We start from the raw sequence: 71653 nt of genomic DNA, 5'->3' as shown, positions 1-71653 counted from the left end.
CACTTTACACTTTACTTTACACTATACATCCTATATACTACTTTATAGACTGCACATATGTACATATTACATTTATTTATTGTACATACTACATTTATTTTTATTGATGGACTGTACACACTATGTTCACCCATTCAACTCTGTGTCTTTTATATCTCTATTATTGTTTTTATAATATTTGTATACCTTTACCTCTCCTGTGTTTCACTCTGTTTGCTGATGTTGCTGCTTTGACACCTGAATTTCCCTCCGGGGATTAATAAAGGTTCATCTTATCTTATCTTATCTTATCTTATTTTATATCATAAGGCACAAAATTAACTGGAAACGATTACATTTTGATTAAAAGAAATCCAGTGGTTTCTGGTCACATATATTGAATCTGTATTTTGACTTCTGCAAAAGAAGAGTTACAGGCTTTTAGAAATTCTGCACGTCTAATATGTTTTAGGACATGGATATTATGGCAAAATCATATGAAAATAGCATCCAAACAGTAGAATAATAACAGGAAAAGTAAGGATTATGGTGCCATTACAAGCAAGTAAAGGGGATACCAAAGACACAAATTGGAGGAATATTAATATATTAATAAGTGAGACCTGTTGAAGATAATATATGAAGCCCACAGTAACTGATCCACACATAAAAACCCTTCAAGAATTTTTTATAAAAGTAAAATTTTTCCATCTATGTTCACCATATAGCGCATCTCCTCTCTCTCCTCTTTCATCCCTCACTCAAACACTCGCAATGCGCGCTCCCGCTCTGATGCATCCATCGCCTCCTGCTCCTCTGTGCGCGCTCCCTGCATAAAGATGAATGCGTCTCGGGGAAAAACGCAGCACCCACTTAATGACAACTTTTATAAATGTGGCCGAGCGAGCGCACGTCTTCTTCTTTGTGGTCAGCGAGTCGAGATGAGCCAGATAATTAGGTCATAATAGCTGCAGAAACACCTCACTATTGATGATCCCATTAGGGGCGACGATTTTCAAGCTCACCAAGTGCTGAAACAGATATTTCCTGCCTTGTTCTTGGTTCATTTGGACCCTCACACGGAGAATAATTGCATGTGTTTTGCAATATATAAAGGAGCATGCTTTATTTTTGGGTTAAATAAAATATACATTCTGTTAAGGGCTTTTTGAGGACCTTAAGTGAGAGCTGGGACACAACACATCACCCTTAAGAGGGAGTGAAGTATATAATAGTACAGATATGAGGAGTTTTGTTTACATATATGGTGGTCTATGTGTTGCCTATTTGTTACCATATGGGGTTCCGTCATGTTAGGGTGTTACTTTCATGATTTTCAAGCTCACCAAGTGCTGAGACAGATATTTCCTGCCTTGTTCTTGGTTCATTTGGACTAGAATATTTGCATGTTTTTGCAATATATAAAGGAGCATGCTTTATTTGTGGGTTAAATAAAATATACATTCTGTTAAGGGCTTTTTGAGGACCTTAAGTGAGAGCTGGGACACAACACATCACCCTTAAGAGTGAGTGAATAGTACAGATATGAGGAGTTTTGTTTACATATATGGTGGTCTATATGTTGCCTATTTGTTACCATATGGTTCCGTCATGTTAGGGTGTTTCTGTCATGATGCATGTGTTGCCGGTAGCTTTTCAGCTTTTCCCCCCTTCATCCCCTCAGCGCCGCCCTCTTTCTCCGCGACCAGCCTTTACCATCTGTTTTGGCTCCCCTCCATTCGGTCCCCTCATCTTTTTCTCCTCATCTTCCTGTGTTTTGTGCACTAGTGTCCACCCTCCCTCCAGCTTTGTCTGTCTTAGTCCAGCCCCATCCATTGTTCCCTGCGCCTCCCATTTCCGCTTTGGTGTTGCCCTCTGACCCCACACCCCGTCCCTCCTGCTGACGTTCCCCCCACCGAGCAGGACCCCAGATCTTCTTGTTCTTCTCGTGACTGCTCCCCCTTTAAGTTTTTTTTTTGGGGGTGCTAATAACTGTTGCCAGCAAGCTTCACACAAAATCCCAGCGTGATTGCTATTGTGAGGCCTACAATGGCATACAGGCTGTAATGGCCATTAGCAACAGAGGGGCTCGGCCTGTGAGCTGTGTTTAGTTGTGTTTGGCCCACATGCAATGTGTGACTGGTGGTCAGATGTGAACTCTTCAGTCAAGTTTTTAATCTGCTCTATGTTGCTGTTGGTCTGTTACTGATTCTCTCCCTATACGTATAACTTCTCCTAAAATAGTGTAAAAGTGGAAGAATGTACCACCTTAATGATTTATATGAATAAAGTCAATGTGAGTGATCACACACACACACACACACACACACACACACACACACACACACACACACACACACACACACATATGCACCCCCATCGACACACACTAGTGATTGCAGTAGACTTTGATGATCAGAGCGGGTCCATCGGAGTGGACCTTGTCTTCATGCTTGTCAGTCAGAGTCGGTCTCCACGGAGACGAGCATCACATATATGATGTTTTGAGAGGTTGTGGAGATGAAAGTCCTCAGGTTCTCCTCTTTACAAGTGGAGACCATAGAGTTAATCAAACAGAGAGTGAAAGAGCCTCTTTATCCAGACGGCAGTATGTAGCTGTAATGTAGAAAATATTTAATTCTGTTAGCGGGCTGAGTGAACGTCAGCGAGGAAACCGAAACACATTGTGTCATCTTCTGGATTAGTGTCTTGTTACTTTCTCAGCTTCTAATTAACTTGCTAAAGAGACCCAGAAGAAGACACGTTAGGGCCACATTACACCAGAGCAAGATTTTGTTATGCATATTGAGAAACGCTCGAGATTTTGTAACTGATTGAACTTAAATGGTGAATTCAACCAAATTTTCTTCAGTAGGAAGTAGATCCAGTGATGCCAGAAATGGCTGTTTACCGATCAGTCCAGGCTGTTCTCACAAAACGTTTGTATCCCTACGAAAAAGTAATGCACTGTAATTTGTATATATCCCACAAAATCAATTAATGTGTAATCAACATAATTGTGAACCAGGAAGTGTAAAGAGCGCCAAACGCTGCGTAGGGAGGAGGGCATGAAATTTAACCTCTGCATTAACCCATCCTAAGGATCAGCGAGCTGCTGTAAAGTGCACGGGGAGTAACTTGGGGTTAAGTGTCTCGCTCAAGGACACTTCAACATGTAGACAGTGTGAAACCAGAAGTCAACGTTGATTTATTTGTCACGTAACCTAACTATGTAGTTTTGTTGCCTAAACCTATCCAAGTCGATATTTTCCTAAACCTAAACTAAGTACTTTTATTTTGAAAAGACTGGAACGGAAATTGAGAAGTGTTGCTGGACATTCGTAGGAAAGCGCACGAAAAATTATCAATAACTTTTCTTAAGAAAGCATATGAACGGTTGTAGGATACGTTGATCAGTCGGTTGCTCCAACTCATTTGTCCAGATCTCAACAACTATTGAATGAATTGCCGTGAAACGTTGTACAGATATTCATGGTACCAGACGGCTGACTTTGGTGATCACATGACTTTTCCTCTAGCGCCGCCATGAGGTTGACAATAACTATTGATGGCAACAATGTCTCACAGGAAGTTGTACAAATAGCACAACATTACAAGGACATTCTGCGTGTCATGAGGATGCATTTTAGGCTTTTTGCATGTAATTTGCCACGCAACAAAAAACACGGTAACGCCCGCAGTTAGGTTGAGGCAACAAAACAACTTAGTTAGGTTTATGAAAAATGTTATGGTTGGGCTTTAAATAAGTATGCCAACTAAGTAAAATAAGTATTGAAACAATGTAACATAATTATGGAAAACACGTCACAAACGTCACTAACGTAACTTACAAAACAAAACACCAGTCTTGAACAGTCGCGTGTTTCTTAGACCCATCCACCCCTCTCCCGCCCGCCGTAAGCGGTCTTTCTCGCTTTTTATTCGACATCACTTGCTCTGAGCGTGGCACATGGTGTACAAATGACACGGCAAAAGCAAGAAAGGCATTCTTATTGCTCGCTAAATGCCTTGCGCATTATCGTGTCATTCACACGCCTTTCCGTGCAAACTGGATGTGAAGGGATTGCCATGAAATTTGGTACCGACATTCCCGTCCCCCTCAGGATGAACTGTAAGAACTTTGCTTTCTAATGTAGCGCCATCATCAGGTCAAGATTGTAATGTGTCCAATACTTTTGTTTATGACCAAATACCTGCAAAACGAATGACCCATCAGCCTCAACTCCCATGCCATGTAAACAAGGCGATATATATCATTTTTTTACTCTAATTTTTAGGAAAACTGTCATAGTATGAACGCACTGCCATATGCATAAAATCTTCAAAAACATTGACTTTTTTCATGCAATCAGAACAGTCAAATCTTAATTTGCATTTATCACAGTCCCTGTAAAAATCCGACATCATAGCACTACTTTTTGTGGAATCTGAGCCACTATACACCATAAATCTTTGTATGTAAACTGTTAATTAATAACCAATAGTGTTTTCTAGAATCAATACAGTATCATAAAACATAATATCGCGATACTCAAGTGTATCGATATTTTCTTACACCCATTGGAGAGTGACCCTGTAACACACACACACACACAAATGTTGCCGTTTCCAGTTTACTTTTGGCTAGTGACATCTAAAGCTGGAACCTCTTCACCCAGATATCGCCTCAAACATAAAGAGCACATTTGCTTTTTGTAAAGCAAAGATCATGATTGTGTATTGTCACCCAGATAAAGTCAGTTGCAGGGTTTGATTAATATACCTTCAAATTTCACATGGAAACATCTGATAAGCAAAAAATAAGCTAAGCCTATGACCCATACATTAGTTGTCTATCTTGTCTTGACAGACACTTTTTACTGTCGAGCCACACATAGGGAGGTGTGTAAGAATAGACGAGAGTAGTTAGGCATGCAGCTTCCCCTGCAACCTATCACATATTTCAATTTTCTATTATTACACTGATATAATGCAAGTGTGACTGACTTCAGTATATTTGCCTGTCTCTGCTGTCAACAGACGATAAAGTGGAGAGAAATGTTAACACTGCATTGGTAACAGGCATTAAGAGAGACAGAGAGAGAGCGCCTGCAGATTTACTGCTGTGATGTCCCACTGATGCGCCGTGTTTGACGATTATGGACAGCCCTGGGTAATAGCAATGTAATTAGGCCTTTACTGTCGTGTAATTCTCCGTCAAGCACATTGTCAATAGCTTGGTTGATGAGGTTGAAAGTGAGATTGGAATCCAGTGACCCGGGTCAGCCGCCGTAATACCGGCACACACACATTAACACACACACAAACACACACAGAGAGGCAGCGCTGTGCTTGTAATGCAGTGTTGCTGCTGTGATATTTGCTTTTGTCCCCAGTGTTGATCTAAGCTGACATTATGCTGTATGGCCCTGATCGCTGTTTGTCTGAGTGTTACATTTGTCATCTGTGGGAGGGCAAACGAGGGATCAGGAGGACTGGGGAGCAAAGTGAGAGAGAGAGGGAGGGAGGTAGAGAGGGCCTGGCAGGTGAAGGAGGGAGGAAGAGAGGGAGTGAATGAGGGGAGGAAGGAGGGAGGAAGTGTGTGTGCTCATCTCTTGTGTGTCAGTTGCAGATCTGCTGGTGCGGAAGCAGATCTTTTCCCTCAGTGACTCTATTAATTTACCTCATTTATCTTAACCACCTCCTCACCCCCTCCCCCCAATAAATACTGGAGACCTCAATCTGTGTGTGTGTGTGCGTGCACGTGAACAACCATATAGCTGTATGTGTGTTTGTGTGTGTGTGTTAGTGTGTGTGATGGAATAAAAACACAGCAGCTCCCCTTTCTATTCCCAGAGGACAAATCCGTGGCGGAAAAACTCATTTTCCTGCAAATAGTTTGTCAGCCAAGCTAGGAGGAGTGATAAATTATCACAGACGTTAGGTGAAGGAGGGTGACTGGAGGAAGAGGGAAGCCCTCTCTCTCTCTCTCTCTCTCTCTCTCTCTCTCTCTCTCTCTCTCTCTCTCTCTCTCACACACACACACATACACACACACCTTCCTCTCACTCACTTTCCCAAACTACTCCTCCCTCTACTTCCTCCCATCACTTCCATTTACGTCTGATTTCTCTCATCCTGCGTCTGTACTGATCTAAACATGATACAAGCATTTATGTATGCACAGAAAAAACAATCCTACACAAACACAGGCGCGTACACACACGCACACACACATACAGACACCCAAAGACGCACACACAGTGCAAGTTGGAATTGGGAAAATGGGGTTGCCCCTACAACTCAAGTGTGACTCCCCATTCCAAATGATAAATTGATGGCCAGAAAAATGGATTTGTTTTCAACTAGTAACACATCAAAGAAATAATAATTCTGTGCGGGGGAGAGTGGCGGGATGATGAATGGGGTGGACAGCTGGATCACAACGGAGCAATGGAGTGAGTGAGTGAGAGAGAGAGAGAGAGAGAGAGAGAGAGAGAGAGAGAGAGAAACTGTAAAATCAACACGCAAACAAAACACTGTCAGATAGATGAAATAGGTTTTGTATGTTTTGTAACAGGCCGTCTCTGGGCGGACAAGTCTGATTCCCCTATGTCTCAATTGGCCATATCAAAATGTGGACACCTGAATGTTACACCCATTTGTGTTTGTTGGACGTCTCACTCCAAAACTATGGGCATGCTATGACGGCCTTCTCCCATTGAGCCACAAGAGCACTCAAATTCATCACAGAGGTGTTGGATAAGGTTCAGGTTCAGTCAAGTTCCTCCACACCAAACTGGAAAAAAAAACGTCCCCATCACTTCCCCAAAGTGTTGCCACAACGTTGGAGTCTAAAATATCAGTATATAATGTAACACTAAGATCCTATAAGTGGAACTAAAGAGCCGAGACCATGAAAAACAGCCAAAGATTAAAAGTACATTAAAAGTATACAGACTGGGGCTGTCCTCGAACCAAAGAATTTCTTAGTCTACTAACACTCATACAATTTTGTCGACTAGTTGATTTAATCAACAGATCTGTAAAACTGAATTTCTCCACAAAGAATCACAAAAAAGCACCACTTTAAATCTTGTGTTTACCAGAGATGTGCTCATAAGGTTCTTGGAAATGAGTTATTCAGCATGAAAAGAGCATAAAAAACAACTAAAGAAATCTTAGTCGACTAAGACGATTAGCGATTAGCCAAATAATTGACTAAGAGGAGGCAGCTAACACAAACAGGAGTGTCCACACACGGGTCAGCATATATTAAGCAAACAATTTTTTTCAAATGCATTTATTTATGCTCCATAAATAAACATTTCCATTTAATTATGACACAATAAATCATAGTTTTATTTGTTTTTAATCAGACATTTTAAATCTCCCACACTTAGTTAGCAATAGTGATTAAAGATATAAAGAAAATGTGTGAGAATAACTCAGTTACTTAATGCTATATCATTATAGCAATACAATTTACTCCTTATACTGAAGAAGCTCTCCATATTATCAAGCGTTCAGTTTGCAGTAAGTTTGTAAAATGAATTCAGTTACCCTTTGATTGGTTGAACTCTACACACAAATATTATCATTACAAAAATAAACTCAAACTCCATCATCTTGTCTGTTATGTTAAATTATGGCCTTGAAAATCCATGAACCACTCAGTGCTTCTGTTTTTATGTGACAGGACAACTATTGGCCCTGTTTTCTACAAATCTATATTTGGACTGTGTTAAAATACTCCCAATGATACTTAAAGCAGCATGGACCATGGAGCAAATATGAGCATGGAGCAAATATGATTAAAAAAAAGTTATTTCTATAAAACGGTCACTATATCCTGACAGTAGTGCATGACACAGGTAATCTGAAAAAGGTCATGTGCCTCTGTGTCCTCCGGTGCTCCTAACGGCATCTACGAGATTTCACAGACCGGAGGAAAACAAACAGTCAGAGCCGAGCTGGAGTCTTGCCATCTCTGAGCAGCTGTCAATCACTCTCAAACTCCGATCAAACGGTCAACCTAGGCAGCGCTGATCAAATATGAATCAATATTCTCTTACTGTAATGCCTATTTCTCTCCTCAAATGTTTTCAGAATCATCTTGTAGTGTACTGTTTAGCTGTAAAATTAGAAAGTTTGTGACCCGGCAGCCATGTTGAGAACAGTTGAGGAAATACCAAGCACCGCCCACCAGCCAGAGCACAGCCAATAGGAACATTCTCTCTTTCTGAAATGACCTGTGATTGGTCAAAGTCTCCCGTCACGGGCTAGATTTTATAAAGCCTGAAAACAGCACCACGAGGAGGTGCAGAAGTCTCTCAGAACACTTGAATTACAATATGCTGAAAGGTTAATATAGAATCTTTGCCCAATGATGCCAAAAACTTTCTGCTTGAAGCTTTAACTGTCAGAGATGTCAGTTATTATACAACTCTGCGGGATCTTCACAACAGGCTGTTTGGTTACTAACGCTTATTAAACAGAAGAGTGAACACAGAATCAAACAAACCTATTGCCAAGAATTTCTTAAAGCAGGCAAATCAGTCATTTTAAGCAGTTATAGATATCAGGGGAACAAAAACAAACAGGTGTATTTCAGTCACATCACTTCCTGACGCGTGAATTAAGGAATATATTTCCCTAGTAACCATAAAAAATCATCTTTATCCTTTTCTCTTGCAACTCAATCCTCCCACTCAGCTCTAATCCCACTCAGGTAGTCATCTCGCTCAGGTAATAACCGTTAGCATAAGCACTAAAATCACATCATCATAATCATCATCATTATCATCACCGTCCCCGGTCCCAGCACACTTACAATCATAGTTAGAGCCAGTGATAACACAATTGCATCCATATATTCACACAGTATTCAGGCAATTATTTGGACTGCCATCGTGCACAGCGGATCATTAAATGGAAGAGGTGTTCTTCCCACTCGTTTGCTCTCTTCCCTCCAGGTTTTTAAAACTGTACGATGTCTATACCCAATGTGTGTTTTCATCCCGCTCATTTTTTTCCCAACCATATCTTATTTCTATTCTTTTTTATCGCACCCCCCACCTCCACACACACTCTCTCTTCTCTCCCCTTCGCAGTGATTGATGGAGTTAGGCAACAGAGCACAGAGCAACGTGTGGCCAACAGTCCAAGACAGCCTGCATCTGAGAGGGAAAGAGAGAGGTTGGTGGTGGTGGTGGTGAGGAGGAGGAGGAGGGTGGGGATTAAACGAAGAGAGAGGTAAAAGGGAGGGAAGGAAAGAGGAAGGGAATGGGGAGTGAGAGAGAGAAGGGGAGGGAGAGTATGAGAGAGAGAGGGGAGCTCAGCTGAAAGCCACAGACTTAATTCTATGCATCATTAAGCAGTCTCACTCAATGCAACATCCCCTATACATCATCCACGCTCAGTAAACACAACGGTGACATTACATTAGCAACTGCAAATGAATTTTCTTTTTAGAAGGAAATTGAGAATACTCTCTTTCTCTCCCTCTCTTTTACCCTCTCTGGCGCTTGCAAAGCTTCAGCGTCGGCCATAAAAGGCAGGGAGATATAAACAAAATAAAAATAAACAATATTTCCCCTTTTCTCTACCGCCACCGCCACCGCCTCTCCGATGGCACAAACACACTCAGTTTGTCAGACACAAGAGTGCAGAGATTTGTGCACAAACACACACCACTGTTCTGCTGTAATTTATGTATAATATGAAAGCAACATCATGAGCGTTTTATTCGTACTGCTGCGGGAAATATAGATTACTTTTATTTAAAGATAAGGTAACACTGAAGTTGTTTGTGTTGTGTAGGCTACTGTAATATCTCTCAGTTTGTTCTCAGTTTGTTTAAACTGCATCTAGTCCTGGAGGTGGTTGCACCAGCTGTTCATAAATTAGCCTAGTAATAATGTTCTAAGTGGATATTTACATTTACTTTATATCACTAAATTTAAATAGGGTTGCACCAGATTAGTTGTTACTGTCAGGTACCGTGAAACTGAACCAACGGACAAAACTAACGTTAGCTTGCTACCCATTTAGACTGACGACTGAAAGAGGTAGCCTGATATGGTCGACATAACTGATCTGACACTTCATCAAAATGCTGTTTAATAATGATGTAAACTTACAAATACCTCAAAGTAGAACATGTTTTGCAGCATTGGCCTAAACGTTGGTTAGGGTAACGTTAGCTTACTTGGATATTTCCCTATCACTACCTCGAAGTAGAAAATGTTATGCCAACGTTAGCTTAAATGACGTTAGCTTAAATGACCAAATAATGTAGGTTAGGTCAGCGTTAGCTTAATCAGACACTTCTTTCACTTTAAACTAAGCAAAGAGTATAGAAGCAGAGAGACGAAATTCTGGTGCTTTTTTGACAATAGCCGCAGATGGCGCTGCGGTAGCGCTGCCGCCATTTTGGACTGAAAACAGCAATTGCCATGGATGTATAAAGAGACGTCTGTAAATCAGAGGATAATGTTTTTTTAGGTAAATCAACTTCCCAGCACGAACACCTTAAATAGCCCTCATTTAAATCATTATGTCCTAAAAGTTGTAAAATTTACTAATAGCCAAATCCAGAGTTATTTTCCTCGGCATAATGAACGTACATCAGACCCACGGGACTGCACCGCCTTGCACAATTATATGTCATAGCCGGTTCTTCATGCTAGCTGTAATAATGGATATATTTGCTGTAATTCATCACTTCTATTATCTTCTAAGACACCCATGGGCTGTATGCTGTAAGCCTGTACCGTGGTGGATGTATGAACATCTCTGTTTCCAAACAACCGGCTATCGGCCAGTAGCTAGTAGTGCTAGTAGCATGACATAAACAGAATGTCATTGTAGGCTATTTACTAACACGCAGGGCAAAAGCACAGGACACAACCTCTTATACATCCATGGTCTGTGGTCTTTTGTTCATTGATTTTGATAAATAAGTGAGTAAATAGTTATAATAGTAGGCATATTTATAATATATTTTTATTGTTCGACACAGGCTATTTCAGTAAAAACATTAAATATATGACAACAGAATAGAAATAATTTTGTTTTACTTTTGTACAGCACTTTGTAGGCTGACGTTTAACTGGCGTCATTATGGTAGTCGACTTGATTACAGTCCAAAATGGCGGAGGCGTAGGTCTGCTGCTGGGCGCTGGCGTTGCAATGGAACTTATAATTGACTTTCACTTCCTAGCAATATACGTTCTTTGCTTAAATGACCAAATAATGTTGGTTAGGTCAGTGTTATATTTTAATCGGATATTTCTCAACTACAGACTTCACTTGATCAAAATGCTGTTTAATAAGAATGTAAACTTACAAATACCTTAAATTAGAAAATGTTTTGCCTGCATGCTTAGCCTTAACGTTGGTTAGGTTAACGTTTAGCTGAAATTTTGTAATTTCTAGATTGAAACAAGGTAGTAATTGAGAATTTAAGAACGCACAGACTCATTAATGGATTCATGAGTAGATGGTGCCGCCCAATCCTGCGCTCTCACAGCATGCAGACACACACAATTCACACACACATCTAAGAACATAAATTATCAAGCAAGTCAAATGAATAATTATGTTTTTATTGCACAAATTATGCCCTGTCCCTTAAACTAGCCAGTCTCTGAGGCCTGGGAAATCTATTAAGGCTGAGCTATAGATCATCCCATCCACTGTGGCGTGTATATAGATCGGTCGGCTCATTTGAGGAATATTGAATCGGTTACAGTAAAGTAAGCCCCTGGATTGAGTCAAATGTAAAAATCCATGCATGTGTGAGGAGCTGTCAGTGGCGTGCTGTAATGACGGATGGCGCTGGGTCTCTGTTTCAGCGAGAGGTGATAAAAAGTGGTATTATGAGCGCTGGGGAGGGACAAGGGAGTGTGGGGGAGCAAAGACAGAGAAAAGAGAATTGGACCAGATCCGTCAAATGATAAGAGCAATCAGTCAATCCGGGAACGTTTCGGACGATGGAAAGTGTTATTTCCTCCCAGTGCAGTTCGGAGTCAAGGGTCGGTGAGGGGTCAAGAGTATGACCTCTGACCTCGTGCTAGTGAAGAGTGAGACACCAGTCCGTCGGCTATTGATTCATGGTCTTCACAGTTTACCCATGTTATTATCTATTGGACATGATTGGTTTCCAATTGCAGTGATTTGTAGTGAAAGTACTTTAACACAAAGGGAGTGACAAGGAGTTGATTAGCAATTAAAAATCGTTTTTCTATAAAAGATATTGCCTTAAATTGGAAATCTTCATCCACTGTACATGCACGCACTTAATATTTGGTTTATATTATTCATACTGTTTTGTTTTTACAAAAGGAGAACGAAAGGAGAAAGAAAACTCTTTCTTTAAAGAGTGGAAAATTGCATTGTGGCAGCAGAAACATGGTAAAGAACCAACCATTCAAACACAATATTTTCAGTTGGTTATGTTATTTATTGGGATTTTAGTGCTTAATAAGACACAAATATATTGCCATTTTTGGTTAAATACTTCACATAAAATCCACTAATTTGCTCTGAACATCATGAATATTACACTGTAAGCTGTTTAAAATGGATCAATAGTACAAAATGAAGATTTTTCACCTCACTAATGCAGGGATGTCCATGCAAAATGTCCCAGTTAAAGATCTATCTGTGAGCAGCTGTTCAGGCAAATTCACAAGTTTGTTCCAAAGTCAAAACGTTTTTGCTCTACCTGCTGAATAAGCTGAATATCCTCCTGAAAAGTCAATCAGAAAGTTTCTGGTAACATCCTACAGTATTACCACACAACCTTGCTTCACCCTGATCTCCCCTTCTGCTTTCTGTCTCATCAAACAGAGCCATGGACGGACCCCCTACCAGGCAAACCCCCACGCGCTCTGAGACTGACCCGCTCCGAGGTGTGAACCTCTGTCCCCCAGCTGATAGAGCCTCCCGATCATTTTTATAGTCCCCATCCCTCGCTGTTTATGACTCTGCAGTTTGATTATAGCAAAGGGGGCTCGGAGAGGTAAGAGCCCCAGAGAGGCACACACACACATCAAAGGAGCTATGAGAGGAATGTGGACATTTGTTGTTTGTTTTATCATCCAGTACCAGCACTTATCTGCTTAATCATAAAGGATTGGCCTGGGAATGAGGCAGGAGGGACACTGCGCTGGCCAAACAAACTATCCCCAACACTGTAATTGTTACTGGAGGGATGTGCCAGATTCATATTGGTTGGAGCAGCTTACAAGGTACATGGGAGTTTTATTTGAAGAGAGAGCAGAAGAACACTTTAACATTACAAGTCCAGGCAGGGGATAAAGATGCATCTGAGTTATTTAGCTGCAGCTATAATCCACTATTTATGCTCCAGTTTAGACAATACGTTCACTTTTTTACCCGGTGGAACAAATAATCAGTAACTTATGTTCTCTTGCAAACATTATCAATATCCTGTCATCAAGTATTATGGTTTCCATGATTAGGGCAGTAACTAATTATTTTCATTATTGATTAATTTGACAATTATCTTCCTGATTAATGGATCATTTTGTGGTCTATTGAAGTAAAAAAAAATAGTGTAAAAATGTCCCTCACAATTTCCCAGAGCCTCAGGTGATGATGATGTCTTCACGTTGGTTATATGGTCAAACTAATAGTCCAGAACCCAAAGATTTTAAATTTACAATGAAGTGAATGAAAGAAAAGCAGTAAATCCTCATATTTGAGAAGCCGGAACCAGATATTTCCTCTTTATTACAGACATTTTATTTCTAGAACTGTTTTGCTTTCTGGCCCTTTTTTTATTTAGTGTTTTTACTAGGGCTGTCAATCGATTCAAATATTTAATCACAATTAATCGCGTGATTGTCCATAGTTAATCGTGATTTATCGCAAATTAATCACACATTTTTTTATCAGTTCAAAATTTACCTTAAAGGGAGATTTGTCAAGAATTTAATACTCTTATCAACATGGGAGTGGGTAAATATGCTTTCTTTATGCAAATGTATTGGAAATCAATTAACAACACAAAACAATGACAAATATTGTCCAGAAACCCTCACAGGTACTGCATTTAGCATACAAATATGCTTCAATCATAACATGGCAAACTGCAGCCCAACAGGCAACAACAGCTGTCAGTGTGTCAGTGTGCTGACTTGACTATGACTTGCCCCAAACTGCATGTGATTATCATAAAGTGGGCATGTCTGTAAAGGGGAGACTCGTGGGTACCCATAGAACCCATTTTCATTCACATATCTTGAGGTCAGAGGTCAAGGGACCCCTTTGAAAATGGCCATGACAGTTTTTCCTCGCCAAAATTTAGCATAAGTTTGGAGCGACATGGTTGGTACCAATGGATTCCTTAGGTTTTTTAGTTTCATATGATGCACGTATCTTCACTCTAGATTTAAAACTGAGTCCGCTACAACCTAAAAATCGCAAGTCGTGTTAATGTGTTAAAGAAATTAGTGGCGTTAAAACAAATTTGCATTAACACGTTATTATCCCGATAACTTTGACAGCCCTAGTTTTTACATTTTAATCATGGTACAAACTTGCATGCTCCTGTTAAAAGTGCTGAGACCTGACACTCTCAACGCAATGTTAATGACAGATTGATTCCTGTTTTTGAAGTATTTCATGTTTTCCTCCTCAGTCATACAGATATATTAGTGTATTGTAGATGTCTGCCTTGCAATATATCGTATTGCACAATCACCTGTGCTGCATTACAGTTGTAATCAAGCACTACGCAAATCACATACTTTTTCTTTTTACTATTAGTAGTACTGCAGCTACCCTTACAAAGAACTACGTACTGTTGCATGCGGTATGCATACAATTAGGACATAGTACTTCGTTATAACATTGCGCCTCGAACTTTGACCCTCTTGCTCATATATCCCAGAGGATTGTAAGTCAGAATAGCCAGAAAAGCATGCTGGCTTGCATACCAAAGAACATATATTGCCAAGAAGTGAAAGTCAATTGTTCATTTCCATTGCAACATCAGCGCCCAGCAGCAAAGCTACGCTTTCGCCATTTTGGACAGAAGGCGACTACGCCAGTAAAACGTCCGCCTACAAAATGCCTTACAAAAGTAAAACAAAACTATTTCTATTCTATTGTCATATTCTACCGTAATGGCCTGTGTTCAACAGTAAAATATTATAAATATAATAAACGTTTTCAGTCCAAAATGGTGGCAGTTGTCGAAAAACATTTCATCTCTTTGCTTCTATACTCTTTGTGCATGTACTGCAAAATGCGACCAGATGTAGTAGGACATCCTGGTATTTTTGACATACTATGTATTGGGACATACTTAATCTTTTTCTGGCAAACTAAACAGTATGGTAGTATGGGTATTGGAACAGATGGTGTTATCTCCTCTGTTGAAAGCAGAGATAGACAAATCTGCTCTCTCAGTGTGGTCAACTACATGAGGGGCCACATAAAGTGTGTGTAAATGTTGATGCTTGGTCCCACTACCGGTCCCAAAATACATAGTTCCTTATGGCAGTACCTGCACACAACTTAAAAGCACCTATGCATTTTTCTTCGGATGGGGTTGAATCTCAACACTGATGCATCCCACACCGCTGCTGTAGCACCAAAGTGACTGAGCCGTAGTTACAGTGTGTGAGATACACAACACTTTAATTAAGTCACAGGATCTCGCCCCCCGCCCCCCTTTCTCTCTCTCTCTCTCTCTGGCCCTGAGAGTCAATCAGACTCTCTGCCCTTCGTTTCCCCTGTGTGGGAGGCCGGTGTGCTGGCCTGAGTAGCTGGGAAAGTCCCATGATTTATGGCCCTTTGCAGGCCTGACTGCCCCTCACCTCACTGGTGATAGAGCCAGAGGTAACGAGGACTGGTTGCTCCAATCCACTCTTCTATTTGCTAAATCCAATTTGATTCATTTGGGATTTAAAGGCACTTCACAGCGTTTGCCATGTGATGCACTAATACTATTGGAAAGATTTATCAGAGTACTTCTACGTGTAATTGGGTATATTTCTTACAGGTTGGGTGATAATCACATGGATTAGATGTTAATGATTAAACACTCCAAAGGAAGAGAGAGGGGGCATTTTATTCTCAGTCTCACATGGTAGACTTTCATTTCCTTATTCATTACTTTTTTCCTCTCTCTTTTGGTGTATGCTCCATAGAGCCCTGTAACAGTGTAGGATGCCTTTACATGGGCAAATTGAAAGTAGCTTTAACTGAATAAGCATAGGCGCAAATACCTGTTGTGGCTTAATATTTACCTTGTGACTCTTTGTGTCCCACACTGCTGCATCGACAATATTCAAGTGTACTACCACATGAGACCAAAGCTCATACCGAATCATTATGGAGTCCATTTTGAAGCTTTCCGCACTCGTTTCAGTCTCCATCGGAGGATCAAGCAAGTCTGACATATTAAAATCAACCAACCTTACATACTGTACGTAGAAGGGACGCACACGAACACACTCGCCAGCAGCAGCAGGGCAGTAACTCAAGGCCAAAGGAGGAGGTTTACTTTTATCATGGGCAAAGGCGCCAAATCATGTTGGTATGAAGGGGGCTATATAAATGCAAATTGTATTGGAGAGCTATTAGTCCTGGAAAAGGTTTGTATGTAAATGCCCTATAGGACCACAGCGGAGCACTCGGCCAGTTCAGATTAGTGGGGTTTGTGGCAAATGTGCTGCAAAAGACAAAATAGGGAAAATAGACGGAAAATGCAATTGCCTTGTGGTAAATCATGGTGAACAAGGTGAGCAGTTGAGTAATTGAATGACCGAGGTGTTTCTGTATGGTTTATTGTGAATGCGAGAGAGAGGTATTCTGCGTGTGTGTGTTTATGTTTTATGGTCATTTTGTTCAGATGTCTTCTGTACCTGAGCAGAACACAGTGTGGCCACAGCAGCCCTGCGAAAGTGTGAATGAGCAAGAAATTACTGCTGATTAATGGCTGCCTTGTTTATGGCCTTATAATATTTCAACTGTGTGGTTGGCAATAGAGCGTACTATATTGATTGGAGGAAAGATTGGTGATTATGAAATGAACAAATCAAATATGGCACATCATTAATGGAAAGTAGAGGATTTAATAATTGGGCATTAGGAGAGACCACACCAGCGCAAGGTCGCCCTCTAGCTTTAAGCAGAGACACTCACAGTCATACCACAACACATGAATCCACCACACAAAAAAATACTGAATAATACTGAATTTGATTCAGAGAGTGAATGCCTACCTTGCATCAAAAGTACCACGTTACAAAAATAATTGTGTGCGGTTGTATAATACAGCCTAATATATACAGTATATACATTTTAATATATGCATTGACAGGGTTAAGAAGTTAACATCACTGTATTGACAACTTCTACTTTGTTTTTATACTGCCAAGTGAGGACAGACTGGCAAAAGTGGCTCATAACAAAAATTATAACATGTTCTTGTCCTGGATATAAAATGACTGCATAGTTCAAAAAGTGTAAAGTGCAACTGCAGTTCTCCGTGGATCTTTTGCTTCCTGAATTATTTCTTTCGAAACGATATATTCCTGCAAACCCAGTTCATGCCATCCTGGAAAGAAGAAGACAGATGTGTTTGTGTTGTTAAAATTAGTGAGATGAAATTGATGTGAGGTGCAGCTTAAAAGTGTGTTTACAAGCCAGAGATTAACCCATTTGTGTCCGTGACTGAAATTTGAAAAATTCCTTTGGAAATGTTCTCTGGGCCTCAAGCACAAATCTGAAGAAATTTTCAAAATCGGTCAAACGGTTTGGCTGAGAAGTGAGTTTTTCTTATCATACTATATTTAGTCTTTGTAGATTATATAAATGTACTATATTACTATAAAATAGTAGAAAATGCCCTAGAATAAGCAGTAAAAATGTGGGGATTTTTTTTTATTATTTTCAGTACACACTTGCAAGGGACTCCTATCTATATATTCCATTTCTATTTTTCAAAAATCCTGACTTTGACCATTGATAAAAGTGGGATTTTTCATGTGAAAAAAAAAAAAATCACTTTCCAGACTTTTGACCAATCAGAACAAATGTTGTAACATTTTCTCCTTATCATACTAAATATAGTCTTTGAGCGCAAATGGGTTAAAACTGATTTTCATGGCACTCAAATTAATAAAAGAAAATCCCAAAACAATATCTCTAAGACTGTTATCAATTTAATGATGTATAATATGTTGACTGGCAGTTGGGTTGTATTAATAACATTTTCTTACTGTGGCTGGTGATGACGTTCTCATAGGAGCCATTTATACGTATGGTGGAGACACACCAGCAAAGCCTCTTTGGTTGTTAGAAACATGCTTAACTTCAGACCTTTAATCCGAGCAATCTTATAAATAGTATGTATAGTTTGAGTAGGGAGAAGTCCTGTCCTCAGTTCAACACTGAACTGAACTGAACTGGTCTGCTTAATACAACAGAAATGAACTGCAGAGTTGCTGCTGGCTTGTCAGTTAACATGAACACATTGATCAGTTCAATGTGACATGTACAGAAACAATATTAACATTTGCTACATCCTACATTTCTTCTGAAGTCAGTTATGTTTATTAGCCCACCATTTGCTGCTGCTTTTAAATTTAATCAAACTTACAAAGTGTACACAGTAAATATAAATCATATGTTCGCTTGGTCCTGTGAGTTATCAAATTGATTGCAAAGGCCACTCTGCAGCCCATCCTGCTGTGTATGCATGTGTGTATTGTATTTACCTGCAATCCCTCAGCAGTGGCTGCTGAGCAGGCCTGAACCTGCCACATGCGATCCCGGATAGTGTGCAGATGGAGACTCTCTGCCAGCTCAGACGCCGGGGTGGCTGTCATCAGGTCCTGCTTGTTGGCAAAGACCAGCAGAGGCACAGCGGCGAGCTTTTCCTCATCCAGCAACTCAGCCAGCTCCTGGAGAAACAGACAGTGACATATGAGTCAGAAATTGAAATAATATTGACTTTTTGACTTTAATGGTACCCAACACTGTCAGAAAATATGGTTCAAATTGAGTTTGCATGCCTAAAATTAAAATATTTTCCTTAGTAATCACACTAAAAAATATTTTATTATTGCAAACTGTAATTTGTATCTTACCAGGCTTGTCTCCTCAAACCTTTTCCTGTCGGAGCTGTCAATCACATAGATCTGCAAACAACAACAACCAAAACGGTTCATAACATGTATGAAATACTTCATTATGAGGACAACTATCTGCAAATGTTAAATATAGAGGGCCGTAAATAAAGCATTTAATTGATTAATAACTAGTTGTACAATAAAAACACCCATTCATAAATTTGTTTACAAATTGATGTATTAATCTATGAATAAATGGACTAAATTACAAAGTAATTCATTAGGAATTACTTTGTAATTTAGTCCATTTATTCATAGATTAATAAATCAATTTGGGTTAGGTAAATACAGGTTTATTCAGGCAGACAGTATCAGGAAAATAATGTGTTTTTTGAACATTACAGCATGTAAACATATTCTAGAAGAAACAGAAAATATGAACATGAAAATTAGCATGATATGGGACCTTTAGATTTCTTTAATTATGGCTATTGTAACAAGCAATTTAAGTACATTAATGAGGACCTACCAGTACATCTGTGTTCTCAAAATAATTCCTCCAGTAGGGGCGGATGTTGCGCTGACCTCCAATGTCCCAAACATTCAACTTGAAGCCAGATGATTGAACGCACTTTATATTGAAACCCTGTTGGAAGATAACATGTTTAAAGCTTCATTTAACACAGGTGAATTAAAGCATGATTTGGAAATCTGCTTGACTGGAAAATGAAGAAACGAATGAGGAAATTTGACGGTCTGTGAAAAGATTCCATATTCACAGTGTGTGACTCAGCTACAGCTGGATGCATGTGAGTGTGTGCATATTTGTACTTGTGTGGGGGTGATGTGGCTGATATCTTCTGCTGCCAGCTGTTTCAGCAGAGTGGTCTTGCCAGCATTGTCCAATCCGAGCAACAGTAAGCACACCTCCTGATCTGGGGACTGCTTCAGCCTCCGGAGAATGGACAGAAGGCCCTGCAGAGTGCATGTCAGGTGATTCAATGGGACAGCAGGTTCAGAGATGGCGTTTTCTCATTATATTGTTACGTGGCCTGAACTGCATCAGGTCATCAGAGGCCAGCATGACGTCACAAGTTGGCAGAGGATCCCAACGCAGGGCATGCACGAGGTTTAACACTCACCTCACAGCAAGAAGCATCTAGAGCATGAGGACTTAGCTGTTAGCCTGCTTGCAGTGGCCTACACATGTATCAGGCCAAAGGCTCCCATTGGTCAAGTAGATTAAGCATGTGCACAGTGAGTTGGTTGAGTCCAGGAGGTGGTATGAGGAGGGATTTGGCTCAAGCCATTTACCTTTTTGTTAAGATGACAATGCTGTCACTGCACTCTGTGACCTGTAACATGTGCACTGAGCCAAATGTAGAAATAACTGATTTTCAACAGATATTCCCTCAATAAACCAATGGACACATGAAGTATTCATTTCAGCACCTTAAAACTCACTTGTTTTCTTTGGCTTTGTCTTAATTTTGTAATTTTATAATTTGTGGTTTGTGCAGTTTGTCTTCTTGTTTTCATATAGTGTCTTCTTTGTCTCCCAGTTATCTCGATTTTCCTTCTCCTGTAGAGCACTCTGTAACTACTGTTTTGAAAAGTGATATAAAAATAAAATGTGCTTGCTTGCCCGCACTTAGAGGAAACCTGAATGTTTGAGAGTGAATGATCCAAAAATGAAAATAAAACATTGTTTAAATTAAAACTAGTACTTGCTATTTTCATTGACAACTCATATTATCGTCGCAGCCAGCTATGTCGACATTTTTTGACAGTGTCAACTAAACAGTGACACAAAACGAATGCAGTATTAGCCAGTGTTGGAAGAAGTACTCAGATCTTTTTTCTTTTTACGTAGGAGTAATACCACAGTGTAAAAATACTTTTACAAGTAAAAGATGTAAAAAATGTAGTGCAGTGGAAGTATAAAGTAGCATGAAATGGAAATACTCAAGTAAATTACAAGTACCTCAAATTTGTACATAAGTGCAGTACTTGAGTACATTTATTTATTCCACCACTGCTATTAGCTAGGTGCCCCATTCACTGACCTGTAACAGTTTTCAGTAAAACACATCATGAAACAACAACTATCATTCAATGAAAATGTAATAAAATACTATATTTTCATGTACTAATTCCAAAGCTGTGAGTTGCAGTAACTCACCATGTTTTCTTCAGGTGTTACTGTTGTGGCCCTTTGCTCAGCCTGAGTGGATTAACATCTCTCTGACCATGCTTCCTGGGAGAACAGCTGTCAAGTTCTGTTGCTAGGGGAACCGTGACGTCAGCGTAAACAACGTGACAGGCCCGGCATCTCTCGGGACGAGGCCGGAAAAAACGGAGGACTGTAGGAGGAGGAGGAGGAGAAGGAGGAGAAGGAGGAGAAGAAGGAGGAGAAGGAGAAGAAGGAGAAGAAGGAGAAGAAGAAGAAGAACAACAACAACATTATTGAACTTGACATTTTTTTATGGTATTTTTTTATTGAGATGTATCAAACATAAAGACAAAATTCAGCAGCATAAACAAAGAATTACTGTGCATAAAAATAAAATTTAACATTACAGAAAAACAATATTTAATAATTATATTAAAATATTTAATAACAGCTCCTCATCGTTATTGATATTCATGTAAATCTGTCCAAATTTAGTTGAAGGGTATACAATAAATGATCACGTGTATATTTTGAATCATGTGTAGCTATATTTTGCACCTTACTTATAATCTTTATTGTTTATATTCTGTTTTATTAATTTTAAAAGGGCCTACAAATATCTTTATTATGATTTATTCTCTTTTTTTCTTAAGATTTTGACTTTGCAGTTGTTTCGCTTAATTTTTGCTTAATTTTTATGCTATTTTTTTCCATATTGTATTTCGAAAGTTCAATACAGTAGTTAAACTTTAATTTGTATTGTGTGAAATCACATGTCATTTTATTTTTTATAATAATAATAATTATAGTTAGACAAATTTTATGAAAATTTAATTAGAGTATATATATGGCTCAATAAGGAAGCTGGTTTATAATTAACAATTGATTTATAGAGAAGGGGTGGGATTAAATAAGTTTATACTTCTTCTCACTCCTTTTCGAATATGTAAATCAAGGCATCAAGTGTTGACAATTTATTTTTCTTACACTTTTCATTGTATGTAAATACTACTTGTTTCTGATTGTCCACTAGTTGGTATGATCATTCTTTTTCTTTCTTTTTTCTTTTTTCTTTTTTTGTATTCTACATGTTCGAAATAAATTTTGAAATGAAATATTTTCCTGGTTAGAGTATAGATGTTTCACACACGCAGACACACAGCGCCCTCTAGAGCTCTATGGCCGCCCTTGTTTATATTTTGTTTTATAAATTTAAAAAGGGCCAACAAATATCTTTATTATGATTTTTTTTATTGTCTTTATTTTTTTCCATATTGTATTTTCGAAAGTTCAATACAGTACTTTTTTTCCCTGGTTACGGTCAATTCAATTTCAATTCAATTAAATTTGCTTTATTGATCATGACTGTCAGGTGAACAATATTGCCAAAGCGTCAATTCAATAATAAATAAAACATTTTAAAAAGAACAAAATAAAAACAAAAACATATATATACATATATACAATTCATTAAGCAAATTACAATATATAGCTATTTAAAAAGAAGAGAACAATAAAGAAGTAATTAATGTTTGTTGTGTTAATAAAACAAACAAACAAATAATAAATAACAATATATTGCAATATCAAAGGATAAATGTTACAGTCTAGATCAGGGCTGCCTAAAGCGGGGCCCGCGGGCCAAAGTTGGCCCGCCATCAGGTTTGATTTGGCCCGCCAGATGTTTGCAAATTCTTTTTTTTTTTTATTAAAAGACCCAACCGACTTTACTGTCTTTTGGAGGCCGTACCAGGCTCGGGTTTATGGTTAGAAGATAGTGGCATCATATGAAACTAGAAAACCTAAGGACTCCATTATACCAATCATGTCATGTTAGCTTGTCAGGAAGGAGGCTAACACTCTAAAGTTGGGCTACATTTTGGTGGAGAAAAACTGGCATGGCCATTTGTCATTGTGTCCCTTGACCTCTGACCTACAGATATGTGAATGTAAATGGGTTCTATGGGTACCCACAAGTCTCCCCTTTACAGAGCACCTCTGGTTTCACAACAGCTTTTTCCCAGCTACAATAAGACTGGTGGCAAAGGACGTTAAAGAGGGACACAAATACGCCACACCTCACCTCCATACCATTATTGACACACAGTACACCTGAACTGAATGGACTGTAATGCTGTGCAATATGCTACCTTCCACTGTGGAATTGTCTGAAATATATTAATTATTTCTTTTTTTAAATATTTTTGAGAGTTACAAGTTCTTTTAACATGGTCATGGAGCATATATACTGTATATCTGTATTGTGGGGGTATCGTTCCTATGCAGAGGGTAGTTTAGTTTATTTATTGATTACACTGAGGGCGTTTTATATTTGAATAATTTATTTATTTATTGTGTTGAGTTGAATGTGCTACTTATTTTGTACTGTAATTACCTTGTGCCTTTTCTACCTTTTTTCTTTTCTTAAAGCTGACTCAGTGTAAACTGCTCAGAATTCCAGTGTACTTATAGGTGCAAATGTCAAATAAAACTCTTGAATCTTGAATCTTGAATGCCCACTTTATGATAATCAAATGCAGTTTTGGGGAAAACATGCAGTTTTTTTAATGCAGTATACATGGGAACTTGGGGTCCTATACCATTTTGCATCTTAACAATACAATACAATAGGTGTTTCATTTTGGCCCGTGGCCCTCCATTGAGTTCCAGTTTTGGCCCTCCAAGGGAAAAGTTTGGGCACCCTTGGTCTAGATCAGTGGTTCTCAAACTATGGTACACGTACCACTGGTGGTACGCGTCCTCTCTCTAGTGGTACGCGGAGGAATCTCTGACTATCGATTCCTCTGTATTGATGCTTTCCCACAGTTACGCTGCACAATGACGCATACGCACGCTGTATCATGTTTCAGTTTGTTTTAGACCGGAGACACGGTGAAGAGAGAAAAAAATGCTCGACAGCGTGGCGCAACTAAACCTGAGGGGTGCACCCTATTTCTCCCTGATAAAGCTACACTGTGAACAACAAATCTGTGTTTAAATCAGCAGGAGGAGCATTAGTAACGTTAGCTGTTAGCAGCCAGTGGGTAGCACAGTCCTGACTGACTCAATACCGGAGATACAGACGTTAACGGGGGTGCCATTGAGTTATTGTTATGAGGCGTTCAAAGTTGGCTCAGGAAAAATGACTATTGGGTGAAGGTAAATTACAACGTTATCATGCTGGGGAATTCTCTGTTTTGTTAAGTTTTGTTAATGGAAACATTACTACCCAAAACAGTCAGTCCTGTATGGTTCAAAAACTCCTGCATATAATGTAATAATATGTATAATATAATTAATAATGTGCTGTTTGGAGTGATTTTCATTATGATAAATGCTGAAAAATAAGTGTGCAGTATGTTTTCTATAAATTAATGTAGTAATAAAATAGAGGTTACATCTGACAGAATTTGTTTGGCCCCCGGCAACAATCTGGGTTTCTCATGTGGCCCCCAAGGAAAAATAGTTCCCCATCCCTGGTCATAATGGTGGTACTTAGAGAGTCAAATATTTTCTGAGGTGGTAGGTGGTGTAAAAAGTTTGGGCACCCTTGGTCTAGCTGCTTCACACAGGCAGACACTCAGCGCCCTCTAGAGCTCAATGGCCTCCTCTGGTTCATGTTACTATCAGCTCTGTTTCTGAGTCAAGGAACAACACAAACATGTCCGTGTGCGACAGACTGAAGAGTTAAACCAGCAACAGACACCTCTAGTCATCTCAACAAGAAGTCATCGAGTCGACCGACTGCTATATATGATTCCCGTCGCGTTAACGGCCGACGACCCAGAAAGATGCCGCAGAAAGCACTGGGATCCATTGTAGGTCTTCTTTGTACCGGGACCTGTCTGGTGCAGGTAAGCCCCGCTTAGCGCTCCACGGGTGTCGGCTGACGCTTTCAGGCGAGGCCGCGGCTCCTCGGGTGGGTTGAAGGCCTTTCTTGCTGATCCTTTTTGTCTCCTCCACAAAGGAAACTGGGCACGGGTGACGTCATTTAGTCAAAGTTTTCATTGATATTTCGACAGTTAACTTGATAGAAGATTGAAGTTATAACTAAAATACTCACAGATGTGTTTTATTACCTCAATTTAACAGTTTGAACCACGAAGGGTGTGAAGATTAAGGTTAGCCGGTGCTAACTGGTACCCAGCAGACTGACCTGGTTACTCCTAGTAACGATAACCAACGATGTGAAGCCTAATGCAGCATTTCATCTGCATATGTGTTGACCTATTTCTGCAGTGTAATTTTGTGTTATTGCTACAGGTTGCTCTAAAACCTATTTAAGTTGACTTTTAATGATGCTGTTGTAACTAATAATTATTTTACTGTACCTTTGACAACATTTAGCAGTGAACAAACAATAAATCTGTGCAATATTAACACACTGAATGTGAAATACATTTGTCTGTGCAATATATTCTTTGATGCAATATATACCTGAAGTGCAACTACTTTTGTTTACATTTTATTTATTACATCTACCCTACTTATTTTACAAGTGCAATTACCTCTGTTTACATTTCATCTATTTTTTATATTTTATACTTCTAGTGTAACACTTCTGTTTATATTTATTTATTACATCTACCCTACCTATTTTACAAGTGCAATTACCTCTGTTTACATTTCATCTATTTTTTATATTTTATACTTCTAGTGTAACACTTCTGTTTATATTTATTTATTACATCTACCCTATTTTACAAGTGCAATTACCTCTGTTTACATTACATCTATTTTTTATATTTTATACTTCTAGTGTAACACTTCTGTTTATATTTATTTATTACATTTACTTTACCTGTTTTATTTGCTTTATAACTGTTTGTGTGTTTTACCTGTTATATGTTTTATCTGCCTCGTTTAGTCTTGTCAAGTATTTGTTTTAAAGCACTGACCAGAAGTGGCAAACTGTGAATCTCGGTGTATTTAATACAATGACAATAAAGCTTTCTATTCTATTCTATTTTATTCTATTCTATTCAGTGACTGCTGGCATTGCCTCTGTAGTATTTTAAAATCTGAAAATCTCAGTGTATTTTGCCTGTATAAATAGTACTGAAAATTAGCACAGACATGCAAAAACAACAAATGACAAAGGCTAAATAGTACCTAGAAATAGGTCAGTCTATTGAGGGTTTGCTATGCGGTTTCTTGTTGACCTTTGTGATTGAGTATTTACTCACTTTGTGTACCTCTTTGTGTGTATTTTAAGGGCAAGGAGTTCTGTTTCGGGGTAAACAATGAGCAGTACCGCTGTGAGATGGGGTACTGCTGTGGAGAGACAGAGTGCTGCACCTACTACTACGAGCTCTGGTGTAAGTTGCTATTCATTTTTCTTTATTAAATATTGTTTCTTTGTATTACACCCATATTGTCCATTTACTTCTCTATTTTTGAGATTTAACTCTCTCAGGATGTGTGTTATTTCATTCTAAGATTAGTTTCACTTTCACAAAACATATACGGAAACGTGTAAACGACCTCAGCCTGCAATTTAAGATGATTTATTATGATATGTGGAGCCCCATTATAGACTCTTTGCCTTGTTTAGTGTTACCTGTACAGTTACCTTTACATGATGATAAGAGTCTGTCTGTCCCCCCCTCTTAGGGTTCTGGTTGGTATGGACCTTGATCATCATGCTTAGCTGCTGCTGTGCCTACCGACACCGGAGGGTTAAGATGCGTCTCCAGCAGGAGCAGCGTCAACGTGAGATCAGCCTCATGGCCTACCAGGGAGCCTCCAGCTCCTTCATTTCCCCTCCACCACTCAATCTAAGTGAGTAGTCTTTGTGTTTGTGCTTCCAGAATTTAACCGTTTTACCATCAGATGGCGAGGGCACTCTCAGATGGATATCTGCATAGAAGCCCAGACAATCTTTTCTAGAGCAACTTTTTCCAGTACCTCCTACGGGATGGACCTGCTGGGAGATTCAGTTTCTGCTGGTTCAGCCCTGAGGTCTCTGCTTAGTCAGTACAGAGATGCAGCTCTTTACCAGGGTTGTCTTAGGGCGCTTTCACAAGCCAACATTTATTTTGTTTTAATCAGACTCTGGTGGGGTTCACTTGGGAAGTTGTGAACACACTAATCGTACTCTGGTGCGGACCAAAACAACCAGTCCGAGACCGTTTGTGAGAGGTGATCTCGGACCGTTTCTAAGTGACCCAAAGGCTGACTATGCGGGTATTTGTTGAGATGGACACAGGTAAACAACAGGTTAACATGAGTGAGAGAGGACTGACTGTTTGCTTGACATCTGGGCCGAAGAGAACATACAGAATGTGCTAAATAAAGTCTGCAAAAATAGTGAGGTTTGTAAAGTAATTTGAGATAAACTGTAGGAGAATGGATTCATGCTCACAGAAGATCAGTGCCGAGTCGACAGAGTCTGCGATTCTGCATAGAAGTAACAGCTCTTGAGATGAAAAAGATAAATTTGCTCCTTAATTCAGGCCCCTCAGCAAATCATCATTATTTTTTTTTGGTCCGCTTTAATTTGTGCACTGTGAAACCAAACCAGACTAAATAGAAAAGAAAACCAAAAGTATCAATTTCACTCTGAGTCAGACTATAGCCAAACAGGCTATGACTTGTGAAAGCGCCCTTAGATAACTTTACTCCTCTACCTTTCAGACAAATTGAAACCTGTCCACCACCAAAGTACAGTTCAACGTCTACATTACAGCAGCAAATCTCGCAATCTTTGTCACTCAAATCCACAAGATACCTGAACTCTCCTTGGAGCAGCTGCTCTCTCCTCTCCCTGAATGAAACAGTCACCTTTTACTCAGAGAGAGAGTCATAACCTTAGAATTGGAGATGCTGATCCTCATCCCGACCTCGTCATACTCGGCTGCAAATCGCCTGACATCTCTGTTGTCAGAAGGGCATCGGACAGCAGAGATGCCGCCCTAATGTCAGTGGTCACTCCGGACCGTGGCTGAAAGTTGATATTGTGTCCCCTGATATCACAAACAAGACTTGGACAAGGTGTACACTTGTCATGAAGAGCCCTACGCCCACAGTGAACATACTTGACTCAATGTCAAGAATGTGAACACAACTCTAACTTTGAGCATGCACAGACAGTGACTCACACAGAGACCCTGGTAACATACTGTATACTCTTGAAGCTCTTCCCACTGGGTAACATGGGGAACGTAGTAATAAGCATTTTATAAATACTATGGGTGCGTTTTAGCTGTTTTCTAAGGCACGCCTTCCAACATTTAATTTAATTTTATTACATGATAATCTTTTTCTTAATTTTCCGTCTGTATTAAGGAGTTTACTGCTTGTTTTTATGCCTCCGTGCCGTTGTTGTTACTGTCTGTCCTTCTAATTTGAGAGCAAATAACACAGTGGGTCTGGGGACTAGTGGAGCTTCAGTCACCAAAGTTTGTTTAAGGTCGAGTGCAGTGACAGTATTGTAGTTGCAAATGTTTCTGGGACCATCGGTGAAATGGGTTGGCCTACATAACACCACGTTAAAGCCTGAATGTAGAGTTGCAACTAACTATTATTGGTATTATAGATCAGATTTATGTGCTTGATTTTATTTATTTTATTGATTAATTCATTCATCGCTTGGTCCGTAAAAGCGTTAGTAAATGGCCTGGGCTGACCTATTCAAATTGCTTGTTTTGACCAACCAGCAGGCAAAAGTGAAAGACTAAGAGGACTAAGCAGCTAATATTACCACCCGAGAAGCTGGAACCAGTGAATGTTTTGCATTTTATCTTACAGAAATTATGTAAACAATTAATGGATTATTAAAATACTTTTCAATTAATTTAATAATTAAATTGTTGCAGCTCAACTGCCTTTATGGGGATGATGGTTTGAAAGCTAAAGCTGTCTGTTTTTGCTGACTCTCAGGGTTCTGGAACGACTGCAAGCTTCCTGACTATGAAGAGGTGGTAGGTCACCCCCCGACACCACCTCCCCCTTACTCTGAAAACCCCCCTGAGACTGCTCCAGCACTCCCTCCGCAACTGAGCCATCCAGACGCCGCGGCGCCACAACCCCTGCCTGAGGCAAGTCCAAACAGTCAGGCGTCAGGCTCGTCATCAGACCAGGAAGCAGCATCCATCCAAGCACAATGTGTGGCAGAGGAGAACGTGGAGGCTCCTCTGATGGCGGCGGCGGCGGCGGAGGAGGAGGAGGATGAGGAGCTCGTCACTCGGCGGCGTCACGTGACCGGCGACTCAGGGATTGAGGTGTGCGTTTGTCAGCTGGACGTCGACGAGGGCTCGGGGCTCGAGGAGGAAAGCGATGAGGAGCACCGGATGTGCAAGGTCGCCGGTCAGGACTGCTGCTCCGGTCGCCAGCAGCGGACCTTCAGACAGAAGGAGCACCCCTCCGAGATGCCCAGCCAGACCGCCAGCACCAGCACTGGGGACCACATGGTGTGATCAACAGCGTAACTAACCAGCCAACCAGCGTGGCTTTCTGCCTCACGCAGGGCAAAGACAAGATATCATCATCACCACCACAAGACTGTTTGTGTTTTAATTCTTTGAACTAACACACAGGCATGACGTCAAGATGATGATGATAACTAATCCTTAATGGCTCCTGATTAGGACAAATGAATAACACATTGTGTGGACAAACTTCTCGCTTTTTTTTATTTTAGCTTTGCTTGAATGAGAGAACGTCATTGGGTAGTGAGGACGCAGCAAGTGCTTGACAGAATTGACTGTTTCCCTCTCTCCTACCCTCTCCTTGAGCACTGCCGTCATGTTTCTTTTTCTGTCCCCGGCAATCTCCTTGGTCCGAACATTTCCGGCCATCCTCGCATCTGACATTTTACCTCCGGTGGGATGGCCAGCTAGGAGCATACCGACACGGTCAACAATATTTCAACCCCCTATCCCTAACATGACTCTGAAGCAGAGGAGAGAAAAAAAAAACCTCTTGAAAACTGGACGAATCGACAAGAAGAGCACACAATTTTCTCCAAAGCTGTGTGCGCGAGAGTGTGTGTGTGTGTGTGTGTGCTGGGAAATCTAGGGCACAGCTGCACGATGATGTCAGCTCTGAGGTCATGGCAACCAGCGTCTGGTGTGAAGCCTGTGAGACTTTTCCCATCTAGAGTGGGGGAAACTTAACACCCCCACTAACATCAGAGGAGTTTGTTGTTTTGTCTCTGGGTTTTAAATGTCATACACCCCCTGGCCCTTGTTTTCCTTTTTTAAGGATTTATTTATGGTGGGCACGTCATCTCCCCACTTCGGTTAAATTCATAGTAATAGCCAAGAGGGCTATGCCACCAATCTCTTTAATCAATAAAAAACCGTGTGGTGGCTTTGTGTTTTATTTACTGAGAGTGAGTAGTGGCAACATTTTTGCTCAAACATAAGTATATAGTTTGGATGTTCATAACAAAGGATGCTTTTTTTTTTCTCCATTTCATAACCAGCTATGCTTCGGTTGCAACAAAGCTCCTGTCGTGGGGGCTGCTAGAGTGTGTACTAGTGAGTGGATGTTATAGTGCAGTAGGGAAGGGTTGTGTGTTTGTATATCTTTATAGTGCTGTTAGCATCTGGTTGTAATACTTGCTCAGCACTGAGGTGGTGGATTAACTATTAAAAGCACTGGTGTTTTTGCATGAGGCATGAATTTATATGTTTATATTTGAGTTCTTGGCAGTTATGCTTCTTGCTTTGCTCATCTGTTTGTCAAATTGATAGTGGGCTACAGATGTTGGGGGTAAAGCAATTGACTTGTGGTTTAAGTTTAGATGCTCTGGCTCTAGTTTCATTGTGTTGTTATGACTGTGCGAGCCATGCTATGCTGGTAGCTCTCTGTATCCTCGTAGCTCTTAGCAGTGTGAGGGATTTGCAGTGGTATTTTCCATTGGCAAGCAGAAGCCGAGTGCATTAGCGAATTGAGGTGGATGCAGGCTCTAGTCGGTGTTGGCACAGCTGCAGAATCTATTGTGATTAACTGCATGCTTGTCTGCGTTGCATGTTGCTTGCCTGATATACAGTCTGTATTCAAAAGCGAAAGCAGTCAAAGTGGTCGTTGTCAGCTGGGGAAAACCACCGCAGAACAAGATGCAAGTATGTGCAAGACAAGCAGGAGGTGATTAAATGTTTTTATTGAGAATTTAGTTGGGAATAATGTCCAACAAGTTTTTATTTGTCTGCTCTGATACTGTGTCAAAATGGGCACAGTGTAAAAAAGACTCAGGTCGGTCATTCTGCTTCACACAACGAGCACAGACTCGCGCAAAGTACAGCTCCTGATCTGATTGGCCTTTATCATTGTTACAGTTTGTAACTTCCATGCAGTTCTGTTCTAGATAAAGCCATTAAAAGTACAAAATGTCCTAGATACAGTTCAGTGTCTTGGCTGAATTAGCAGTTTAAACTTCCAGTATAGCTATTAATCATATGTTTCCAGCTGACAAGGTGGGCAGTAAATGCCAACATTTCATGCCTGTAAAATATATTTATTCAGCTATTAAAATTAATTGTCTCTTTATTTCCAGCACTGATTGAACTCTGACAAGGACACATTTAGGAAATTCTTGGCCTCTTAACAAGAAGCGATACTGCGTTCTGCACATGAATCTGTATAAATCTAGGGCCAATGAAAGTGTTTCCTCCAACTAGCAGCAGCAGCCCAGAGCTCTGTACTGGCTGTGGTTGTGTTTCTACCATTAGAGCTACACTACATGCCGCTGTGGCTAAAGCCTAGGAAAACAACAGAAGAGGATCGGTCTGCCAAAAATATCAATATAACGTGAAACAAGTTCCCTAAAAGCTTAAATTAAAAGAAGATTTTGGTTTCGTTTTCATTAAATAGGCCTAAGTCGAGCAGGTGCTTGAATAAGAAGTCAACCTAACATGACAACGACCTTTTCAGAGGAGCTGTTACACTGCGAGCATGACTGCACACCCATTAGCAGAAGTAATATAAGACATTTTTTTGACCAACACACCTCAAGCTGCCTTGCTGCATCTCTAGAGAGCAAAGATGTCTTGATTATTGGAGCTGCACAGTAAAGTGTAGCCTCTGTGTGTGCGGAGACAGACTGCCTTATTAGAGTAGATGTGTTGAATGGTAATAGTTGCGTTGTCCCTAGCACGAGTGCTTCAGAGCAGAGGGGTGCTTTTGTGTCAGTAAATGGAAAAGAGCATCTGAGGTTGTTCCGAGAAGCATGCGCTCGCTTTATGAGAAGAGGATGTGGTTTACAGACATTTAAAGCCACAAGATTTAAAGTGTCACATGTCCTGTAGAGTTTTGTATCAGAGGGCTGGTGGTGGTGTCGAATTCATAATAGTGCGTGTGTCTAGTTAGTTGTGGCACTGATGGATTTTAGTCGAGAGCAGATTTTGAGTTTGAGCTCATTCTGTGTTTGTTCTACAGACCTGAGGCCTGCACTACGAAGCAGGATTTGGGGTTAGTGAGGTAACTTCAGGGTTAACTCTGGGTTCTCAGTCCTACGACGGTGGTTCACTTCTTACCGAGGTAGATCGCCATGGTAACTTATGCTGCTCCGGAGCAGGTTATGTTCCATATAAGAGATCAACTCGTTTAAAAGCACAGTCTACTGAACAATCAGAGCTGAGTGCAAGGATCTTATTAGAATATTACACAAATACGAAGAAGTTTAAGTCATAATCCAGGCTAAAAGCAACACAGTTTAAACCGACAAATGCAGAAAAGACAGCTGGCTGTATGCTGTGGGTGCTGCTTAACGCTTTGAATTATGTTTTTTTATATTTCTTTTTTTACTTGCTCTCGAGTCCGTTTCACACCGCCGGAGACGGGGACGCACCTGAAAGAAGGCTGAAATAGTCAAAACATGCCACCATTTAGACAAATATATCTGACTTTTGAGTATTCCGTTAAATTAATAAGTCTGTTAATTTACACATTCACAAATGGGCAGTTTTTTCTTTTGCCAGCTGTCCTTCCTGCACTTGGCAGCTTCAACTGTGTTACTTTCAGCCTGGGTTATGTATTTAACTTTTTCGTATTTGTCTAATATTATAGTTTGCTCTTTTTTTGTAACATATGACGCTCTGCTGACAGTAGACTGGTCCATGTTTGTGATTGGTCAGATGCTGCAAACTGCGCCCCGTTCATGTGAATGCGTTCGCAGCCAGATTGAGAAACCCTGGGTTGATTTACAGAGTTGATAACCAGAGTCGTTGGACCGCTTAGCGGGATCTCGTTTGTTAGGGTTATTGAAGCCAGATAACGAGAAGATAACCTGGGTATGTTGAACTCTCTTCGTAGTACAGGCCTCTGGCTGCAATTAGTTTGTGATATTTACTGGCTAGAAAGCATGAGGAAAATATCGTATTTTTTGTTTTCTATGTTTTTGTTGTGATTTGGAAGACAGAAATGAACTCCAACAAGACGTTGCTTTGTAACCTTCGTTGCTAAGGTGCATTTTTGCTTATTTGTATACATATGTAGACAAAAATAATAAGGGGATGGGGGTTTTTTTGTGCATGAGTGAACTGGAGGTCCATAGTTTCGCCCATTGCCAAACAACTACTATGCCTCCCTGTTTTTTTTTTAACGTTTACCGAGATTAAGGGCTATATCAGTCATCAATTGTGGGACAAACAAGCATCCATCCATTTCGTCTCCTCTGTGCTGTTCACTTAAAGCCACAGTTGCCGAGATCCACTATCTGAACATGGTCGGTGTTTGGGTTTGGATGTTCTTTTTTTCAATGTTGTGGTGGAGCTCATATTTAACTATAGCTGATTGTACTGTATATGACTGTGTGTTTTGTTTCATAGGCTTTAACTTTGCCTTTTTTTTGTTTTGTCGACGGAGGTGCGTGATGCGACATCCCAATGAGCCCAATGAGAGCGATTCTTTCTTATGTAACTGGCTGCATGTGTGGTTGTGGCAGGAGCTTGGTGCCTCCACCCTCCATCATCTTGGTAACAGAAATTGTAGCCAACCGCTCTGCATGTGCACCCTTGGAAACAGGAGAGGGCACATCCACCCATGCAGACAGAATAATCTACCAAAGTCGCTGCCATCTCCATGCTACATGAGTCGTCACCGTTATCACCGGTGTGTGTGTGTGTGTGGTTGTCATGACGATTTGGTTTCCCACTCTCAGGGTTATCTTTTAACAAAGCAGTGCTAGAGTTTTAAATGAACACATTTTCAGTTTCATAAAGCCAAAGCAGTTCTTTCATTTCCCCCATTGTTGTCTTTCTGCATCACGCATCTCTGTAGTCTATTGTACTTTACTCAACTAGGCTATGCAAAAACATACTGTAATATGCTGCGACCCCCCTTTCTCACTTTCTCTGTCGTATGTCTGTGGGCACCAGTACAAGCAATATAACTCTGAGTACTCGTGGCACTGCACTGTACTGTAATCTACTTTGGTTGATGTGCGTGTACATGTGTTTGTTTAAGAAAACGTGTAAACCTGTAATGCTACTGCGATGATGTGATGAGAACGTATGCTTCAGTGTCAGCTGAGGGGCTTGAGTTAAAAAGCCATTATATATTTTCCCTCTTTTTGGCGTTTTCCTGCCTGCTTCCTCAACCACTAACCCTTTTCTTCTCCTGACTTATGGATAAACCACATTATTAAGATATTTAAACCTGGAGGAAAAAAGTTGAATATATTGTTTTTTTGTTGGAATAATTCATGTTTGATATCTTTAATCCACTTTTCCCATCATCCTCGTTTTTTGTTGCACTAATTCGATGTGTTGGTTTTCTCAGTTAAAGCAACAGCTTTCTTCTTTTTTTTTTCCATCTTGATGAATTTTCACTGACTGTTGCCTTTAAATCCTCAGTTATTACAACACCATCCATTTCAAAACTTTTATATATTATACATATGAAAGACCTCAACATGGAACACAGTCGGCTTACATTAGACCAGGACACATTGGGCTGACACACTTTTTTTCTCAACCATGAATTAAAACCAAACACATGGAGGTGCCGTGGTTGAGCTATGTGGATTTTTTTTTTTTTTTATGTCAAAATGAGAAACATCCTATTTTAAAAGGAAGCAGACATCTACAAACACGGAATTTTTTCGACATTGTTTTCCTAATAACTGTAAACAAGCCAAAATGAGTAAAGTGGAAAACATTAAAGCACTGAATGATAGATAAAAATGCTTTAGTAAGAAGTCTGCTGTGTACTCGTTGGGTCATCATTTGTATTTTATTTTTTTAATAAAACAGAGATTGGCACTCAACTGACCGATTCTTGCCATTTCTTGACTCGAAATCCTTTGATTTACCTCAAGTAGCCTTTTGGAGGATCCTGGTTTGTTGTTGTAAACATTTGTAAAGTCTGAAAAAAAAAGCTTGAAGAGAAAAAGAGACCCAAATAGACCCGTTTTTGTACAGGGGGTCTTTAGGGGGAGATAGCAGGTCAATACATAGAAGTGATATATGGTACATCAAATGAAAGCTGCGAATCTGAAGATTAATTTGAGATGCAGCTCAGCACTGTGTCAAATTGTTCTAATCAGAAATCGGAAATAAACATTAATTATTAATTAAAATAAATTGTGAAAGTATAAAAGGCCTTAGAACATTATAATAGAAGTATATGACGGCCATCCCCATGCTCTATTATGTCTCATAAGTTGTTGCAGCAATTTTTGGGTTGATACCATTTGTCACACAGATTTGGTGCTAAATTTAACCATTTTTTTACCGCTTGAGAATTGATAAAAAATAATAAAAAATCCCTCTAAAATACCACATTAAGACCTGCTGTGAATCGGTATCAAAAACCTTTGACATTTGGAGATTTCTGCAAGAATTGCATTGGATGGATTGAGATTGGATTCAGATATCTTGAGGTCAGAGGTCAGAGGTCAAGGGACCCCCTTTGAAAATGTCCATGCTAGTTTATTCTCGGCAAAATTTAGCCTAACTTTGGAGCGTTATTTAGCCTCCTTTCCGACCAGCTAATATGACATGGTGACAATGGATTCCTTAAGCGTTCATATGATACTAGTACCTTCACTCTAGCTTTACAACTGAGCCTGCTACAGCCTCTGAAAGACGGTAAAGTCGGCCGGGTCTCAGAGGGTTAACCTTGAGCACTTGAGAGTGAAAATGGCTCTCTACACAGACGTGACAGAGCTGAGATATTGATCTGGAGGATCACCACACGGCCGCAAGCGTGAGAAGCACCTCAAGTCTGGATTATTGACAGGGTGTTATGTCATCAAAAAATTCGGATGTTGTTGCCCACACACACTGAAAGCTTTAACAGCTTGAGGTTTCTACAGTGCGCTGTTTATCAGAAGGTGGTTCATTCACTAACTTTGGAGCACAGATAGAAACACGCACATATATACAGTATATCCCACTTCACACCCAGAGGTCATAAACAATATCAATGTAGGTCTTGTTTAGTCTTTAATGACAAAGACACAAGAGTGGTAACAAAATGTAAATGGAAGGATACATGAGGCACACGGTTTTCATACAAAACAAAACAAAAACAGAATATAGATAAGGTAAGTCCTCACTCATTGCTTCACATAAAAGACTTATGATGTTGACATGAGGCTGCAGCCATTTCCGGGACATATAGAAGACCAACACCTCCATAAACAGGAGGCAGCCTGAGGCCAAACCAGCATGTTTGTTCAGTCCACTGCAAAAGCATATATATATATATATATACACTGTATGACGCACAAACACAGAGGTGGTGTTTTTACATATAACACAAAAGGAAACATAAAACAAAAAGTCATTGTAGTGCTCAATGTGCAAATAAAAAGTGTCAGTGAAAGGGAAAATAGTTATCATAAATGAGTAGTCATTCAAATTCTCTTCAGTGCAAAGTTTTAAATATGTTTAGGAGAGTTTGCTCTAAACTGCTAAAAAAACAACCTCAAATACACACATCAAATCTGGGAAAGGGAACAGTGATAAATTGAAGTTAAATATTTCCCTGAAACACCCAAATCTTTGCCACATGCATCAATGAGGCAGGCCAGTTTTCCATAATGCTTAACATAAACACATATAAAGGTCAAGCACGATGAAAACAAAGCACAGCGGTAGCCTAGACCAGTGGTTCCCAACCTGCTACCTACTTCCCAACCTGCAACCTACTTGTATCTAAGAAAAGCTGAGCCCCTCAAAATATTTTCTGACGTCAATACACACAAATCCTCAATTTGAGTAAAGTGATTCAGTGTATTAAATAAGTTTCTTTTTTTTTTTTTATTAAATCAACTTTAACTTGAATGAATATAACTCGTCAGTGCCTCCCTCTGTGTGTGGTGGTGCAAATCTAATTTTGAAGACTTCAGAGCAGGCAAATTCTGGCACACCCCCTGAAACCTTTGGCGCCCATCTAAGGGGGACCCGGACCCCAGGTTGGGAACCACTGGCCTAGACGATTCATGCATACTACAACTACTGGATGAGAATATACAGCATACTATATAGTAAATACTCAGAGTCAAAATGAGTAAAAAGCATGGAAGCAAACAAAAGATGCATCTTTAGGTAGCATGGAGCTACTGTAAGGACGGCATCAATGTTTTTAGTGCTATTGGTTAACGCTTCAAGTCATACTGCAGAGTAGGAACATATTGGATACTTTTATATATATATATATATTTATATTTCTAAAATCCATAAAACCAACACCGACCTGTGAACTGAAAATTAGTAAAAAGTGTTTGTCAAATGCAGCAAATGGTGACAAAAAAATTAAAAATAGCTGCTCATAAGATGTCATTCTGCACGTCTGCTGTGTAACAAGGACAGAGGTGGAGATGGCAAGGCCGAGGTGGTATATTGTGTGTCAGGCTGGCAGGGGGTTGAGAGGACAAACGTAAACTCCTCCTACTGCTTCATGACGACCAATGGCAAAGTTGGATGATGGCTTTTTTTTGTAGCAGGTGATACATCAACTCCGTCTCCTGTCAAAATAGTGTCCTCGGGATAAAACAGCCTACTGCGCTCTACTGGCCGACAGCAGTGTCTCACTCTCGTCTCAGTGCGGTTGGGTCCGCGGACCGCAGTCGTCACAATCACCACCTCCATCTTTATTTGTGTTCTTTCTCTCAGTAGAAGCGCTTGCGTCGGCTCTCGTTCCAGTGGCTGTAGACCACCAGGCCGATGACGATGAGGAAGATGCAACCCAGCATGGAGAAGAGCACGGTGAAGAAAATAGCTATTCCGCTCATCCCTTCGTCGCTCTGACCCGCTGGAGGAGAGGACGACAGTCAGTCAGGCAGTTAGAGAGAGAAGGATGGGTAGAAGAAAACACGAGCTGAGGATGGATGGAGAGATGACAGTTAAGGGGATAAAAGATGGAGGAAAGAGGGACAAGGACAGAGAAGGAGAGAGGAACTTACATCTGAGTAGCTCAATGTTATCCACGCTGGGTATGGTTATCTCCTCTTTGTCGTCCTCCTCTTCCTCTTCTCTTTGACTCCGCAACACCGTCAGTTGGTAGAGTTTCAGGGAAATGATATCATGGTTATCTATAACATCGAGAATCAGAAAATATGATTACATTTAGAAAAACACACGACATATCAATTAGAAGTGATTATATGTGGTTAAAGGGGCCTCACACTGCAAACGTTCATAGAGCAAAACTAAAAGCACATGTTAGTTCAGGAAGAGAGCAGAGACTTTTCAGCTAAATCTACTCCTTAAAGGGTAACTTTGGTATTTTTCAACCTGGAACCTATTTTCCCATGTTTTTGTGTCTAACTGACTAATTGGGACAACAAGATAAGGCTGTTACTGGAAGCCGCGAAACGAGCTGCGAGGGCAAGTTAGCAGCGTCATTGTGACGTTATGTCCACTAAAAGTGCTTGTTTTTCCCACTGACGGGCTCAGATTGTTATTATAAATGTCTGACAACATTATGGATAGGACCCTACAGAGAAATGAAACATTTTTCTTACCTTTCTTTTGATCCGGTCTGTTTGTTATTGTTCTCAAGGAGAAGTCTCGTTGTGAAATCTAAATATCTGTATACTCTGGCTTAAATAAATACGGGCGGCTATCAAATTCAAAGACCTCATCCACATCCACGAATCATCTAAATATTCAGCCATGACATTGAAAAAATCTTTTAGATAATACTAAGCTAGGCTTACTGTAGTCGAACACAACAAAACTCTGCCCGGCTGGCACTCGCGTTTCCATCATGGATGTATTCCACCATTCCAACGTCACCTCGCCAGATTTCAGAACGACACCTCTCCTTGAGTTCTTGACTCTTTCCATTACGTCAGACACTTATAATGACAATCAGAGCATGTCATTGGCAAAAACAAGCACTTTTAGTGGACAAAAATGACAGTGCAAGCTTGCCCCAATAGGATTACATTGTATCCCCTGAGCGGCAGCCATCTGCAGCGCTCTCCCTTTAATACTGGGCCAACTTCCAAAATTGTTGTCCCTATTAGTCAGTTAGACATAAAAACATGGGAAAATAGGGTTGAAAAATACCAAAGTTACCTTTCAACAATCTTTCTAATGCTATATTCTTTATTCTGCATCAGTCTACAGTCTGATTACTCAAAGGATCAATTCACTGAATTTTAACCTTGTCTCTATGTATCTATCAAAACACGACAAACTACTTGTATATACGTCAATACACTTGGTTCTGTTTGTCCCTCCTAAATCAATGATGCAAACACAGCCAAGCAGACATTTAAGGTCCAAGAGCTCCAATGATGATTTTTACCAGATAAAATAAGACAGACTTTGAAACTTGGAGAGAGTAAAGTACTGTGAAACTGAGGAAAATAGTCCTTTAAAATCACCATTACTTGAGGAGTGGTTTGGGGACGGTGAAAGCTGTTTTTACCTGAGAGGTCTCCAGTGATGGATGTGGCTCCAAAATAATAGCCTAGGGGAAGCCGCACCCCGGGTATGTCCAGGCAGTCCCTCCACTCATGTTGCCCGTCGATATCTATCATTATCTGAAGGACAGAAACAATCAGTAACTTGTTAGAGGGTCACTGAATGCAAGTACCTGGGCATCTGGCTCTCAGCTCTGCAGGTTTACTCAGTTATCTGAATGAATTTCTGAGCAAAACCTAGAATCTCCTCAAATCCTGACATAGAATCTGTGACAAAAACAGCTGTTTTTTTCCTGAGTGATTAAGAAATGTAATACATTGTGGTGCTTATCCATCTGCAAAACCCTTGTTGAAAAATTGCCATTTTAGATTTTTATCTTTGCTCCTCTGAAAACACCGTTTTCACCGTGCACCAATCTTGTGAAATAATCTGTATTGTTCTATTCCCAATAACTGCCCTGCACCTGCTTTAATGGAGCCGTCAACTGTTTGTTATTCTGTTCTGTTTGTGTCTGTACTTGTTAAATCGTTCTATTTTTCAGTGTAACTTTAAACAGGGCGTTGCTGTAAAAGAGCATACTCAGCCAACCTACACTTTATAAATGAAGCTTAAACAGGTCAAGGTCACTGAGTGTAAATGTGCTAATAACAGGTTGGACAGTCGAGGACATGAGGAAGTGTCTGCGTGCGCTAAGCAGTGTTATTACTGTCGATAATTGAGGACTCTCACCGTGAGCCTGCGGCGGACGTATCGGATGAAGAGGAAGGTGTCATGTTTGAGGTTGCGCACCATGGCGTTGCAGCCGCCCAGCTCTGTGGGCCGACCGTCACGCTCGTGGTCGTAGCTGATGCTGCCGTTCCCGACCATGGCCAGAACGAAAGGGAAGATCCTCTTTTGGTCACAGGGGGGAAAGAGAGAGATGAGGAAATTTAGTTTAGTTTTATAACCCTTTTGGAATTCATATTACCCTGATTCAGACAACACAGCAACCATGCAGGGACAAAAATAAATAAATAAATAAGGGTGTGATTGCAGTCAGAGAAGCATGCTTAAGGACCACTGGAGGTCGTATAAAGAGGTCAGACAGAGGATTGGGATCAAATGTTCCAAAAGCCGGTTACCTGTGTGCGAGGAGTATATCTTTTCTTCTGCGCCTGACTCCAAATGGTTGCAAAAAAGAACACAAAGACGGCCCTTTTACACAAAATTTGCAAGAGCACTTGTCCATGGCTTTACCCTCAACCCTGCTGTACTTTCCCCACAACGCTTGAGATCTAAGCAGCATACCTCTAGCTGTTTCTCCTCGTTGGGATACGTGTCCACAAACACACCCAAACCAGTGAAGTTGTCCATATTTCCAAATACAGGACCTGTAAAATAAGCAGAAGACAGAGTGTTGATAATATATATAAAAAAAAAAAGTTTTTTAAATAGAATATAAGTAATGTTAGGTAAATAAGCATTTACCTTTCTGTGCACGCTCCTTAGTGTACCAAATGGCCAGCCCGTCACCATTCAGGTTCTTCTTTCCTTTCCCATGAATCTTAAAGTGCACCTGCATCTCCCAGTCTGTCAGATGGCAAGGCTAGAAACACACACAAGTTAAATAAAGCCACTGAAATACATTCACGTTTGCTAGGCAATAAACACCTGATGACCAAAACGGAGTTAGTCTCATATTGAGGTCACTGAAGTCACGTTCAGTAGTGTTTGCTGTAGCGCTGTGTAAGCGTCACAGAGATGACTGGTTGGGTTGAGGTCAAGGCAAGAGGAAACACAAACCAAACGTTGAGCTGGCTGGCATTTAGGTCGGCATATCGGAGATATGAGGTTTACACCCGGCCACAATCATGGGCAGCAGATGATGAGGGTGTTTATTTTGGTTAGTGCGAGATGACAGCCAACAGGGTTACAGCAAAGACGATGACACACAGTCTGAAAACAGAAACCAGTTCCTGAAACACCCTCCTGCACCAAACCCATGCTTCTCTATTTTATTGACTGAATAACAAACACCATTACCACTAGGCTTCCAACCCCTTAACTTGGTTGGTATACACCAAGTTACAAATTTATCAGCATATATATTAGAGCTGCAATGATTAACCAATTAGTTGTCAACTATTAAATTAATCGCCAACTATTTTGATTAATCGGTTTGAGTAACTTTTTAAGAAAAGAAACTCAAAACTCTGATTTCAGCTTCATAAATGTGAATATTTTCTGGTTTCTTTACTCCTCTATGACAGTAAACTGAATATCATTGAGTTGTGGACAAAACAAGACATTTGAGGACGTCATCTTGGGCTTTGGGAAACACTGATTGACATTTTTCACCATTTTCTGACATTTTATAGACCAAACAGGAAAATAATCGACAGATTAATCGTCAATGAAAATAATCGTTAGTTGCAGCCCTAATTTATATCGATGAGGGTAGACTAAATAATAGAAACACCTCTCAGAATAAAACAAAATACAATTCAGCAGCGTCACAAACAACCACTGCAGCCTTCATGATGGTAGGATTTACTGCAGGGCTGTTGTTATTAGACTAGTTTTAGCTAGGTGAACCTAATAAACTGGCAGCTGAGCCTGTTTTACTTCATGTGGTATTACTTGAGGGCTCTAACCTCCCTCTCATCTGTGTCTGTGGATACATTAGAAAAAACTTTCACTTTCAATTCTAACCTCTTTTTGAAATACAACACTGTCATATCACAAGACAGTTATGCTGCTATAGTTATCATCAGGTGCATGTATTTGGATATATATACTCACAAGGCGGCCCCACACTGCCCCCTGCCGGCTCTGCTTGTCAGGTGTGAGGCGCACCTGCTCGGTGGTTACCATGGCATCCCCCATCAGCTCCCAGTGGGAGGAGCCCAGGGATCCCACACCTGAGCACACAAATAGCACCATCATCAGCATGAAATAAAAAGATGACACAGCACAATAGAGCTCATTGAGCCTCTGCTTTGTTACTAAACAAAACATCTGTTTGAGAGAAGAAAAAGGGTCGAACTCAATGGAGCACAATGTAAGGTATTGATATGGTGTATAAGATAAGATATTCCTTTATTAGTCCTGCAGTGGGGAAATTTGCAGTGTACAGCAGCAAAGGGGATAGTGCAAAAAACAAGATGCATCAGCTAACACAGAAAAAAAAGAGCTAAACAAAGTGTAACAAAATATGAAACATTTAAATAGAAGGAAGTATAAAAAATAGGAGCAGTATATACAGTACTGACAATAAACAGACTATACATATATGTATATATAAATAGATTTTATTTTTTGTGCCTATATGTATTTATATGTGTAAACAGTACATATATGTATATATAAATAGATTTAATTTAATTTTATTGTTTTTAATTTTTTTTTTTTTTTACTTGTGTTACTTGTGTTGTTTTTACTTATTTATTTATTTTATATATTTCTTTGTACCGAGAATGTTATTATTGGGGACGTTTGTGAATGTTTGTTCTGTTGTTTCAAATGAACAAAAAAACAATAAATATATTATTGAAAAAAACAGACTATTAACAAAATTGCACAAGTGGAAAATGATATTGCACAGTGAGAATGAATGAATGAATGAATGAATGAATGAATGAATGAATGAATGAATGAATGAATGAATGAATGAATGAATGATTCCACCTGAAAATATCAGGTTATTGTCAGTTTTTTGGTGTGTAAGTGGTCTACTGGGATCAGATATATAACCTATATATATAACAATATAACAGGCTGGATGTTACAGCAGCAAGATTCATGTGAAGAATGAAAGCGTTGTAAGACAAATCAAGACATTTTAAGAAGAAAAGAGCTGTAGTTTAGCGGTAATTGAGTCGCTGAGTGGATTATTCTGGAAACATCTGTCCTCCTCAGCCTGTCCTGTGACAGTCAGATGTGTGTGTAACGGTGAAGCTAGCGTTACCTTGGTAAGGCTTGGAAAGGGAGTATTCCCGCTTCAAAAACTCCTCCATTTCGTGGTCATCGTCGGCGAAACACCGGCTCGCAGTGACAATAAGAAAAGCGAAAGTCCAGTATGGTTTAAAAGGCATTGTTTTCCGTCTGAATGGTGATTTGGGCTCACTGTAATGAAGACTCCTGCTGCTGGCAGCCATCGTAGGTCAAAAACTCCGCCCACTGAACTCGTCATGCTTCCTTCCCATTGGTTCGCAGGTTGCACGGCTCGTCGCCATTGGTCCGTTTGGTTGTCAATCAGAATGCACGCTTTTAATTGGATGTTACTGGACGATCGTTAGTGAGAATGAATCAATGAACTTATTAAAGTGGAAGTGTGCAGCTGCAGCAGAGCTGTAAAGAGCTATAATATGGTGGAATGTAACTAAGTATATTTAGTCAAGTACTGTATTTTACTTGAGTATTTCCATTTTCTGGTACTGTATACTTCTACTCCACTACATCTCAGAGGGAAATATTGTATTTTTTACTCCACTACATTTATCTGACAGCTTTAGTCACATACATATGGTTATATAATATGATGCAGTACTATACTACTAATAGTAGTAGCATATAAAGTATCTAAAATTGGCTCCACATTAACAAACTGCAACATTAAAATAGTAATAACAGAATAATATAATATTCTATGATATTATAACAATTTGAAAGGAGCCATTCTGCTCAATGACTACTTTTGCTTTAAGTACATTTTGCTGATAATACTTTTGTACTTTTACTTAAGTAAAATTTTGAAAGCAGGGTGGAGTGTTTTTAGGGCATGGCAATTCTACTTTTACTCAAGTTACTCTTCCACCACTGTCTAACTCTGTTATTCTCTGGGAAACCAATACAATGGTACTCCACATAAATTCCTGGAACATTCATGGAACCACTTCAAGTACTGTCACATTATATTAAATGAAAGGTTTGTCGGGATCAGTTTTTAAATAAGCATAACTTGGGGAAATTTTCTTTTAATAATCCATCTGCCTAATTATTGTAATTCTGAAAACAGGAGCTGCACTAGAATCATATCATTTTTAAACAGTAAGTTTGCTGTGACATTGTCACATGTCTTTGTTTATATTATTATTTTACATCTTTCATCTCGGCTTTTTCTGTGACCTGTCTATCAGCTGAGGGCTTTGTCAGCTACCAAGCTTGCACTATGGGCTACACTTACTATGGTTCAGGAACTCCCATGTGCAGGACCCCAGGGCAAAAATCGAACTGTGAGCCCATATTGACCCATATTGACTCTCTCATATGCTCTTTGCATTGTGCATGTATTACTCATCAAGTACAAGCACACAGCAGTAAAAACTACAGATGACAGTGTCATAAAATTGTAGCAAAAGACTCAAGGAAGAGGCAAAAATGTAGTTTATACTGCACTACAATGGTGCATACTGTTTTCCCCTCAAAATTTGCAAATAATCAAATTACCACAAAACATCGTCTGGGGACTCGGGACAGTTGCCCACATATAAAACAGTAAAACAAATATAAAATATAAAAAACAGTTTTTAAACTGTTTTATATATATGGTTGCCCATATGGGTGGTTCTATAATGGTGATCTTTGCCAGATTTTTCTTCCAGTTGTTAATAGAATAGTCTAACGTATCCACACAAAGCTAAAAAGACAAATGATATATGACAAGGGATCCCCAGATAGTGAAATGGTTTGTTCTAGTCCTACTGTGGATTTAGTAGTCATATACTTTATTATTTGTCATTCTAAAACAAAAACAAATAAATCATGGGGTATGTGTTTGATTTCGTTAATAAATGAAAAATGCTTACAAATAAATGTTAGTGTGGTGATCATTATCAGGTGATTATTGAATTTGTGGAAATTTCTCCTTAAAGTCCTGTGAAACGTAATTAGCAGAGTGTGTGTGTGTGTGTGTGTGTGTGTGTGTGTATGTGTGTGTAATGTGTAACATGGTGGAATAAGTACTCATATATTTTAGTTAAGTAAAAGTAGCAATACTCTCCTTTACTCTGTAAAAATACTGTTACAAGTAAAACTCCTACTTACAGCATTAACAGCAAAATGTAGGCTTCTTAAAGTATTAAAGTAAAAGTACTTGTTAGGCAGAATGGTCCATTTCAGAGAGTTGTATTATACTGTAAGCAATATATTATATTATATATGCTCCACCCAAAGTGTGTGAAGGAGCGCTATCGCAGGTCCTTCCTTCCTGCAGCTGTCAGACTCCACAACCAGCACTGCTCCCAGTAGACCACTTACACACCAAAAACTGCCAATAAGCTGATATTTTCAGGTGGAATTTCATTTCATTCTCACTGTGCAATATCATTTTCCACTTGTGCAATTTGTCAATAGTCTGTTTATTGTCAATACTGTATATACTGCTCCTATTTTTTTTACTTCCTTCTATTTAAATGGTTCATATTTTGTTACACTTTGTTTAGCTCTTTTTTTACTGTGTTAGCTGATGCATCTTGTTTTTTGCACTATCCCCTTTGCTGCTGCACACTGCAAATTTCCTCACTGCGGGAACAATAAAGGAATATCTTATCTTATCTTATCTTATCTTATCTTACTTTATTAATGATGCTTTAACATGTAAAGTAAGCAATAATCTAATGGTACAGCTGATGCACATTTAACTAGGCCTATATACTATGGGGGTGGGTAGGTAGGAGGGTAGGTAGGAGGGTAGGTAGGAGGGTAGGTAGGTAGGTAGGTAGGAAGGTAGGAAGGTAGGTAGGTAGATAGGTTGGTAGGTAGGTAGGTAGGTAGGTAGGTAGGTAGGTAGGTAGGTACAGCAGGTAGGTAGGTAGGTAGGTAGGTAGGTAGGTAGGTAGGTAGGTAGGTAGGTAGGTAGGCAGGTAGGTAGGTAGGTAGGTAGGTAGGTAGGTAGGTAGGTAGGTAGGTAGGTAGGTAGGCAGGCAGGTAGGCAGGTAGGTAGGTAGGTACAGCAGGTAGGTAGGTAGGTAGGTAGGTAGGTAGGTAGGTAGGTAGGTAGGTAGGAAGGTAGGTAGGTAGGTAGGTAGGTAGGTAGGTAGGTAGGTAGGTAGGTAGGTAGGTAGGTAGGTAGGTAGGTAGGTAGGTAGGTAGGTAGGTAGGTAGGTAGGCAGGCAGGTAGGTACAGCAGGTAGGTAGGTAGGTAGGTAGGTAGGTAGGTAGTAAAGTAGTAGCTTTGCTGCCCTCCAGTGGTCGAGCAGTTGGATGCTGCAGTGAGTTAAGATCACGCCCCCTTCACGGTCCCTGCCGTGTGTCGGCTTTCTCACTGCTCTCACCAGGTTCATGCATGTAGTGCTTCACTGGGGGATGGAGTAAAGGAAGGAAAGCATGGATCCCATTGAAGAGAAAACAAGCAAAACGGTCGACATTTATCGCGACACATGGGTCCGCTTCCTGGGTATGTATTGTCGTATGTGTATTGTTTAATTAGTGGCGGCTCAGCATTCCCTTTATTCCTGAAGCTACTGTAACAACTGAACGTTACAGAACAGAGAGTTCACCTCACACTCTGGCAGCTGGCTAATGTTAGCATAGCTGGCTAACCACTCTGTTAAAATGCTATTTATAGCGAGGTCATGTTGTAACTACAGGACGTAATGGACGACGTCCAAAGACTGGACCACGCTGCTTTGTGTCCATAGTGTATTGAACTGTTAGCGTTAGAGTTGTGTGTGTAGCTCAGGTCTGTCTCAATAAAGGTAGTTGTTGAGCAAGTTGAGGCAGTGAGTCAAACAACCACAGAGAAACGCCCGTAGACATGACCAGACTGAAAGCTGACACTGGCAGCTACTACTTCCTGTTTTCCTTGCTGTCCTTCTCTAATCAAAACATTAGGATTGTTACTAACATTGGTTACACTGTCACCCAATGAGCTGTTAGCTGAGAAGGACATGTACAGTAGTAACAGCTGAAGGGCATCCATGCTGCAGCAGCTCCCACTGTGCAGGCAGTCCTCCTGGTGAACATTAATAATCTCCAGCAGGGACCATGTCATGTGAATCCCTTTATCCCCTTCATAAAATCATAATCTATTTGCTCTCATCTTTAATCCTGCCCGTGCAGTTTAATATCTCTATTGACATGCATGTGAATATGAGCCATGTTTTGAGTTGAACATTGAAATTTGGAAAGAATAATGTAACTCATGGATGGAAATCCTTTTTGCATAGGAGCTGTCATATTTCATGTAGCATTTCTTCTTAGATCTGGGCGATAGGGCCAAAATCTATCCCGATATAGGTCATTTCATATCCGATATATATCTTGATATAGCATGTTTGGTTATTCAATGAATAAATAGTCCATCTCAAATAACCCGATTGGGTTTGTACACCCTTGTGTGAGATAAATACTTGACAAGTTAAAATTAGGTCTGTCAATTGATTGAAATATTTAATTGTAAATTAATCCCATTTGTTCATCTGTTCAAAATGTACCTTAAAGGGAGATTTGTTAAGTGTTTAATACTCTCATCAACATGGACAAATATGTTTGCTTTATGCAAATGTGTGTATATATTTATTATTGGAAATCATTTAACAACACAAAACAATGACAAATATTGTCCAGAAACCCTCACAGGTACTGCATTTAGCATAAAAATCTGCTCTAATCATAACATGGCAAACTGCATCCCAACAGACAACAACAGCTGTCAGTGTGTCAGTGTGCTGACTTGACTATGACTTGCCCCCAAACTTGCATGTGAGTATCATAAAGTGGGCATGTCTGTAAAGGGGAGACTCGTGGGTACCCATAGAACCCATTTACATTCACATATCTTGAGGTCAGAGGTCAAGGGACCCCTTTGAAAAACTAGTATCTATACTATACCAGTATCTTCTTCTAGCTTCAAAACGGAGCCCGCTACAACCTCTGAAAGATCGATTGCGTTAATGCGTTAAAGAAATTAATGGCGTTAAAATTAATTTTCTCAGTTAAACTTAGTTCAAAATGATCAGATTTTCTGAGAAATTTGAGTTAGTATTTGCTTGTTATTATCAATTTAGATGACATAATTGTGTTTCACGATATCTATGATATCATCACAATGTTGTTCCATTGAAAGACAATAAATTGTCATTGAATTATCGCCCAGTCCTATTTCTTTGTATATTGTATATATTTTACATTAGTATATAAAGCATTTTATATTTTCTGCCTTGAAATGGGTACTTCCACGTCATGCCTCTGTACACATTTTTGCCAAGAATGAATTTTTCCCCAGCATTGTATTCCCCATAACTCTTTTGTATATCTGGAAAAGATCATTTTTAACTGCTGTGGAAAAAATGTGATATTGGTATGCATCAAAGAATGGATTTAACCTGACATGTGGCTGTTTGAGGTTGTGAAACAACCTTTTGTCAAATTTTGATGTCATTGCAGCCATTACTACCTCTCATGTTTGGGCACATATTCACTGGCACAGACATCTAAAACAGCCTTAGCTCACAGGTCAGAATTGGACCCCAGCCTATTGTGCCAGGGCATGGCATATTACATTATTAACTGGGTGTTCCTGCTTGCTGGAAGATAATCTTATCTGGACTCGTGTTATCATATTTTATTATACCAGTAGAGCTCTTATCACCATATGCTCTCAGGTGCTACCAGCTCCAGATTCAGTAGGTACTTTGCTGTCATTTTCACTGCTACAGTATTTAAAGCAAGCAGCCTAGAGCTGTGACAGAGTTCTATAAAGTTGTCTTGTTCTCTTCGCCAGCCTTTTTTTTTCAGCAGACATTTTTACTTGTCGTACTAGGAAAAGCGCAGGAGGAGCATTAACGATGGCTCAGTTCTATTCAAGAGTCTCAGTAAGTCATGACAGTGTGACAGTGAACCAGCATGCCCAGTACCACGACCCTGAAACTGGAGCAGCTAAATGCTATTCAGCTGTTCCTGCTGAGACATGTCCAAATGTCCTCTGTGTCTTTACCAACATGTAGGGATATGAGCAACAAGTATTGGGCTCTAATCTTGTTTTCCTATAAATTCTGTTAACATTTTTATTGTTTTAGGTTCAGTGCATCATATCTAAATAATTAATTACAGTTTTTAGGACTTTGCAGTTTAACTCAACTTCTAATCCCTGTTTCTCTTGTGGAATTGTGAAGCAAGAACATATTGCTCATAGTGCGGCCTTCTGAGATACACATATTTTCTTTATTGGGATGTTGGGTTTGATGCAAACAGCATTACACAAGCTCCAATTTGGGATTATAAGCATGTATTGCACCTGGGATTTTTGTTGCGGTGTGCAGAATTTCTCTTTCTCTTTCTCTTTCTCTCTCCTGAGTCATTACGTGTCCTGAATATGTCCTTGTGGTTCCAGACAGTGCTGAGTTTGGAGTTTATAGCCTAACCATTGTATTGCTCAGTCCTAAACATGGCTGACAACAATTAGTTTTTGAGGTTTAAAGCTGCAGTGGGTAGAAATGGAGCAAATATGATTAAAAACAGTTATTTTTATAAACGACTGTAGTGCATGAGACAAGTAATCTGAAAAAAATCATGTGCCTCTGTCTCCTCCGGTGTCCTCCGGTGCTCCTAACGGCATCTGAAAGATTTCACAGACCGGACCAAAACAAGCAGTCAGAGCTGCTCTGGGGTCTGCCGTCTCTGAGCAGCTGTCAATCACTAGCAAACTCCGACCAAACGGTCAAACTAGACAGCGCTGATCAAATATGAATCAATATTATGTTACGTTAATGCCTATTTCTCACCTCAAACGTTTTCAGAATCATCTCGTAGTGCACTGTTTAGCTGTAAAATGAGAACGTTTGTGACCCGGCAGCCATGTTGAGATCTCTTGATTAAATACCAAGCACCGCCCACCAGCCGGAGCACAGCCAATAGGAACGCTCTCTCTGAAATGACCTGTGATTGGCCAAAGTCTTCTGTCACAGGCTAGATTTTTTAAAGCCTGAAAACAGAGCCATGAGGAGGTGCAGGAGTCTAGTTTTCTCACAGAACACTTGAATTACAATATGATGAAAGGTTATTATGGAATTTTTGCCCAATGATGCCAAACATATACTGCCTACTGCAGGTTTAAGGGTTTGATGTGCTCTTTGGCTACTACCTAGTAGGGCTGGCCGACATGGAGAAAACCAAATATCACAAAATTTGACCAAATACCTCGATATCGATATTAAGACAATATTGTAGGGTTGACCATTGGTGCTTTTACAAAATACTTATAAATATTTACACAATGAGAATTTTGATTAATAATCATCAGTAATGTGGATATAATGACTAAGTGTAAAAGAGAAATAATAGAACAGTCTGGTAAGTTCAGAAAACTACATCAGTTTACTGTAATGTAGCCTTTAAAACCAGGAAAAGACAACACTTATGCCATATTACGATATTATGATATCCAAAATCTAAGACGATATCTAGTCTCATATCACGATATCAAAATAATACTGATATATTGCCCAGCCCTAACTCTTAGAGACAGTTGGAAAAAAACAAAGTTGAAAACAAAACTGAAGCTGTGGAAATCCTACATCTCTTACTAAAGGTTGAATTTCAATGAAATTCTTACAGCAAGAACAAGAAAAAACTGTTGTGTAATTAAGTTCCTGGGGGAGTCCATAGCACCCTGCTAATACTGCATGAAACATTTTGACAGTGTGATAAAAAAATTATTGTACACATTAAATATGCATCTTGTATGGATGCACCGATACAGCTTTTTCTCTCCCAATACGGACACCTCAACTCAGGGCATCTGCAGATACCAGTGCTCTCTTTTCCCCCTAATTTAAAATATGTATATCATATTGCGTGGAAGTCATTGGGATCATGTTTATGTAAGGTAACATCAGGCCAGGGATTGCAGTGGACTGTTATGACTAGGGCTGCTCAATATATCGCTTTTTTATTGTCATTGCAATGTCAACTTGTGCGATCAACAAATTCTGACAGACATTACTCTCAGGGATTTTTTTAGTTAGTTGAAAGAGAGTATCAGTAGAAAACGGCTCTGTAAAATGTTACTATCATTCTTTTTTTATTGGTGCCTTTTGTGTTCAGTTCAATTTGTTCAATAAAATAAAAATTCCTTTAATTTTTTAAAATTCAACAAGCAAATTGTATTTTCGGTGTATACTGAAAGCAGCAGAAAGGCACACTTTATTATCTGTATATTTATTATAATATCACGATATTCAACGTTATGGCATGCTTTTCTCATATCGTTTAGCCCTTGTTGTGACTGACTGAATAGAACCGATAGTGATAACTTTGAAGCACCTAATGGTGCTTTAGGAGATTTAAACCATCCAGATTTTGCCAAAGTAAAGACTACAGTGATTATCTAAGTTGATGCCTGAGATAAAAATAGTGTGAGTATTTTGATAATCCACTAATCTGAATCCGATCTTGATTTAATCGCCTTAAGCGGAGAATAAAGACTATGAAGAAACCCACTCATTTGATGTGTTTATCAAGAAAACTGAGAAGTGTGTACTACACTATGTGGTTGTTCCTCATTTATGTAGCTGATGACAATTATTGGGGAGAAAAGAAATTGTCCCCCAAGCAGTGTTTCATTGGCTCTGACATGGTTGCTTGTTAACTAAGTGCTTTTCTTCAGCACAGTAAAGTGGAGCTACTCTTTGCACAGTGCTTGCCAGCAGTACCAGAGATAAGAGACGAACAGCGGCAGCAGAATTTGACTCCACCACGCTCTTATAGTTCTGTCATCAGTGAACCAAAGACAATACTTCCCATGTGACTCCAGTTAATTTTCCTAGTGGTTTGCATATACTGTGGCGTATGGCACAGGCGACTTCTGTAGCAAGGACGTTTAAGTCGTTCAACTCTTGTGAAATGGGTATTGCATAATTTTCCAAATGTTACTCTCCATTTAATGACTTTTATTATAGAACAGAGGCTTGGCACCTGTTAGCGGGGTGGCTAACTAAGGTTATATGATGCATTTAGAGGAGAATTAGTGAGTAAGTAAAGTTTATTTTAGGGCTACAACTAACGATTATTATCATTGTCGATTACTTTCTCGATTAATCGATTAGTTGTTTGGTCTATAAAATGTCAGAAAATGGTGAAAAATGTCAATTAGTGTTTCCCAAAACTCGAGATCACGTCCTCAAATATCTTGTTTTGTCCACAACTCAAAGATATTCAGTTTACTGTCACAGAGGAGAAATGAAACTAGAAAATATGCACATTTAAGAAAAAGAATCATGACTTTTTTTCTTAAAAAATTACTCAAACTAATTAATGTATTATCAAAATAGTTTAATTAATTGACAACTAATCGATTAATCGTTGCAGCTCTAGTTTATTTGGTAAAAATGGCTTAAATCTTATCTGCATGTGTGCCCACAGGCTATGCCAACGAGGTCGGGGAGGCTTTCCGTGCTCTGGTACCAGTGAGTTTTGTCTGGGGCAGCTATGCCGTGGCGTCTGTGTACGTCACTGCTGATGCTGTGGACAAAGGGAAGAAAGCAGCTGTGGTAAGATATAACATTTATATGCATTATCTTCATCAATATCTATATTGGTCAAATTTAGATTATTATGTAATGAGGAAGGGCTATAAATAGATATGAGCATCATGTTAGATCAGGGTTTACAAGGGATTACAAGATTAATCTGAGGGGTCATCAAGAGTAGCATTAACAGAAAGCAGAAAGAGATTTTTCTGCTGCATAACATTATACTTATTTTTCCAGACTTTCTTTCTTGTGTTCTTGGATACTTTTACTGTTTCAGGACTTTAGAAATGATTCAGATTAAGTTAGAAAATTTGGTTGAAAGTAGACATTGTTTTGCTTTAAGGGGTCACAAGCCAAACAGATTGGGAACCATTGTCTTAGATGATCAAGTAGAAACTGGGTCGCTGATTAAAGAAACTCTCATTTTCTGATCGTGAATCTGTTCCTCTAGGCCCACGGGGACAACCCAGGGAGGACGACGCGGGTAGCGGCGGCAGTGGTGGACACGTTTGTGTGGCAGGCCCTCGCCTCTGTGATCATCCCGGGCTTCACCATTAACCGCGTGTGTGCTGCGTCACTACACCTGCTGGGCAAAACCACCAAGTGGCCGCTGCCAGTCCGCAAGTGGACCACCACAGCTATAGGCCTCTCTACAATCCCCTTCATCATTACTCCTATAGACAGGTGGGCAACATGTGTGTTAGTTCCTTTGTATACATGTGGATTATGTACGTTGCTCATTATGTAAGATTTAATTTGAAGGGTTAGGCTGCTCACACAGTACTCGCTACTCGCTACATTACAATTCATAATCCCTAGTGGAAACAAGAGTCCAAACTGAAGCAGTTGTTGATGATTTGTGGGCCATACCGGCTAATTAAGAGTAGCAAGGAGTCAATGACTATAAAACGGTCAATAAATATATCTTTGTCAAAAGGTGTCACACGACTAAGGCTTCAGCCGAAATGGCATCCTATGCACTACATACCCGATATGTGTACTATCATTCAATATACTTTTGAATAAACAGTAGTATATCTCTTTTCGGGCGCACTGAGTTATAATTTACGTTGTCACTTCCTGATAGCCTCCTTGCCGGTTGGAGACGTGTAACCATGGCAACCCGAGCGAAACTCATGTGACCAAAACGATTGTGGATGCAACCTAAGTTATGGTGCCATAAACAACGACAACGATATAGTAGTTACACATGAAACCTGTTTTTTTACTGTACAGTTGCTCTTGTTGGAAATGGATTCAGAAATGCTGTATTACGTGTCTCAATGTTTCCACTCTCTGTACCTGCAGGTCAGTGGATTACCTGCTTGACTCGAGCCTTCGGAAGATCTACAATGAGGGAGAGAAGCACGAATAGGGACAACTTGTCCCCTCCTGGTAGTAGACACCAGTGGAGTCGAGATAGACCTGTGCTGCTTATCCACAGCTGTGAAGCACTAAAGACGTGTGAAGAAGAATTTCATGGAGCAAGACTCCACAGTTAGTCCAAGATACATATAATAAAATAGATTTTATTTCAGAATTATAACATGTACATATAGATAAGTTAAAAGTGAAATCCTGCTTCATGAAACATCCCCTTGGGGATCCTTAACTTTAACCTCTCAGGGCAATCTGGATAGCGAAAACCAAAAAAATGCTTGAACAGGAATGTAACAGTATGAAATGTGTATTTAAATATTCACAGTGAGATCCTGCTTCTTAAAGTATCTTCGTCAGGGACACAGTGTGCTGTTATATTCCTGCCATCCTCCTCACAGAGAAAGCCTCCGAGGTTGCCCTCATGGTTTAGAGTTGTGAGCTCACCTCATGTCCAGATGTCAGATTAAATCCACTCTTGCTGTGTTTATTAGCCATATTCAGTGGTGCTGTAATGACAGTCCAAAAAAAGCCAGTTTACCATAATAACATCCCTCTTATTCATTACTTATTTAAAGTTTGTTTTTGACTGTTTTTCTTTCTGTTACTTTGAACAGCTGTTTCAAGTGTCTTCTGAAGCACTTTTTCAGTATTTCTTTCTACGTTACTGTTGGGAGCTAAGGTTTACACTGGGAGCATTCTTTACACCACGGTTACAACCTATACTATTCTAAATGGTATATTCTTCTCTTAAAGGGCCGGTGCGTTACATTTTGGGAGATCTATTAGCAGAAAGGGAATATCATATTCATTACGTTACCTCAAGGCCACCGTAGTTCTCTGACACGCTTGTGAAACTGCGTGAGCTGCAGAGTGTAAAACCGTGGTACCGCCAGCCGCCATCTGACTTCCATTGCTCCTAAAGTAGTGTTATCATGGTAAGGATGGCCTCTGAGTGAAGCGAACGGCGTTACCGCGGTTTTACTCATGTTACCGCAGCGGAGGGGTACTCTGTAGCTTGCAATCTGCAACCATACCACTAGATGCCACCAAATCTTACACACTGTACCTTTTAAACTAAGAATACTTGTAGAAACATTATGTAGAACTTCACAAGTATTTGAATTATTTCTCACCAATATCTAAACCGTTGGTTCTTGATGCACAATACTGTAACTTCAGACATCTGTAACTCCGCTTTGAAATATCACACTCCTTCGAACAAGCTTTTTAGTTTTGGTGTGTACAATTTAAACAGGCTGGAAATTTCCATCTAGTACATGTGCATTCAATTTAGTGTTGGACTTCTCAAATACTTGTGGAGGTCAGTGTAGCACCTATGCACAAACGGGTTTTAGGGATTCTTTTAGAAATATACAGATACTGTACGTCTGTGTTATTTCTTTTCTTCAAGGAGCCAAGTCATATACTGTATCTCATGCTGAACTATGCAACAAGGGGAACTTGGGAAGTTAATGTGTGCATACGCAAATGACAGGGATTGTTCTCCCTCTTTAAAAATAAGGTATATGGTTACATAATGTTGTGAAATAAGAAGGGAAATCTGATACTAAGTGTAGCTTGAAATTAAACAAAGAGGAACATGCTGTTTTGGGAATTTGTTTTTCTGCCAGTATAAACCAGTGTACCGTAGCAATAATAATAATGTGTTTGTGTCACACCATATTCTCTTGGCTCTGTGGATATTCTCTTCGTCATGGAGAGAGATGTGCTGAAAGAAAAGATTGTGAAAACTTTGGGTGCACCAGTTATGTTTTTACATGCTGATGTTCAATAATATTTAAAAACCAGATCAGTTCACAATGCACAATGTTTTTCTAATTGGCGTTTTAAATGATTGAAACACGTGCTCAAGGCTCCAGTGTGTGCAGATGTTTTCATTCACTTAAGCACAAAGTGTATAGACCTTTTTCATGTCAGGCAATTTGACTTGTCATAGCAGGGAAAGCACAAGTGTACTCAGAGTCTGGCTTAGTGTCCCAGTAAGCCAGTGATTAATTGTGCATAGTAACATGAAACTGGGGCACTTAAATATAATGCGCCCATAATTAATGTTATTAATTACCTCTGCGCTTTTCCTGCTTTAATAAGCATATTGGTGCATCCCTTGTGAAACTTTATATATTCATATTACATTTTAACATTTCAGATTGTACACAGGACTTCATTGTATTTTTATTGTTGCAGGCTGCAAATGTAAAGGAACGGTTTACTTTATTTTGTAATGTTTCCTTTTGTGGCAGTGTGTTCGGAAGTGGGTTGTATGAGTCACATTTTCAGCCTTAACTGAAAAACCTTTGTTCCGTGTTCACAATGTGGAGATTATTTTTTTCAAATGTGAAAGCAACTGTTGAAAGCTCCATTCATTCTAGCATTCAGCAGTCTGTATCAACTTCTGACACACTGGAGGGAAAAAAAAAAAATAAATGATGTACTGACAGCCATGTGTGATTTCTCTTTCAAACATCACAAAATCACAGTTTAAAATATCATGGGCCTGTTTCATTAATGAATACAGTTACGTGTCGAGGCCTTGTAAAATCTATTGGTTTTGTTTTTTAATCATTCCTGCAGTTATCATCTTCTTCAATACTAATTTTATTTCCACTTTCTACGGAGGACAGAACCTGCCAAATTGAAAAATAAATAAATAATTGACTCGATAAATGCATATGCCATTAAATGAAGCAGAAATGCATAAAGAAATGTACAAAGAAAAGAATACAGAAATAATTAAGTTTGGGGAAGTAAATAGGGGCAAAATGCTAAGGGAAAATCATGCATAAATGAATAAATATATAAATAAATACAATGTAATAATAAATATATAGATTTAAAAAATAAAATAAATTAAAAGGGAAAATTAAATTTATTTCCCCAAGCTTATTTATTTCTGTATTATTTTCTTTATTTGTTTATGATTTTGGCAGGTTCTGTCGTCTATACTTTGGGAAATAATGATTGCCCGCTCAGTTTAGTGAAAAACCTCAAAGCATTATCCAAACTCAGTCTGCTTCAAGTCCTTCCCACTGTGTGAGAACACCTTTCTACAGTGTGATTTCAAGTGTTGCAGCACAACAACTTGCTCTTTGTGCAGACACAGTTTCCACTTCCTGTTACTCTCAGATCGGTGTAATTCAAGGCACGGTTTAACCAATGAAATGGAAGCACCCAAAAGCACATCAGACCAGATGCAGTAACTTATCTTGATTGAGTCAGGAGGCCACAGCTGATGTCAATGCTATAGATGAAGTGCCCATATAAAGAGCTAAGGAAGTCCAAGCAGCTGTATGCACAGTCATGTTTGTTGTTAATCTTGTGTTTTGGGCTCTTTTGGCCTCCTCAACAGTTCAGTCAGGTGAGGAGAAAATTGTAATATTTGTCTTCCTTTGAACAATTTTTGTTGTTGAAGGATCCTGCTGAAAGTTTTCCGTGCTGTCTTCTGTACCACACAACATTTCCAGGCATTCCTCGGTACATCCAGGGCCAGTGGGTCCTCCCTGAGGAGAATCCACAGTATGAAGACACTGATGGACCATTTCTAGTAGTAGAGGAGAGGATATGGCCCCAGAGCCCACCAGAAGTTGTTGAACCAGTAAAGGAGAGGATATGGCCCCAGAGCCCACCAGAAGTTATTGAACTGGTGATGGTGGAGGAACAGAACTTGCTGTCCACTCCAGAGCCATTTGCTATGAAGGAACAAGGTGGGCTGAAATCCAGATTACCCTAGTCTCTTTGTCTAAAACTGTACATTCACTGAGTGTTTTTGTTTCCTGTTAGATCCAGATGGTGAAGGGGAAGAATCAGCGGTGTGGAAAATCGTCCTGGTAGTGGCCATCCTGCTGGTGTCTATAGTGGGATCTCTGAGTGTGGCCTATTACATGTGTGTCTGGAGAGGAGGCAGGATTCACTATAAGCCTCAGAAAATGGATTATACTTAAAATAAAAGTCAACTTTGTGGCGAAACTATTCTCAAGAAGTCTCATTTTAGTCCGTATGTGAGGCTGTCTGAATGTTATTTTTTTTTTTACAACAGCTTGTTCTCTTTACTACCAGTGATCTCTGACAAGGAAGTGTGGGCATGCAGGATGTGAGAAGTAACAGTTGTTTGCTTATATCATAAAAATATAATTTAATTATTTCAGGGGGCTTGTTGGTTGATAATGCAGTAAATCATTCTCTCCTGTTGCATGATGCATCTAACTTGCCCTGTGTGAACATATCCTGAGACGATTTGTTTCCGTTGTGGCGGTTACTGTTAGGTTTTTGGACAGTGTGCCACTGGTATTTGTTGCTCTGTGTATCAATGCGGGGGCCAGTCAAATACACATTTACCGATAAGATGCTCTTGGTTCTTCAGCCAAAGCTTCGAAGACAATGAATGTCAAAAACGACTTAATTTCTCAAGGAAAATAATTGTTTGAATAGTGTAAAATGTGTATTAAAAGTATACATAAAAGAGTTGTACTTAATTTCCATATATTTAAGCATATCTTAACATCTTTGGGTACTTTTTGGCAACCAAAACCAACTTATCTTTATGCACTTTTTACATGTATTCACAAGTTGACACAAGGGTGGTACTCTCCATGGCTTCACACAGTATGTTAAGTGTTTATCATCTTGACAATGGCAGCGGTTCATAATTTTCATGCATAAAGATCTAATGCCTTTAACCCTTTTTTAAAATAAAATCTGGATTGTTTCAGGTTTTATATTAGAAATATTTCTGTAAACTGCTTCTCTTTTCAGACAAATCCTCTGTGCAGTTCTTGTAATGGCCACTAGAGGTCACCCCTAACATTGTGTTTGGGCCATGCTCCACCTATCCTCTTGACAGGACTGCAGCTATGCACACTTGTAAGCTCTGTATTTCATTATACAGTAAGTTTATACTTTTGTTTTAATGATATGTGTCACCAGCACATTAAACCCCTGACTTTGACCCCTGTGTTTGGCCACCCTGCCCTCACTGATCTAGGATTACCAGCATACGTTTCATGTCTCCAACCTCAGTTAGGCTTTAGATCCTTTATTTATGCATTTATTTATGTATCCGAGAGAATAACTTTGAAAATGACAAAGATGATAAAATATAAGTTATAATAATTATAATTCATTATTTTAGAGAATAAGTGGATATCTGGCCAATAATATTTCTGCTATGTTTGTGTAGATATTTAGAAACAACATTCTTTTGCTGGCCAACATAAAACTGCCTAAATTTGAAGTGATATACTGTACATCACTCATTGTGTGAACAGCCCCTGACAGTGTCATGCTAATAGTCCTTAAACTGCTGTATCTACTGTTTCTTGGTAATATTTAAATAACCCCCACAGTGATGATTCAGCTTTTTCTTTAAAAGCTTTTTCTATGAAACACTTGCAGGACCTCTATTTTCTTCTGTAACCACCAGCCAAAACTCTTCTCATGTTGAAAACTCCAGTTTATGTTGTTGTTCGCCGCCTTTGGCAAAACATTTTCCTCTCCAGAAGAATTCATCTTCATCAGAGTTATGGCAGAATTGGCAGGCAGGCTGTTGGCAAAAACCGGTGTAGTGTTAAGAGTAAAGAGTAATGTTTTAATTCAGTGTCAAGCAAGCAGGCTCGGATCAAATCCACAAACATTTATAAGTCCCCCTTGAGCAATATCAGGTGGCATTAGGGGGCCCGAGGAGACAAAAAGCTGATGAATTGAATTAATCTCCCCTCCCGTGATGGATGGGCCTGTTCGCAGGGGGCTGCAAAATGGGCGCATTGTTCATCTGTCACTCAGATTGCCATGTCCCTCTATGATTTGTGCCTCGGTTGTGAAGGCCACAAGTGGCCAAAAGACCTCCCTCTCTCCTTTTTCAGGAATTCACAGCCTTTCAATTGCCTCCACCCCCACACTGATATCCATACAGCCAGATGCAGAAAAACAAGCCTTCTCTCAGGACAAGCAAACATAAATATGTGTCACTCTGGCTTTGTTTTATACACAGTTTGTGGGGTTAAATCGCTGTGCACACATTGGACCAAGTCATAATGTGTAAAAGGTGTTTTAATTACATTACACCGCATAATATAATTTAATTAATTAAAAATTAGTTATATATTTTCCACAATATGATAAAATGTAATTGCATTTTCTTTCCAACACAAAACTGGATTATTTGTAATAAACTGAGCGCACAGAGCTTCATGTCAAATAGAGAAGCTGCTTTAAAAAAGTACATATTTTGTTGTCTGTATGCATATTTGGTTTATTTTTAAATACATGTTTTAATATTTTATTGTTGTCTGAGCTTATATGCATTATTCTGGTGCTTTAAAATGTGTCTTGAACACAGAGAAAGTCATGTCATGCCTTAATGTCTTCTCACAATGTCGGTTGTAATCCTCTTTTCTTGCTTTAACTGTAAAGGTCCATATAAGCACAAAGTGGAGGAGCTCGGCTTATAACTGGAACTCTCATTTGAGTTGCCTTGTTTGGGTTTCCAGACTTTAAGAAAAGTAATGTTTTGATCCTAGCTAATATTATGTTTCATTTAACCCTGTGTGTTCAGAGTGACACGTTAACATGTAAAGCCTTCTATGCTGCTCAACATTTTATATTAACAAACAAAATGTAATCCAGTTTTGGCAATGAACTTCTCTGTTTCCTCTGTTTTCTATAAGACACAGAACCTGTTGTTTAAACTTCAACTTGTAAATTGGGGGGGCAACTTTCTTGGCTGTGAGTCTTTAGTCTCCATTGTTTCTCTGGAGCACCTGCCCCCTTCAAAGACACCTGCCCCTCTAAAGGAACAGGTGCTAAAAGGTGATTCAATAGAGAAAACAGAGCTCTGATTTCTTCACGGCTTTTGTGCTATGTGTGGATTACAAATTGAGATAAGATAATATCAGCTGCCGGAGAACAGAGGATACTGGAGATGACTGAGTGGGAGGTAAAGCAGTCGCTGTTGTAATGAATACTGTAGGTAAGCGGCGGTGCCACAAGACCAATGTGGCACTGTGTGAAAGAAGCCTGGTGCATGCTGGGATAGGTTCCAGCCCCCAGGACCTATCCCATCATGTTTGCAGGGGGACGAACTGAACCAACCCTGAAGGTATACAAAACAAGCATGCATGGTTAGAAAGCAGACAATTGCTAGAGATATTGCTAGAGATATTGCTACATATCCATATTTTATATCATATTGAAATCAATTTGTGGATGATATGGAAGAAGGCCTGGCTTAAACCTAACAATATTTAATCACAGATAAAGTTGAGGAGATTTCTTTTAAACTCATTCATGAATTCTATCCATCTAAAAAACATGTTTAAAAAAAATATTTAAGAAAGACATTGATGTAAATTGTAGTTTCTGTTATGGATGTCCAGAAACTGCTGTGCATTTATTTTGGCATTGCTCTATTGTGAAGACTTTATGGCGAAACCTTTTATTTCTGAGGATATTGATGAGAGTTTTGTCTTGCTTTGGAAGAAAGTGTTGGTTGGTCTCCTGGAAAGTCATGTGTAAAAAAATCTCATCATTATAATGGCCAAATTCCATATCAATAAATGTAAATTTAAGAGTAAGAATCCATGCTTTATCGCCTTAAGCAATTAGTTCAGACAATACATTCTTTCAATTCAACACTCTAAAACAACAGTTTGTACTGTGTTAAGAATGTATATAGATCTTCCACCCCCCAGCTTTAAATGAAAAAAATATTTTCTATTTTTTCTTTTCTTTATTATGTGTTCTCTTTTGTGCATGTTATGTACTTGTAAGATGTCTTTAGACAGAAAAATAAAGGGATGACGTGGATTTGTAAATGCCCTGGGAAATTCAAAAAGTTGTCTTCCTTACAAGAAATAAAGGTTTAAAAAAATAGCAGTAATTGCAAACTCGCTTGGTTGCGTTCTGTAAGCACATGATTTGCTGAAGGTGTCAATCACTCTGCACCTGCAGCCAGCTCCCGCCCCCAGCTCTCACGAACCAATGGTAGCCAGCCTACTGACACCATGTTTCTTTGACTTGGAGAAAACCAAAACAAATGCAATGTGAGGATAAGGAAACACTGCAGCATGTCTACACGACCGAAATGATCTGAATTCTCTGAGCAGAAAAAGAGATTGATTCGTTGTTAAGATATATTGATCCCGGGAGTGTTAGCAATGATGACGGCGCACCTTCAAGTCCGGTGATTCGTGTTTCCCTCCTGTTAAAATGATAGCGCCACCCTCGGTGGTTAGGGTTAGGGATAATGGTTAGTTCAGGTTTAGGTAGGGGTAAACACATATCGACAGGGAAACAGTAACGTTAACGTTATTTGACAGAACACCTCCAACACTGCTAGCGCCGAGCTAGCACAGAAGAGGCAGCAGATGCTAGCGCTCAGATGTCACGTGTGAAAAGGTAAGCTTCATTTGCTCAGTTATGTTTAAGTTGCTGGTGAAACTTAATCGTGCACATTTCATGGAGTGTGTGTGTGGTATTATTTTGTTTGAGGAGCTGAAATTGGAAAATAACTAGGCTACAAGATACTGCCAGGACATGAGTTATTATGCAGACCGGTGCGTTATAACGTTACTTTATTGTTGACATTGTACGCTGGCATTACTATTTTGCTGGTTTCTGCTTTATTTGTATGGCACACTGGCCTCTGTGTGTTGGTGCTTGTTGCTGCTAAAATCATCACTCTTGACTTCTTGACTTTCACTTTTCATTTGAAACCCAGATAGACGGCAGACTGAACAGGATCCCTCCCTTTAAAATAACACAAACTGAAATGATCAGACACAATCATTAGTAATGGGCAATGGACTATGATTTTAATAGCTACAATGGTGGTTACTACAATGCTCTTTCTCTCTTTATTTATAATTTATTTCAAGCCAAAGGGGAAACATTTACATTCACATTGCCAAAGCAAGTGTGAAACAAAAAAAAAAGAAAATTAGTACAATAAGTTAAGATCTAGTAGAATACAGAAATGTGTGAACAGAGCTAGGTCGCATTGCAACATAAAATTAGGGTTGTCAATCGATTAAAATATTTAATCGGAAATTTTCAAAATCAATTAACAACACAAAACATGTAAAATATTGTCCAGAAACCCTCACAGGTACTGCATTTAGCATAAAAAACATGCTCAAATCATAACATGGCAAATTCAAATCCAACAGGCAACAACAGCTGTCAGTGTGTCAGTGTGCTGACTTGACTATGACTTGCCCCCAAACTACATGTGATTATCATAAAGTGGGCATGTCTGTAAAGGGGAGACTCGTGGGTACCCAGAGAACCCATTTTCATTCACATATCTTGAGGTCAGAGGTCAAGGGACCCCTTAGAAAATGGCCATGCCAGTTTTTCCTTGCCAAAATTTAGCAAGAAGTTTGGAGCGTTATTTAGCCTCCTTCGCGACAAGCTAGTATGACATGGTTGGTACCAATGGATTCCTTATTATCGCGTTAACTTTGACAGCCCTAAATAAAATATATAAATACAAATAAGTATAGTTTAATTCAAAATACAAACAGAAAATTGGTGATTTTGCTCTTAACAATGTATACAGTATATACAGATAAGTAAAGATAACTTAAGATAAAAAATGTAGATATTGCTGTTGAAAATAAATACAAAGCAGTGAAAACTGTAAACACAGCGACATTTGTTTTAAAGAAATGTATTTAAAATGTGTTCTGTATGTATATACATTATGTCTATGTACAGAAAGCAGCACAATGCAAATGGTCAGAGCAGGAATACACAGATGATTGATTGTCGTCATGGTGCTTTTATTCCATTGGCGCCCTTTTCTTGTCACAACAGCTCACAAATCTTGCTGCCGTGTTTACACATTGCTGCATTTCACCCAGCAGGTATGGACGTTTTTCGTTAATAGTCATGTTGTCAAAATGTTTTGGGGTGTTTGTACGATGTCTCGGTACCGTTGGCAGGTAGTTAAAAAATGCAGCTCATTTTCCACCTCGTGTTGTGTGCAGTGTGTGCGCAGTCAGTCTGTTTAGGAAGCCTGTGGCGGCCTCTCTTGATGGCGAGGCTGTGCTCTCTAAGTCTAACCATAGTCAAAGATTTCCTTAATTTTGTGTCAGTCACAGTGGTCAGGTGGTCTGCCATTGTGTATTCTCTGTTTAGGGCGAGATAGCATTTAGATTTACTCTGTTTTTTGGTTGATTCTCTCCAATGTGTCAAGTTGCTTTCTTATAATTTGACTTAGTCTAATAGGGCTTCTGTCTCGGGCCTCTGCTTCTCTCTCTCTCTCTGTCTCTCTCTGTCTCTCTCTCTCTCTGTCTCCTACATACACATACACCGCTCTCAGTGTGCCCCCCTTTAGTGAAGGACTATGTTTGTGGAAAGGCCACTTTAAGGGCACTAACTGAACTGTTTAACGCTCACTAGTCGATTTATTGAGGTCAGCAGAAGGCTACGTTTTGAGAAACAGAGGAGCGGGCTATGTTTGGATTGATTTTCATGAATGATTTTATGCTGTGAGCAAAAGAGAAACAAAAGACAATCACGGCACATCAAATCAAGCCACAAAAGAAATAAGGCAAGGCCACATAAAAAATGAAGGGCAAGGCCAGTGCCGTGTCACTGAGCATTAAGCTAATAAATATCACTCTCTGTCTGTGAAACGTGAAGACAAAGAGCATGGAGAATCCTGCTGGATTATGCTGTTATGTTGATTTGATCAAGTTCTTTACTCTGGAGGGGGGTAAAATAAGCACATTAATGCTATTATAGTCAGTGATTTATTTTGGAATAGTATCTTTAGAGAGAAAAGGCAACTAGGGCTGCAACTAATGATCATTTTCATTGTTGATTAATCTATTGATTATTTGCTCCATTAGTCGATTAGTTGTTTGGTCTATAAATTGTCAGAAAATGTCGATCATTGTTTCCCAAAGCCCAAGATGACGTCCTCAAATGTCTTGTTTTATCCAAAGATATTCAGTTTACTGTCATAGAGGAGTAAAGAAACCTGAAAATATTCACATTTAAGAAGCTGGAATCAGAGAGTTTTGACTTTTTGTTCTTAAAAAATGAATCAATTAATCATTTCTGCTCTAAAGGCAAAAATATATATGCTAAAAATGGAGGGGGTCAAACTATATAACAATCCGCACAAAAGACACATAGAAATAAGTTAAATATAATTAATGATATAATATAACTTAGGGATGCACAATTAATCGCATATTAATCACGATTTGGGCTTCCCACAATTAAATGAACATGATCGCCTGCGATATTGACGTTTAAAATGTGTGTTCTGCTCATAGAAATCTCTGCTGCATATCAAATCAAGCGCTTCCTAAACTAACAGCCAGCCACAAGCCGGCGATCAAGATGTGTTGGCTTCACTTTTGGGTATAGATACTATCTATACAACCAATGTGTTTAGGAAAAAATTGAGAGCATAAAATTGTTTATTAAGCCTCTTAATGTTACTAATTTTGCTCTCAAAGTGCACCAGATTGATGCATTTGCTTTAAAATGTAGCCTACTAAAGGGTAGGGTGAATATTCATGTATTTTCTTCATATTACAATATATATAAAGCAGAAAAAAATCTTGCAATGTCAGTTTTTTCCAATATCGTGCAGCCCTAATTTTTACATTGACAGGGTTGTAGCACAATATGGAAGTGAAAACAGTTCTCTGTTTATTTTAATGTGAATGTGCAAAAAAATATGTCGTCCCTAAAATCAATAATAAATAATCGTGATCTCAATATTGACCAAAATAATCCTGATTATCATTTTGGCCATAATCGTGCAGCCCTAATATAACTACCTGGTATAGTAGAAAAATACAGCATACGTCAGGAAATCAGGACGTTAATATTGACAGAATGACACCAGGAATTATTCTGATTCACGTGGATCAATATTTATTGGCTTAATAAAGATCCAAGCCAAACAAAGAGCAACACGACAGCGCTTGTTTCAACAAAGAAACTGTCAGTGATGAAGCGGTGATTCCTGATTTGACAGCGTACTGCGTGATACAGGCTGTGTGCTCTGTATGCTGGCAGAGAGCTCTCTCTCTCTCTCTCTTTGTGAAATGAATTAGGAGAACATGAAAACTGAGCAGACCTTCAGCAATACATTATGTATGAGGAGCTTGAAGGCTCCTACTGAATTCTGTTCAGGTGGCATCAGAGGGTGCAGCCAAGTGGAAATGCTGGCTGGTCACTTAAAGCACACTATCTGTGGTAATATTTCTACATGAATGCGCAGCAAGCGGACTGGGCTATATTCTTCTACTCACAAGTTGAAATATGCAACACAACCAGGTTTCTATAGTGGCCACAGAGGAGGTTTACTGGGGCAACGGGGGATTAAAGGCCTTGCTCTAACCTTCAGGCTATCTCCTACCCTGCATAACTCTTAAGCTGCTATTTGCAATTTAAATTTAAATCTATATTTTGTTTCCCATCTTGCACTTGATTTACTAGTTACAGTATTTCTGCGGTAATCATCCAGGCTTGCAGCACACAATGTCGTCTGTTGTGTATCAGTGAGTTTGACAGCTTGACATAATTTCAAAATCAGATAACTCACCATATGATTCCCCATCTTCTGTTGTTACGAGATAACATCTAATTTCCCTTCTCGCGAGTAATCTTACAAAGACATCGTCTGCTCATCGTGAAATCAATATGCCGCGGAAACACCATTACAACAGTCTTCACAGTGCTTGAGTGAATCATTCGAGATCACAGATGAACGTGCACACACAGGCAGACACAGACACACACACACACACACACACACACACACACACACACACACACATATACAGGTACACGTACACACTGTCACCTCCAGTGTGTCCTTTGAGATAACCAGACTAATTAAAAAGCTCAAAAAGCACAAGAGTGCTCAGTGCAATTCAATAGTTTCTCAGTGCCCAGTGACAAATATTTGGCACGTTAAGAAATGTGCATAAAATCACACAAGAGCAGAACCAGTATCAGGATGAATTATACTGGGTGTAGTGGTCTCACAGGGGAGAGGCGATTATGGTCAATGGAGTGCATCCTTTGCCAACAGACAGACAGACTGTACACTACAGTCATTAGCTGCAGTGTACAGAGGCAGGACCAGTGGGCTGCCTCCGGGTCTGAGAAGTGAAGCCAATGTGGAAGTGCCTTAAACTTTCATTTTTTCGAACAGCCAGCAGGGGGCGACTCCTCTGGTTGCAAAAAGAAGTCTGATTTTATAGAAGTCTATGAGAAAATGAGCCTACTTCTCACTTGATTTACATTGTAAACATGAGATTATGGTCTCAATTGTCTTCTTCAATACAGCATGATGTTCATTTAGTAAATTATGGTCACATTTAGAGTCAAATAGACCATGAAGCAGGGGATGCTTTAGAGCGTGGCTACCTTGTGAAGACAGGTCACTAGCACGGTGTTGTCCGGTCTGGGAGTTGTGCGTAATTTCATTTTACAACTTTGACCCTTTCACAGTGTGTCTTCAGTTTGTGAAAGTTAATTTTAACAATTCGGTTGCCTAAAAATGTCTTATTCAGCGTTCGTTTGTACCAAGCTCCACCCTCTCGTGGCAACAAGATGGCGACGGCCAAAATTCAAACTTGAGGCTTCAAAACGGCAGTCCATAAACCAATGGGTGACGTCACGGTGACTACGTCCACTTCTTATATACAGTGTATGGGCAGGACAGGCAAAAAAATATATATCAAAATATGTCCGATGCAATTACATTGCAGTCAGAACAGACATGGCAAGAGCGGCGTTCTTATCACACGCTTTTGCCTTGCACATTAACATGTCATTCACACGCTTTTTCGTGCGACCGGGCTTCATAGAGCCATATATCGCTAGCATGGTTAAAAATGCTGAACATACACTGGTTCCAGCTTCTTTAATCCCAGAATTTGCGGTTTTGTTCTGTTTTATATTGTTGTTAATTAGACACCTTTGGTTTTTGGACAGTTGGTCGGATAAAAGATATCACCTTGGCCTCTTGGACCAATTTTTTCACTATGTCCTGCCATTTTATAGACTAACTAAGTAATCGTAAAAAAAAAAATCAACTCTTTCTTTGTTGATGAAATAGCTGCTGACCCAGTAACAGGAATAGAAAGTAGACAGACACAAAACAAGCATATAAGTGGAAACAGACAGGATCATATTCAAGGTAACATACATTTGGAGAGTTACAGTGGGTATACAGTAAACTGACAGGCTGACAAACAGTTAGATCTCCTTCTGAGAGCAAAATCAGAAGTGGAGTGGACAGTTAGAAAAGCACAACAATGAGCGGATGCCAGTCTAGGAAGAGTTAGACCTATAGACGTCCTGTGATTTAAAGTCTCTCTCCCTCTCCCTCTCTCTCTCTCTCTCTGGCACTGCTATAATTTTCCTGGGTGGAATGATGGATGAGGCGGTGTCAGCCCATGTTCATTATAATGCACACCATCTATTCTTCTCAGCCAGACTCTCCGCGCTCCAGGAAATGCCAGAGAGGTATTGGAGCCGCGGAGAGAGGAGAAACTCTCATCTGATTTTATGGAGAGAATTTGCTGCTAGGTGTGTGTTAACTTAGCACGCGGTGATCCATCAATCACTAATGAAGATACTGCGAGGGCTACTGCTTGTTCTTAAAAGAAACACATTCCTCCCTGGGTACGAACGATAAATAGCTTTCCATGTCCATGCAAGCACAATCCCTTGCAATATGCTTGTCCTAAATTAATAATGAGCACTCCCAACAGTTAGCTGTATGCAAACACATGTAGGGAAACATGCAGAAGCAGTGTTGGTCACCATGACCTATTTGTAATGTATTAAAGGCCTATTTCCTCGACCAGCTTCTTACTCCGAGCGATGGGACCCTACAAGAACACATTATTTTCTGATAGATTTGGAACAGTTTGGGTTATTTTACATTCAAGATTTTAGTATTTTTCTGTTCTCTTCCCACCAGTTTCAAGTGGGCGGGGCTCTATTAGAGAAAGGTGATGTCACGTACGTTCATACACCAATCATGATTTAGCAACACTTGAATCAAAATGGTGACAGTTGTGATGTCAATCAAATCTGGTTAAACCACACCCATAGTCCTGGATTGGGTCGCACCAGCTATTTGTAAATTAATTTAGAAGTTTGTGTGTAAGTTCTTAGCAGCTACTAGATAGTTTTAGAGTGATTTAGGCGACTAAATCCGGTTGCACCGTTAAAACATAAAGGGCCAGTGTGTAACATTTCGGGGGATCTTTTCGCAGAAATGGAATATAATATTCATAACTATCTTTTCATTAGTGTATAATCACCTGAAACTAAGAATCTTTGTGTTTTGGTTAGCTTAGAATGAGCCCTTCATATCTAGGGAGCGGGTCCACTTCACAGAGTCCGCCATGTTGCTCCGACATGTTTCTACAGTAGCCCAAAACAGACAAACCAAACACTGACTCTAGAGAGAGCCTTCCAGGTTTTTACGTTACCTGAAGGCCACCGTAGTTCTCCGACATGCTTGTGAAACTGCGGGAACGTGAGCCGCAGTGTGCAAAAACGTGGTACTGCCAGCCGCCGTCTGACTGTTGCTCCTTAAGTAGTGTTATTACGGTAAGGATCGCCTCTGAACGAGGTGAACGGCGTTACCACTGTTTAGCACTCACTGGCTCACATTACCTCAGTCTTGGAAAGGGAGGAGTGAGCGGAACTCAGTTGGTTGCAATCTGCAACCGCACCACTAGATGACACACTGTCCTTTTAAAACTTAAGGACATCTGTAGCCCTGTCCAATTAAAAGCAATCAACTATGTAAACAGGAAGCCACTGTAGCATCAAAAAAATACCAGATCTCTTAAATTTAACTACCAATTCTTTGTAAATGTAGGTATTACTTTGTTTTATTCATATATGCATACTTGGAGAAACGTGTGTCAGCGTTAATGGCATGAAATATCAAATTATGCTAACCTAACCGATACTATTTGGTCATTTAGCCTGACGTTATTGCCGTAACATTTAGTAATTTCAGGTAGGCCTATATTGTGCTGTTTTTGTGAAAACTAAAACTAAATACTTCCCAATTTACATTTGTTATAAACTGCATTTCAGTTACATGTCAGGTCTAATGTGTCTTTTACTCCCGACTCTATACCGGAAATATATTAGCATGTATTACCTTTAATTATCTTGGCAGCCGTTACACTTGGCAGTTGCTGGGTGTAAATAGTCTAATAGCTAATGTAGTATTGCAACCTGTTTTAATGTAGTGATATGCAAATCTCCACGTAGTAAATGTATGGCTCCTGATAAAGCAGGTTAGAAAGAATACCTACGGATGTGTCCCCTCCTCCCTCAAACTTTAGCTTTTATTCAATATTATAGATACATATTTAAGATTTGTAATCAAGTTTTCAGGGGCTTTGATAAACCAGCAAAAATTATGACATTTTTTGACAGTTCAGTTTTTTTGTCAGTTCTATTAGGTTCCAGTTTCAATTATAATTTATAGGTTTATTCAATAATTGACAAATGTGTTTTAAAAGACAAAAAGAAAAAACATTTTAACAAACTGAAACATTTACAGGAGAACTATTAAAACAGTACATGACATTTTATTTGTTGCAAAAAGACTTGAATACATGTCTACATATATATTCATGTGAGTATGTGCTCACTGCATCTTGTCAGTTTAAATGACAGGAGACTAAATGAAAGATCCACACA

The 71653-nt window shown here is 39.5% G+C and overlaps 5 protein-coding genes across 5 annotated transcripts; 3 read left to right on the top strand and 2 right to left on the bottom strand.

Moving 5' to 3' along the window:
- Positions 1-17201: 17201 nt before the first annotated feature.
- Positions 17202-21402, bottom strand: LOC141757099 (ADP-ribosylation factor-like protein 3). The gene is made up of 6 exons (XM_074617356.1): positions 21277-21402; positions 19926-20069; positions 19624-19740; positions 19113-19163; positions 18741-18926; positions 17202-17578 (listed from the first exon to the last, which is right to left on the bottom strand). Exons 1-6 carry the CDS (start codon positions 21277-21279, stop codon positions 17531-17533), a joined length of 549 nt encoding a protein of 182 aa, XP_074473457.1. The 5' UTR covers positions 21280-21402; the 3' UTR covers positions 17202-17530.
- A 3435-nt stretch (positions 21403-24837) lies between these two features.
- Positions 24838-35479, top strand: wbp1 (WW domain binding protein 1). Its single transcript, XM_074618245.1, has 4 exons — positions 24838-25121; positions 26483-26585; positions 26881-27048; positions 29149-35479. The coding sequence occupies exons 1-4, from the start codon at positions 25059-25061 to the stop codon at positions 29682-29684; spliced, it is 870 nt and encodes a 289-aa protein (XP_074474346.1). The 5' UTR covers positions 24838-25058; the 3' UTR covers positions 29685-35479.
- A 1984-nt stretch (positions 35480-37463) lies between these two features.
- On the bottom strand, positions 37464-44252 carry lman2la (lectin, mannose-binding 2-like a). Its single transcript, XM_074618242.1, has 9 exons — positions 44041-44252; positions 42876-42994; positions 41562-41679; positions 41382-41464; positions 41216-41248; positions 40824-40985; positions 40099-40213; positions 38624-38752; positions 37464-38472 (listed from the first exon to the last, which is right to left on the bottom strand). Exons 1-9 carry the CDS (start codon positions 44228-44230, stop codon positions 38330-38332), a joined length of 1092 nt encoding a protein of 363 aa, XP_074474343.1. The 5' UTR covers positions 44231-44252; the 3' UTR covers positions 37464-38329.
- Positions 44253-47302: 3050 nt separating this feature from the next.
- Positions 47303-57383, top strand: mtfp1 (mitochondrial fission process 1). Its single transcript, XM_074618243.1, has 4 exons — positions 47303-47469; positions 53436-53563; positions 53997-54229; positions 54854-57383. The coding sequence occupies exons 1-4, from the start codon at positions 47400-47402 to the stop codon at positions 54918-54920; spliced, it is 498 nt and encodes a 165-aa protein (XP_074474344.1). The 5' UTR covers positions 47303-47399; the 3' UTR covers positions 54921-57383.
- A 757-nt stretch (positions 57384-58140) lies between these two features.
- On the top strand, positions 58141-58909 carry LOC141757649 (uncharacterized). The gene is made up of 3 exons (XM_074618244.1): positions 58141-58301; positions 58408-58647; positions 58724-58909. The coding sequence occupies exons 1-3, from the start codon at positions 58244-58246 to the stop codon at positions 58882-58884; spliced, it is 459 nt and encodes a 152-aa protein (XP_074474345.1). The 5' UTR covers positions 58141-58243; the 3' UTR covers positions 58885-58909.
- Positions 58910-71653: the final 12744 nt, after the last annotated feature.

The sequence above is a fragment of the Sebastes fasciatus genome, chromosome 19, assembly GCF_043250625.1.
Source record: "Sebastes fasciatus isolate fSebFas1 chromosome 19, fSebFas1.pri, whole genome shotgun sequence".
Taxonomy (NCBI): Eukaryota; Metazoa; Chordata; class Actinopteri; order Perciformes; family Sebastidae; genus Sebastes; species Sebastes fasciatus.
This window is presented reverse-complemented; position numbering and strand designations above follow the sequence as displayed.

Bases quoted from the DNA above. Each gene is read 5' to 3' on its own strand.
- lman2la (XM_074618242.1), bottom strand. From the start codon at position 44,230: ATGGCTGCCAGCAGCAGGAGTCTTCATTACAGTGAGCCCAAATCACCA. The intron at 42,995-44,040 runs GTAACGCTAGCT...TTGTGTGCTCAG, and splicing joins CCTTTCCAAGCCTTACCAAG to GTGTGGGATCCCTGGGCTCC. The intron at 40,214-40,823 runs GTGAGAGTCCTC...TCTGTCCTTCAG, and splicing joins ACGTCCGCCGCAGGCTCACG to ATAATGATAGATATCGACGG.
- mtfp1 (XM_074618243.1), top strand. From the start codon at position 47,400: ATGGATCCCATTGAAGAGAAAACAAGCAAAACGGTCGACATTTATCGC. The intron at 47,470-53,435 runs GTATGTATTGTC...GTGTGCCCACAG, and splicing joins CACATGGGTCCGCTTCCTGG to GCTATGCCAACGAGGTCGGG. The intron at 54,230-54,853 runs GTGGGCAACATG...CTGTACCTGCAG, and splicing joins ATCATTACTCCTATAGACAG to GTCAGTGGATTACCTGCTTG.
- LOC141757649 (XM_074618244.1), top strand. From the start codon at position 58,244: ATGTTTGTTGTTAATCTTGTGTTTTGGGCTCTTTTGGCCTCCTCAACA. The intron at 58,302-58,407 runs GTGAGGAGAAAA...CAACATTTCCAG, and splicing joins CTCCTCAACAGTTCAGTCAG to GCATTCCTCGGTACATCCAG. The intron at 58,648-58,723 runs GTGGGCTGAAAT...GTTTCCTGTTAG, and splicing joins ATTTGCTATGAAGGAACAAG to ATCCAGATGGTGAAGGGGAA.
- wbp1 (XM_074618245.1), top strand. From the start codon at position 25,059: ATGCCGCAGAAAGCACTGGGATCCATTGTAGGTCTTCTTTGTACCGGG. The intron at 26,586-26,880 runs GTAAGTTGCTAT...CCCCCCTCTTAG, and splicing joins CTACTACTACGAGCTCTGGT to GGTTCTGGTTGGTATGGACC. The intron at 27,049-29,148 runs GTGAGTAGTCTT...GCTGACTCTCAG, and splicing joins CCCTCCACCACTCAATCTAA to GGTTCTGGAACGACTGCAAG.
- LOC141757099 (XM_074617356.1), bottom strand. The intron at 19,741-19,925 runs GTACAAATATGC...ATCTTCCAACAG, and splicing joins GCCACATCACCCCCACACAA to GGTTTCAATATAAAGTGCGT. The intron at 18,927-19,112 runs GTAAGATACAAA...CTGTTTCTCCAG, and splicing joins GGTTTGAGGAGACAAGCCTG to GAGCTGGCTGAGTTGCTGGA.